A 72089-nucleotide genomic window follows, 5' to 3' on the forward strand; every position below is an offset into this window, starting at 1 on the left:
AAAACATCACTGTAAATATAATACAAAGAGTAGCAACACTCTTCTTTTAGCCAGTGTGCAAGGTGAGCTACACAATAAATCAAAATACAAGTGCTGTAATAAATACAAAAGGAAAGTTTAGCGAGTTTCTGCGAAGGAAATATTTTATATAGTGCTGTCTGTAGAAAGCAAAAGCATCCTAGAACTCTAACTAAAAGCTTTTAGCAAAGTTCTTAAAAGCATTAGGAAATGAAAATGGCTTTAGGTGCCGAAACACATGCCTGACGGAACTCCACAGTGTTGGGTTTGAAATTACTTCAGCTCATCGGAGGGTGTTTGGCTTTGGTCCTGTCACTCTAACGAAGAATTTCTAAGTCTTCATTAAGAGTACTGGGGACATGGGGTGCAGCTGCACGGCACATTGCCTTTGTGAAGGCCAGCCCAGGAGGCTCCTTCCCCAGTGCCTGTTGCCCGCAGACCTCCACAGTTGGCTGCTGCCCCGGCAGCCAGTGCTGCAGGGGCACCGAGCCAGCCCTGCAGGTGGGAGCTTCCTCGTCTAACCATGCAACCCAAAAAACCACTGCGTGGAATTACTGCCTCCACCTGGGAACTGTGTGAAAAAAAGGAAAAAAAGGAAAGGAAAAAAAAATGAGTCCAGGGTGAGCTACTCCAGCTAATTAGTTTGGAAATAGTATCAGTAGCAGTATAAAATCCCACCATGTTCCAAGGCTGAAGCGTTTGTGTTGACCTGAGGGCAGGGAAACCCCTGACTCATCTGGGGTGTCTTGGGTGGTGGCTCTGGAGATGTGTGTAGGCAAGGTCTGAGGCAAGCACACGGTCAGTGTTACCTTGGATGCCAAAGAAAGCTCTTCAGTCAAGCAGATACTGAAAATGTAGGAGGTTCTGGTGGTGTCAGTCTGAATCAGTCTCTGTTCAGGATGGAAAGTGTTCGTAGGTGCTTGCCTGTGTTAGCCTGGCTCTGGTAAAGCACTGTTGGTGGGCTGCTCCGTCCTTCAAACGTACAGCCTGGGCACCTGTAACATCGTTCACTGCTTTGATTAGGAAATAGTTGTTAAGGTCAGCTCTTTGGTCTAGAAATTAATTTTTTCACTGTGTTTTGCTATGACTCATATCATTCTGTTGTTGTTTCTGTAAGGGAGAGGGTGTCCTGGACTTTCTAGGGGCACAGTCCCTTTTACATGCATCCTAGTGTGCCTTCCACCTTGACTTTTAGCCAAGACTCAGTTGTGAGGGTAAATATCAGTCAAGATATTTCAGTTACTTCTGGAGAAGGAAAGAGTGATATAAAATATAGGGTTGGGATCTCACACAGAAGGGTGGTGGTGGTGTTTTTTTCAGAAGAGACCTGTATTATAACACAGGTGATATACAAAATGCACAAACCCAAAGAAAACTCTCCAAAACACTTGTCAAGCACATCCATTTTTATTATTATTAATTAAAAATTGAATTAGTATGAGAATATTCTTATTAAAGCAGAGAAGCCTATACACAAAACCTGGTCTGCACCCCGGGGGTTTTCCCTGCCCTGTGCAAAGCTGAACCCTCCATCTACTGCGTTTTTGTTTTCCTGTCCCTTTGTATGGAATTAATTAGAGACCCGTCACCCTTGGTTTCAAAATCTTTTTCTTTCCACTTCACTTTATTCTTATTGAATTCAATGATTTGATGTACCTTTTACTTCCGTAAAGAAATATGTCATTACTGAGAAGCTGGTGTTTCTTCAAGTGACTTCCTCATTCTCCTCCTTAATATCTCTATCAATAGCTGCTCTGAATGCTTTTCTGTTTTTCAGAGAGAACGCTTTGTAGCTTAAACCTCAGTGATTTCTCAAAAAATCACATCCATTGAACCCCATATATTCCCCGAGAATTTAGATTATGGTTCCTGATAGAAAAGGGACTGCAAAAATAACACCTATTTAATAAATCCCCTTTCATGAACATGTATGGCTTGGATTTGTCTTATTTTTCTTTAACGACAAAAGTAGTGTGAGTCTTATTAAAATAGAAAACATGGTGATTGCTATTAAGGTTAAACTTTTCATTGTAAATATTTTTGTGTGAAAGCATCCAAAATTTGGTCAAAATTATTTACATTTTTTAAAAAAATTAAATTGGTCATATTGTTACTGACATGCTCTGATTTTTCCTTTTTACTCACACTTTGTACTCAGAATTAATTTTTAAAGACATAGCGTCTTGTCCCACCCCAAAATTTTTGCATGGCTTTGTGGAAGCAAGCAAGCTAAAAATTCTTTGAACTGATCCAAGACAGATTTTCAGTGCCTTTGCTGTGTGTGTGTGTGTGTCTCTGGGGACAGTGTGGCAACTGTGTAATAAACATGATGTTCATGAATATTTGTTTTACTCATCTGCACTATAATCCCTAATTCATCTGTGATGGGATTTCTTCACAAATGCACCACTGAAGTGCTATAAAAACATTTTCTGTCTTCTGAATGAAATTAGCTGGCAAGAAAATAGAGCTCATTCAGCCATGTGCGATATTGGTTTATCTCTGGAGGTCAAAAGTGAGCTTCTAGCAAAATTTTAAATAAATCAGGTGCTTGCTTGTTAGAATGTGCTGTGCTTCTTTGAATCATGAGTTAATGAGCTGTATTTTTTTCTATCATATTATGTCAAGATACCTTGTGTTGTTTAGGTAAAGTAATTAGATAAGTACTTCAGGTTCCAGAATGATGAAGTTACTACTCATGACGACAAATAGATTCATGCTGTGCTTTAAATATACACTACGTTCTCCTTGAGTCATTTGAATGTGGGTTCTTGTTAGGATTTATTGAAGTCAGCCTACCGTAGGTCTTGTAGGTCAAATTCTTACCTCTGCATACGATGGGATGACCACAAGCAGAACAGCATACAAAAGAAGTGTTTTGTTGGTGGCTGTGGAGAGGTTAAATTTGCCTGATAAAATAAGGTCAATAAATTTCCACCATGTGCCATATGTTTTCTGCCTGCCTTTATCAGTACTGCAATTAAAAGTACAAGTGACCAAACTTGTACGTACTACGTACTTCCACTGTGAACAATAATTAACTTTATTCTCTTCCTTCTGACTGATCTGAACACAAAACAGGTGAGTTTACCTGTTGGGTTTTTTTCTTTTAATTTACTGCTACACTGCTGACACATAATCTCCTTTAATTAAGATTGTTGGGTTTTTGTCCATTAACTTTTGTGGAGCTTTTACTAAACTTTCAAAGGTGTTTCGTTTTTTTTGGTTTTAATTCTTTTAAATACTTTTTTTCCTTCGACAGGTTCTCTGGTGTGTTTGTTGTTGGGTTTTTTTTCTCCTGGTTTTGGAGTTGGTTTTTGGTTTTGGTTTTGGTTGGTGGTTTGTTTTTTTTTTAGTTTTTACAGCTCTTCATGTAACACTCTAAGTAATTGCCCTACTCTATTTAATTGGAATGGCAAACAGTAGAAAGTTAATTAACAAAAAAAAAAAAGTTCACTGCAGGGCAAGTTAGTAGAATGGTAAAGAAGTCATGATTTACAGTATTTGCACAACTTTCTTTATAAAGTAATTGCTCTTCATTATAATAATGCCAGGAGAGCAAATAGAAAAAAAAAATGTGTTGCATTAGCAAACAATTAATGAGCATTTGTAGCTGAATGGAACCCACTTTTATGTATTATTTCATTAAAAGTTTACAGGATCCATGAGACCAGAGAATAAATAAGGGTAATGATTTCAAGGTAATGGTCTCCTAGGGGGCATGAATATTGAACAAATGTGTTAGTCTTGCCTACTTACCTAAGCCTTAAAACCAAGGGCTTTTTATACCTTAATTTTTCTACTCACTCTTTCATTAAAAGATCAAAGTGTGCTATTAGATAAAAGAGAAACTGGCACAGGTATTTCAAAATTATCATTAGAGCTGCGTTCCCTATTGTAGCTTAACAAGAGCTCCCCTTTTATGTTAAATCCCCCACAATTTAAATCCTTTTTCCCATTGTGAAGGATAGCTCTTTGTGTCCTTGCAGAAAATAGCGAGTCTTTTGTAGAGGTTGGTAACTTTTGAAAGAGCGATCAGCATTTCCTTGGCCGTATACCAACTTATGCTTTTTATTTGGCAGCCTTACATCAAAGCTGCACCGCCAGCCTCGGTGCCTGCGCACACACTTGGGCAGCGGGGAGGCTTTTTGCCATCTTCATCATCGCTCGGCACGCTTGGTGTTTGTAGGCAAACCCAGTTAGAACCTTCTTCATCTCAGCTGCCAGACGGGTCGGGTAACAGTTTCAGTGCAATCCGGCTCTCTTGGTTCCTTATGGCATAAAAATGTCACATAACCGATGGGCGCGCAGGCTGGCTGCAAGGACAATGGAGTTTATGTAAAGAAACATGTGTGTGAAGATCTTGGTCAATTCAGGGTGTTCCCCGGATCAAACAGTTTAGGTGTGTACGACTTCTGGAGCAGTAGTGGTTGCTTTTTGCAGTGTGTGTAATTGTGGCAGATGGAAATATCAGTCAACAATTTAGGATTTTGTCATTCAAGTATCGAAATTCTCAGTTCTCATTCATATTTATCCATGTAAATTCCCTTGGAATTTAATTAGAAAATGACTGAGAAATGTCAAGGAATCTTTTTTTTCTTTCTTTTTTTTTTTTTTAGGAACAGTCTGGTTCCTGCAAGGCATCTCTGGCTAATTAATATGGGTGTGGGATTGGGAGCACTGAGACCCTAGTCACACACAACACTCATTCACTTAAATAATCCTTGATGTGTAACAATCAAAAACCTGCTGCACATTTATGAAGGTTTTGAATATACTAATTTTATAGTTAGGTGTTGTTATTCTTCATTACTCAAATAAACAGAAATTATAGGCAATTAATTATAATGAAGAGATTAATATGTCCAGTATTAGAAAGAATTACGTTTTGTCATTGAGATAAGCGGCAGTATTATCTCTTCTTAGCTTTATGTATTTCTGGTTTCTGCAAAGTGTTTGAGACCATCCCAACTGCAAACCCAAATACAGATAAATTTATTCATACAGTGTGGCCTGGCAGCTGATATTTCTTTTATGAGTTTGTATTGGGTTTGGCTGAGGTGGAGGTAATTTTCCCCACCGCAGCCCTCCCAGCGCTGGGCTGTGTACCGGTGGCCAGGGAGGTGCTGGTACCACACTGGCACAGCACCGCAGCTGCCCCTCTGACCTTCCCCATCACCAGCAGGCGGGGGCTGGGCAAGCTATTGGGAGGGGACACAGACAGCACAGCTGGCCTAAAGTGACCAAAGGGATATCCCCTACCATGTGACGTCTGCTCAGATATAAAAGCTAAGAGAAAGGAAGAGGTGGGGGGGAGTGATAAAGCGGCTTTTGTGGGCAGCTGGTGTCCAGCCGAGGTCAGCTCACCACAAAGAAGAATAACCCTGGGTCTCCCCCTTTGGTCCCTCACTGACCAGCAGGATGTGGCCAAAACAGGCAAGTGGAGTGAGATGTTATCCTCCCTGGTTTGTAGGTTTGTGTTAAATTTAATTACCAAAAGGATGTATTTGTCTTTCTTCAAAGACAAATACAATTAATGTTTAATGAGCAGCCTCTACTATGTTCCTAAGCTGCCAGTATTTCGTGTTGGTATTTGGTATGGATATGTATCACAGTCCTCGTTTTGAAAAGGGCTGTGTAGCGAAACAGTTTTTCCTGGTAGTCAGTTAATTCTGAGACTCCCCAGTAACACTCACTTTCACTTTATTTCCCTCTGTCTCATGGTACTGATTTAAGAGTTGGCACTTAAATCATGGGATTCATGAAGGGTGAATTTTAAAGACTGGGGAAGTTTGAACAATGGATGTGAAAGATCTGGACAATCCTTTGAATACTCAGGAAGGAAATGCTGGTGAAGATTGAAGGTTAATTCAAATCTAAGCCAAACTTCTCCTGGATGCACTAAATTGAGCTGGAGTCTTTATGCAAGTCTGGATTGCTACATTTTAATCAAGCCAGATCCCTTAGGAGAAGCTTTAATAAATTGTAAGCATAAAAAGAAACTAATAGGGAGCTGATGAACTTCTCTGAACCACTTAACATAGGACACCTTTAATATTATTTTGAATTGGGGGATCAATTTATACAGACTGGTTTATTTTGTATAAGCTAGTTTGTACATTATTTTTTTTTTAGTTTAATAGTTTGATGAACTCAAAAGGACAGCTTTTTCCCCAGTCTCCAGTACCTTTAGATTTGCATCTGAAGAAAATGGATGCAAATTATTGATGGGGTTTTTTTGAGAAAAAGAATTCTAGCGAGAAACTGGAGACAAATGTCATTCATCTGAAACGCTGGATTTCGGACTTAATCCCAAAGAGTTTAGGAGATTTTTTTACTTGTGTTCAGACAGAGAAACAGCTTCTTGTGGGAAGGGAGGCAGTATTTCTTTGCAGCCTTGTTCACCTGATTATTTTTCCTAAATATTGTGGTTTGACTAGCTTATTACCTGAAAGAAAGAGCAATGGGATTGGAAAGGCATGGACGTGGTTAAGTATCTTTGTAAAATTAAGTCCCCTGACATTTCTTGATGAAGCATGTCATAGTATAAAGTAAATTAAAACTGAGGCCAACTTAGACAAATGTCTGACAGGCAACGTTTGGTGATTCTTTTTAATGAGGAGCGACACTTCCTTCTTTTCTTTCTTTCATGTGATTCATCAGGGCAAACGAGCCCACAGATCTTTGCAATAACACACAGAAAGATTTCTAACCCCAAAGACTTTGTCAATTCAAACAGCACTTGTACGAGCAAAGTGAAAATCTATTGCACTTCTTTAGAGAGTTCATTTTTGGTGTCAGTTATAGCATCATAATGTGCATTGTATTATTGTTCTACTTAGTGAATTGCTGATGTGTATAATGATGCACCTGTTAGTCAAGAAATCCCTCAGAAGCCAAACGGTGCTATAAAATTGACATACTGGTGCACTGCCAGAACTGTCAGGATGTTTCCTCTGCATTATGCAATATTTTCTGCTTTATGGCCATTAAAGGCAATAATAAAACAGCTGTCGCTGAGTGGTATGTTGTCAAGTATCAGTGAAAAGCATCAAGATGATGACAGCAATGTGATGCACAGCACAATAGCTAAGGATGGGTCAGTGTTTTTATTATCAGCCCTGATTTTTTTATTTTCTGTGTGTATATGTGTTTGCCCTAGGCAGGAACTTACCAGACAGCAGATAAGCCCTGGAGCAATGACCAACTTCTGCGCTTGCAAAAATTTCAATAAATCTAACCTTATAACTTCATTTAGTTTCTAGAAATAAAGTTTTGTGACAGACTGCCAAGGAATTTTGCAACTTTGTGGGTCTACCACTGGTGCTGACAAGTCTTCTGACTTCTTTGTCTCTCTGCTTGTTCACCTGGACTGCCTTTATTAGTGCGGAGAGAGGTGAGAAGAGAGGGTAACAAGATAGTCAGTATATCTTTAATTGCAATATCACAAAGAATTTATTTCATAAGTATTTGTTGCATTTTAATCACACCTTTTGGGGGATCCCAGGAATGGTCTGAATTAGTACATGAGCCTTTGATCACATTCCTGTAGCATCTCTCCTGGCCACCTGAGTTTGGGATGAGGTTGCCCATAGTTCTAAGGAAGACCTCAGGACCCCTGCCAGCTTTCTGGCTCTGTCTGGAAGCTTCTTCCCTGAAAGGGCAGAGGGGATAGATGATCATCTGAGACCCATCCACTGCACAAGTCCCTGTATCATGGAGGGTGTGCTGCAGGCATGGGAGGTGTGAAAGACTGGTCTCCACAGACGGCCCAGGAACACTCCTATGGAGAAGTGGGAATTATCATGACCTTCAATGCCATTATACAGTGCCATGTAGTGTTTATCACCGACATGATCTGAGGATCACAAATATTATTTTATAACTCAAAGAGATAGGAAAGTATTATTTCTTTACATGACTGCTGGTGGTAACATTTTTTGATGTGCGAACACATACTAAAGCTACTGCCTTACAGAAATCTCTTAGTACTTTATCCTGCTGGTACAGATATGTCATATGGATACACAGGTTCTCACAATAGATTGATGAGAGTCAATAATTGCACCCAGTTATGCTAAGTTCCACTCCAGTGCTGCGGAACAGGACCATGCCTCAATCTTTAGATCACGAGTCAGCATCCTGGTTAGTTTAATAGTCTCTTCTTAAAATAAGGAGCAGGTTATAGTGGGACTAAGACCAAAGAGCAGAGATCAACAAGTGATTAAATACTTTTTGATATAAATTTCACTTCCACTTGTTTGAGAAGAATAAACCAGAAAGGGAAGAACGGAACTAAGTCTCAGACATGAAAGCCCATTGCATAGATTGTTTTCTAGCTAAACAAAACCAAGGGCCTTTACCGTAACTGTTTCAGCTGGTTTTGGATTAGAAAAATAAGGTCTCTGAAATACACAAGAACCTGTCTATGAGAGTCACCAGCATAGTATGATCTTTGAATGACATTTAGCAACAAAAATTGTCAGTTAAGTTGTTGAAAAAGGCTAACCCAAACCCTCATTCAGAAATTAAATTTATTTCTTCCAACCCCAAACTTTTCCCTATTTCTCAGGAAATAAATCGCCTCTGTTTTCCATCAGCTATGCATGCAGCACTCCCCCAACCCTGATGATTTAGCATTTGTGTTCTTGGAAGGCAGGCGGGTGACAACCTGGGGGCTAGCAAAGCCAGAGACTTTTTGTTTTCCAAAGTGGCTTGAAGTTGTAGACCAACAGAGTAAAAAGTCGCAAAGCATTAGCTCAGGTGAGACTTCTCAGAAATAGATGGCTTACAATACCTCAAAATCCCAAAGCTCTCAAAACTGTAAGTTAGACTAAGATTATTTCTTCTATTTCTAACATCCCACAGCCCCACCCCCCTATTTTCCTATTTTCCTTCTCTCCACCTCTGCATGGGAATTTGTTAGACTCAATAGTGTTTGTAAGAAAATTTCCTTAGCTAATTTTGTATCAAAGCTGCAATGTACTCTGTAAATTGGTTTTACAGTCTTTATAACAACACTGGCTACTCAGCAGGAGGATATTTTCATTTCTGATAAAATAAAATAATACATCTAGGAAGATATTTGCGGGTAGGAACAGCATGGTTCCTGTGTGTGGTGGGTAATAGAAACCCTGAATCTCATTTTGGCTTCCTTGGTGCATCTGAAGTGGATATATCCTAAATTCTCTATTCAGTTATTCAGTTATTATTATGTGCATTTTAAATATATGCATCGCTATGAGTACTAAATAAATAGATGACAGAGAACAATTTCCTATTCCACAAGAGGAGGAAATGTTTTTCCTTTCTTTGCTTCCAAATAACTTAATTTGATTTAAACTACTATTTAAGAGGACTCTCAGCTAAAACTTAAGTCCCAGTCCATGTCCCAGGACAATTACGATTATTTTTGTTTAATCCAATTTAATTAATTAATTTAAATGTATTCATATTATTTGAGATGCAGGCAGTATCATGGGATCAGCAACCATGATGCCCATCTTGAAATCAAATAGTCTAACTATTCTTTATACCTACTTAAACTCAAACTGCAGCCAAACCTTTTTTTTTTTTTTTTTTTTTTTTTTTTTACATGCTGCTTTTTGAAAGGATTGGATCACCATTCATCCTGGTCTTGCTGTCTAGTGACCCCAGCTCTCCCCCTGTGGTTATGAGCTCAGACTGCTGCGGTGTGGGCACAGTTGCTCTCCTTTTGAAGGAAACAGAGAACCTAACCCAGTTAACGGGCATCTGAGCCCTGGAAGGGAGCTGGTACCCATTGTCTGGGGGTGGTCAGAAGGATACGCCTCACTTTCCTCAGCTCACCATGTGGCCTGCGCTGGACCCTATTTGAGTTATCAGTGTTTCCTTATTCATAGTGCAAAGTTTGTAGGTATGGCCTCCTGTAAGAAAAATAATGATGAGGTAGTGTGGGAGGATCTCGATGTACAGTTGGACTCAATGATCTTAAACATCTTTTCCAACCTAAACGTTTCTATGTAAGCCAGCAGTATAGTTATGAGTTCGGTACAGAGCTAGGGGACGGTCATCAAAAGCAATAAACGGGGAGCCATTTGTTGAGGACTAAATTTTCCAAAGGACCCTAGACTTTACAGCATGGCCTGCAATAGGAAAATAGGCTTTAGATTTGGGATTAAATCTATTTGGGATTAAATAAAAAAGCTACTTTTTTCCACCCTAATATTTCAAGACCATTCATTTCCTAGTAAATTTTTTTTTCCTTTTTTCTTTTTTCTATAGGTTGTTGATGCAGATGATTGTTATGCTGGAACTTGTTAGAAAATTGTTTCTTTTTTTTGTATTTTAGAAGAAAAGTCCAAACCTCTTTTATGGCATCTGAGCCCATAGTTTCATGAATACATGGAGCAGGAAACTGTTTTGGCTAACACCTTGAGTAAAAGAGAGCAGATTTGACCAGTGATTCTTTTTTTAGGGGTAGGGTGCTATAAAACGTATTAGGAACTCCTTTTGTTAGAAAGGGATGGAGTGATTAGTTTCCTTTATATTTCAGGATTATCTCTTAGTTTTAAGGATTCAAATGGTGTTCTTAGAGCCCTGTATGTCTGAAGGCTTCTGCTTTTTGGCCTTCATGACATCTTGCGGCAATGAGTTTCATAAACTAATTAGATGCTGTGTGTGAAAGCATTTTAACATTTTTTTTATGGTTTCTGTTTCTATTTCAGTTTCATTAGATGACTTCTGTTGGTATGAAGGCTAAATGATATATTTTCTCTGCATTATTTTCCCTTTATTTCTGATGTTTCCATTTTATGATTTAAGGGTTCTTTCTCATGGCTTTTTTCCACTGAACTGGTAACAATGTTTTAAAACACTATTTAAAAGGTCAAGGCCTTGAAATAACATAACTTCTGGTGAACCTGTTATAGCTGCTTGTACGCTTACAAAGGCATGAATTTTAAATGGATGGTTCATGTTCCTCAGGAGATGAGTTTGTTACCTTAAAACTTTACCATGGAAATAGCCGTCTTGCCTTTTATTTTCTCCAGAGTAATGAAAATTATACTGAACCCCAAGAACACTGTTTCGATTACTTTTTTAACATCTCATGACCTTCACTGATTTTTTCAGTGAATGTGTTTTTCAGACACTATCACAAAGGTGGCTAATTCACCTGACTGTCAGAAACTGGCAGAAGCTAATCCATGACAGTGAGTTGACTAAAAATCCCAAATGATATGTTGATGTTTACCAAGGAAAAGAGGGGAAGAGCACAACAGGAGTTCTAGTATACTTCAGAAAGCGTGGTGACGGTGGGACACATGCTGTGCTGTGGTTTGTGAAGTTGGTTAGAATGGTTAGTGAAGCTGAGAAGCCAAACGTGGCAAGCTCCTCTCCTGAACTGCACGCCACGGTTCAGCTGGATACAGGACAGCTGGAAATTAGATTTGGTGTTCCGGGGCAAATGTTAGGTAAATAGTGTTTCATTGCTTGCTTTGTAAAATAACACTGTAAAATAAAGGAAAGGGTGCTTAAATTCCAACGAAAAGAAATTCAGTGTAAACTATTTCAGTTCGACTATACTTTCCATAATGAAGTGGCCAGTTGTATATAACAGTGAATCCACTCCTTCCTTCCATCTCCAAACCAGGCTAAGCACTCACTGGAAACAGGACTTGAGGTTTGTTTAAATACTTAGTGTTGGTGCCTAAATCAGTTGCCAGCAGTGACTTAGCTGATTAAATGTTGAGAAAGGTTGGGGGGTTTTAGGAATTTTATGTTAGAACATGTATATTGGACTGTTGCTCCTGATTGCCTCAGTTTTGCAGCTTTGGATTTCAGAGAACTTCATGTGTTAATTAACATTTTCTAGGTCTAATCTTTGCTTGAGAAAGAATGGGTAAAATTTATTAATAAGGGGAAATTGCTAGCAAAAAACCACCAACCCTAAAGTCTTCCTATAAAACTTCACCTGAGAATTTATTGACATAAGATGATGTTATTTGGGGAAGAAGTCTTGCACTTCTCAAACTCCAGAAAATCCTAAAGGCAGAATAAGACTCAAGGAGATACTGTTTGAAGCAGTCAGTGATTCAGGAGATGATGACCTGAGCAGTGACAGCTGGGCATTTGAAGAAATCAAGTGTTATCATGACAGGTACAAAATTTGTTTGGTCATCTCTGACCCAGGTTCTATGTCTCTCTGGTAAATTATAACTTACCCTTCATAAGCATGTTTTGTGGTATTTGGTGCAGAGGGTGATATCCCTCAACAACAGAGCAAACCTCTGCTATTTTTGCTTTTGCTCCAATCACTTGTAAAGGATATATGCGCCCTCCTTGCTGTCAACCTTTAATTAGGTGTGAAACCATCATCTCACAGAGTGAGCTTCCCTTGCCTTTAGAGGCTTGCTTCCTTTCACTTTGATGTACCTCTGGCAAGACATGTCCCCTTCAGTAGCTTCTGTTCTCAACTGACTCTCTCAAAATGCCTGGCAACATCCTTTTTTAGCCTCCCTACTTCATATTGCCTTTATATTCCTTTTCGTCCTACAGTGAAGTATTTGTTATTGAAGAAACTCTTTTCTGAACTGGTGGATACTGTTCAATTCCACATGCCGTGTTCACTGAGAACCAAACTGTCACGTGGAATTGTAATTAATATCCTATAATTTCTAGGATTAAAAAGGGGAAAAATCAATAAAATAGTGATTTAACTTTTATATGACTTGTTAAGCTACACTCACCACATACCGTAACAGGACAACAGCAAGAACTGAGCTGATGCCAGCAGTGTGGGCAGAAAGCAAACCCTGCAATGTAGATCTAACTTCAGAGGCTGGGACAATATCAAGTCCATCTCCCAGCTTCCCTGTGTTCACCACCTAGAAACTATAAGGACTGCAAGATCAGGAGACTATATATATATAAAAAAAATATATCTACTTACAGAAGCTGTATTACACTCTCCGTTTAGGGTATGGTTCAAGCACAGTGAAATAGAGAGGCACAGGAAAGGCAGAAACCAGCCACTGTGTCTGGTAAATGGTACCGCAGCCCCTCGAAATAGTATAAATGGACTCTTCTTTATGGCAACAAAGATGGTTTCAGCCTCAGAAAGTGCTGCCCACTACACACATTTGGTATTTGCAGTTGTAACGGAGTTAGACACACTTTGGCAGGGTCCCGCCTGTGAGCTGCTGCTACATAGAAGCTTTAGAAGGTGAAACTGTCCCCGTGGTTACTGAGGAATCGGGATGTTCCTTCTCAGTTGAGGCAAGACGGATTGAATCTTGACATCTGTGTAATAAAAAGTGGTGGAGTCTAAAAGGATAGCAGAAAAATGGACCCCAGAAAGTGCTTTGCTGCTCCACCTGTAGTCATTTAACACCCTCTGAAATAAATTTTCTGAGCATGTAAAATATACAGATTCTAACTAAATCAAGGAGGCGAAATGTTGAAATCAAGAGAATATCAGCTCTTTATTGGAGGAACAACATGTCATTGCAGAGAATATGCAAACCACGGAAGTACTGAGGCTGTTAATCCATGCCAAAACAAGCTGGTTTGTTGTTGTTTGATTGTTGGGGTTTTTTTTAATTAAACAGAATCATGGAACATGCTTTAAATGCCTATTACCAGTTAGCACAGTACCAGGATTTTCACAATTTCTGGTCTTGCACAAGTCTTATACTTGTCCTTGAGTTAGAAACTGTGGGTGGTTACACCTCCAGAGGGGCAGAGCAGCGACAGGGTTGTGATTCTTGGCTGTGGGGTTTGATTTGCACTGGTAATTTGAATGTTCAGTTTTATGATATCCAATTTAGGAACCTAGGGGTTAATAAGAGAAGGGTTATGATGAACTCTTCATAGTAATATAGTGATGGTGTGAGAATTATAATGTGAATATATATATATATATATATATAAAGTCTTACCTCAGATTACACAGTGAGTCAGATGGTTAGGGTGGGGAATCTCCAAAGATATCCTCAGATATGACATTATTGCATGCAGGAGCTGAGTGAATCATGTGGTATTTAATTTAAAATCTAAACTGTCATCTTAATTTTATTCTATGAGAAATTTACTATGTTTTCACTAGGTTTGTAGGAAGATTTTGCAACCATAATAAGCATATACTATTAATTTTACAGTAGCTTGATAAAAGCGTAAAGTAAGGGCTAGGTGAAACTTTGTTTTGAATCTTTGTATCTGAAAATAGTTTTCTAGAGGATTACCAGTTTAGCAGTGTACTTGTTGCTAGATGCACTAGATCATGGCTCTTGATGTAGTCATATTCTTGTTGATTCCCAATCCTTTCTACGTAGAAGTGAGTGGTTCAACTAACTGATATTATTTGATATTACTGTTATAACTACCCAGCAACATCAGCAGAAAATAGCCCTGGTGCTCTGGTATCGAGGCAGGAATAATGCCCAAGAAGAGAAGGCTTAAAGCCAACTACCAGGTCAAACGTGTGCTGTTTGCTCTCAGGAAAAGGCTGAGAAGTGATTCAGCTGTTACATGCCAGGGGAAGATAACCTCTGCACACTGACTGCCTCGCCTCTCTGGCGAGGCCATGTGCTTGTACCAGGCAGGTGAGAGAGCTTGGGGTCCCGCCTGGAAGAGCTGTGATGTTACATGCTGCTAGAGCAGCCTGAGCCAGGCTTATGGTTGCTCTGAGGGCTGACGATCCCTGGCCATTGCCAGCTGAGTAGCATTTCCCTCTAGATCTCCCAACTTGAATAAACAAGAAAACCAAAGGCTGGGGCATAAACTTTATTTAAGAGAGTTGAAATGACAAATGTGGTCAAAATCAGAATGAGGAACTAATTCATTAATTGCTCCATCCTCTTTTCGTGCTGATTATATGCCTGGTCTGCCTTTGTCAATTTTGAACTTCCAAAGTAGTTTCTTTCTTTGTGTTTTAAATTTGCTCCTACCTTTACCTTTTCTAGTTGCAGATCAAAACCCTTGAAATGGTGATTGGAAGATTACAGACTCACACAAGTTCCCATCAACCACCAGAAGCTTAGTCTTGATAATGCTTGTTTAAGCAAAATTTATGTGCAAGTGTAATTTTTTTACATAGAAACCTCCTTCTTTGTCACTTAAGAATGATGTTAGGCAGGAAAAGTCTTATAAAACCAGCTTGTTGACCTTCTGTAAGTAATGGTGTTAGGGAATACTTCATAGACTGTTGTGAACAGGTCTTCTACTGGTACTTAAGGATGTGTAGCCTTTTGAAAGCTAGTGTTGGCAAGACCTGATAGATTCGTTTCCCAAGTTTTCAGAATTAAATGACTCCCTCTTATTGCTGATAGCAAAATACAGATGCCAAAGAGGAATCTTTCCTTTTGAAGAAATCATTCAGTGCAGAGTGTCTACAGTTCTTATACAATAAAAAATGTTTACCCTGTAGGCAGCTCCAGAGTTAGTCTGTTAAAACTGAGACCTGCATTTGCTTTATACAATGATCCCAGCAAGAAATGGATTTTTTTTAAAAAAAAAAAAGTTTTTTAAAAGCAGAGATTAAATATCCAGATTTTTAAAGCCAGTGTTAGTTTCTGATTATTAAAACTAGTGATAAGCCAAAAGTTGCAGAGCTTGAATTCCATTTAGATAGTACTTAAAAATGCACCCAATAAATACAGTAAAGATGAGTGTAGCATTTTCAGGAGAAAACTGTGACAAAATATTGAGCAGAGCACACAGGGCTAAACCTCACAAGTTAAGGTACTGACAAAACACATGTATAACTGCTTGGATAATGATTTGTTTACCATGCCATACAGTGACTAGTTGAGGTCAGAGCCTTTATTTTCCTGGCCACAAGGTTTGCTGCCAAAATCGTTTAGCCTCTTAGGATAAGGCATTGCCAGGCTGTTTGCCAAATGCAAAGTCAAAACCTTAATCTCCACGTGCGTAATTTATAACCTTTCCTGCTTCACAGTGAGAAGTGTGCTTTTCAAGAGGAGGGAGATTTGCTCAGACCAAATCATAAGTTGAGAAATACCCTGGCTTTGACCTTTTCAGCATCTAGAATTGTCCACTCTCAGCAGGTAAATTCATGGACCTCCTTATTATGTGAAGGGCTGATCCATATATATGGTATCTAAAATACACCATAACGATTTATATTTGCAGAATGGGCTTATGTATTAGTTTGGAGAACGTGATTTTTTTTGTGAAATTCTGCACCACCATTTCCAAATTCCTGTTTTCCCACACAAGCTACCTCAAGATTGATTAGAAAAGCATCTTATTTTTGTGGCTTAGAAGTATGGGCATAAATTCCATAAGTTAAAAAACCCAAGCAAGGAGTCTGGCTCTCGCTTTCATATTACAAAAATCCCAAAACTGGCACTACAATTTTTTTTTTTTTTTTTTTTTTTTTTTTTTCAGTGAGAACCCTTTACAAAATTCTGTACCACCAATTGGAAAGATTTATTTTTTGGCCAGAAGATTTAGCAGTGGTATGCCAAAGCTTGTTCTTGTGGTGTTGCTCTGAAGAGCTTTCTGATGCCTTCAATACCAGAACAGACTCTTTTTTGAAGCTTAGGAGTCTAAGGCTGCTCCTTGCTGAGCGGAGTCACATCTTGGGGAACGCTCACCCCTACTCTGGTACATGTCATGGGCATGTCCCAGTCAAATGTCGTGTAACAGATGCAAGTCCACAAGTAAGGATAATAAATTTCCCCAACATTCTATAGCCTGGAAACCATGCTCTGGCAGGTTGACTCTGTCCCACAGGAGAAGGAGTTGCAAAAGAGCCTGTTGCATGGAAAACATGACTTCCAGCACCACTACAGGGACATGGAAAGGCTGAGGCAGAAGAGGGGGAAAAAATAAATGGGAGGGAAGTCTCCTTTCCCTTCCTGCATAGCCTAGTAAATCCATGTGGGACATAACTGCAAGCCTAGTATATCTATGCAGGATTTACCAGCATATATATATATAGTTGTATACATATAACTATATATATAGGGTTTTATATATATGTATATGTATTCAATACAAAATTATGAACAGCTGTCTTTAAAATGACGGTGTATATACTGAGTACTTACCACATTTTATTCCTTTCCTGAAACCTTTTTCTGCTTGCTGACTGCTAGCTTCAGGACGCCAATTTCTTTCTAGCAGTTGCACACCACTTTTGCTGTACTGACAAAAGCAAAGTTTTCGTAATTTCCTCTTAGCGGGCACAGGTTCTGGTGTGCCTGTATGCAAGGTTACACCTATACCTATATCAAGTGGGAAATTTTACCTTTCCTTGTGCTAATAACTGATGCATTAGTCTGTTACAAATGGAAAACTGTTCCTTATTGTTAACCTAAATATTAATAAACCCAATACTTTAGTAAAACTGTTAGACTGGTTTAAATGCAAATGCTAGCCCTGGTAGTTTGTTGTTGTTGTTGGGGTTTTTTATGGAAAGAAGGTCAAGAGCTCTTTTTAAGCTCTTAAAATACATATGAACTACATTTTTGAAGTTTTACATGTTACTGAAAGCTTTAAGCTAAATTTTATTTCTTAAAAGTGGTGTCTTGGATTTAGCTAAGGCAGCACTATAGGGAGTGTTGGAAATTTTCTGCATTTTGCAGTGAAATATGAATGACAGTTCATGTCCCTACTCTTGTGCTCTTTCCTACCTAGTTCTTTCTGATGTTACAGGATGGCGTGAGAAATAGGTAGCTGACAGATCTTTGTGTCAACAAAATTTTGTTTGGAATGGGTGAGGGTTAAAACACTTGATCAAATCAATCTGGGCAGTGCAATAGTAGAGAGGGTACCTACACAGAGGCCCAGCTTGCTCTATGTATCTGTAGGTGTCTGGAGTTTGGAGAAATGGAAAATTGTCAAGGGCTTAGTGAAGACAAGAAGTGCTGGGAGGAAAAAAGGCAGGAATGGGGAAGAGAAGGACAAGTTATTGGAGTGCTAAGGTATATAGAGACTCAGGTGAACTGGGGACCGTGAAGAGAAACAGTGATTTCTCTGTACAGAGATGTTTTTTTTCTGACAACTTGGTAAGAAAATATGGAATGGAACGTAGAGTGTTAAATTTGGGATATTTTTTTTTAATAATTTGTTTTCTGTTAATCTTAAATTTAAAAGTGTATTTGGAAACATTGGAAAGCCTGCTTCTAGCCTGTCAATTGTGAGAACAGTAAAACAGAAGATCATACACGTAAGCAGATGTTTGGAGGGGGGGTGTGTGTAGCCTGAGACCTGGCTTCCACTCCTGCTGTAGGTCCTACAGTGCAGATAGTCCAGCAACTGGCTTACCTGAAAGCAGCCTATTTAGTGGCTCTGCCTTGTTCTGCTCCAGTAATACGTCTCATGATTAAAGATAAAACCATAAAGGTTGACAACGCTTTAGTTTTATCTTTCTACAGCTTTGTGCAATTTGATAAAGAAACTTGGCAGATAGCTTCTCATTCTTCTTAGCTTGGCTTACTGGCTCTTATCTGTGTCAGGCAACCACAGTTAGTATTTAGTTTCTGAAACTGGAAAAGGATGCAATACAGATTATTCTAATAGTTGTTTGCTTGTTTTGTTTACAAACCTTTTATTCCCACTAGCATCTACAATACCTATAGAAAAGATTAATTCCCACTTGGCAGTTCCCAGGTAGTATCTGATCACATTTGCACAAACTATGGGTGACAGCTTTAAAAACTTTAAAAATGTACGTCAACAGAGCTTGTCAGCAGTAGTTTTACCTCTTTTTGGCTTTGTTGCTAGCAACACGTTAGATCAGAGTCACTAGTGCCAAGGAGCCAGCTAGTGGGTGAATTTTTCATTTCAACATAATCTTATTCATGGTTTGTCTGCTCAACCAAACGTGGCACTTTTTTTTTTTTTTTTTTTTTTTTTTTTCCCTCGCAGGCAACTGAAAACATTCATATAAGGTCAAATCTAGTATAAACAGAAACCTGCATCCTAAAGCATTGAGAAAACACACGATGTTTTTTCAATGTGTTTTGGCTGCTGCTTTTCCCTTACAGCTGTACACGCTCCATGTAGGAAAGCCTCATACTACTCTTGCTGCTCCACTGGCAAGCACGGCTGTTTCAAGCTTCTTTCCCTCCCAGGACTTGCTGTTTAGTAGAAAAACTGGTGCAATGGAGTTCAGTAGCGCCCATTCCCTCACACAACTGGGCTTCTGTGCTGACGAGTGCGCTGGGAACTCCTTGACCTCCTCTTTTTTTTTTTTTTGCACAAATAACAGAGTTGTGGCTTCCACGCGTAATAGTGGTTGGATTCAGCACTTGCTGAGGCTTCCGCTATCCCTCTCGAGCAAAACCAAGCAGCACTGTGACTTGGAATCATGGAAATTACAAACCTGATCTTCAGCTGTAAAAGCTGGAACAACTTCCCTGAGGCTGATGCCAATCTGCAGCAGCTGAGGTTCTCAGCTTATAGGGGAGGAAAGGAATTTTGAGCTTTACAATCCATCTTAAATATAAAGCTATAGTTAAGGATAAAAATGACCATTTTATAATCTAGTTTGTCTTGGAGTAGGAGCCTGACAGTAGAATTTAAATTCTGCATGAATGGGGATTCAATAAAATGTTCTGTGTTTTCCCTTCTTTCTTCACTTGAGCGGTAGCACAGCTGTAGTGGTGGTGGTGGTGGGCAGACAGAAAGACTTGAAACAGATCTAGCTTGAGTTCAAGCCATATGTCGGGGAAGGATTGTTGCATCTTCATCTCAAATGCAATTATATTTCCAGAAGGAAAATATAATATTGTAGCTCTTGTAGTGTTGTAGCATTCCAGCTACTCCTGAGCTGGAAAAAGTTGAGGCTGTGTAATCCAGTATGGTTTTGCATTCAAGTGAAAATGAGTTCTCTATTTCATTTCCCAAAATCCTACAGAAGAGGAACTTGCTATTTCAATAGCAAGCAGCCTGATGAGATGGGCATGGGTCTTAAATGTAAGAAACTACTCTCCTACTTCTTAAGTGTGAATCCTAATGACCTCCTCTTAATAGTGCAAAGAATCTAAATAGCTTTGAAGCCAGAAGGCAGGAGCCTTGTTCTGTAGGTTGCCTCAGTTTCTACCATAGGGGCCCAGCAGTATCTAATCAAATTTCTAATTCTGCACCTTTACAGTGGAATTACAACTCCATAGTGAATATATGGGTTCCAGTCTGATTCTCTTTACCACAAAACTGACATCTTCTTGTATCCGTGCTGTATTTCACGCTCTGCTGCAAAACGTGTCTTCCCAGGAATGCATATGTAAGTGTGTATGTGTCTTGGTATCAGAATTATTGTAATAGTTGTCTCGTTTCCTCGTTAAGTTGGGGCATCAGAAAATAATGCAGCTGTAACGAGATTAATAGATCAGCTATCCCTAAGCTGCTTCCTGCATGAGATGGAAGCCACTTGGTGTATACTTAGGATGGTGAATTGAACCTGAAAAAAATGCTGTGCTACAGCTGGCTTTTGTGTGATGGATGATACCATAGGTAGAAATGAAACTCTGGATTACCATGGAGTCAATTTGCTGTCTCTGGCAGCATCACAGGCGCCTGGAGTTATGAATTTAATGACTGTGCTCTTCTAATGTAAATGTAACAGGGAAAGGAAGTGAACGTTTGAAACATATTGCAACCATAGCTGTTATTAAGAAACTCTTCCCTGCTGCATTCAGAAGCTACCATTGCCCAAAAGCATCACTAGACAATGAGGCTTCACAGTGTTGGGTGGCTTCCTGCTGAAAGCAAGGCTGAAATGAACGGAGGGAAAGGGAGAGCAGATAAGAGACTGGCAGGGACAATGGCTAGAGTTTTTTGTTCACCTTCTTGCCTGCTATGATGGCTGCCTCTCAGGCTTAGCAAGACCCTAATTTCTAGCCTACTTATTCTAGCGGCTGGCTACACCTTCAAAGTTAAGCCACAATCAGTTGCTGGGAAGTATAGAAGGGAGAAAAAAAAATTACCTATAGAAAAACTCTTAGCCTAGATAAGAGTGCTGTGCAGAGTTAATAGTGACCATTCTGACCACAGAGAGTGGAATTTATTCTAATAGAAAGAAGAAATAAAGGCGTTCATGTCATTTTGAAAGACTGTGGCCTAGAATAACAATAAAAATGAAGAGGCTGAACACAGTAATGGCTAAAAAGGAGAGGGGAAACCTCTGATAGGCTGAGTTCCTTTTGATAGTTCTAATGTTCTGCTTCAGTTCCAAATAATCACTAGGATCGTTGGTATATGACTCCTGCAAGCCTTAGGACAAGATGTCTGTTAAGGATTTACTACCTTTTCCACGGTTTTTATATAGTCACGTAAACTGCTGCACAAGACAGACAGTCGCCCACAATGTGAAGGGAGCTAAAGAAAAATGCAAGACAACCCTGCAGATGAAAAGGGTGGAAACGGGAGAGAGAGCCTAAGATGAAGGTTCAGATTGCATCCCACTGGGAAGTTCAGCTGGGTTATTTCCACAGGCCCCCTCTCCAGAGCCCCAGGCTGTGGTCATTTGCTTACAGCCTGCCACCGCCTTTGCTGCCCCTCGCCTGCTGCAGCCCCAGGGTCTGCAAGTGCTGCCTCTGCTCTCCAGCGAGGCAAGCCAGCACAGGGGGCCAGAGCAGCTTTGTTAAAAGGCAAGTTGTGATACTTAGTTCATCGTTGTCATCAATTCATTTGTGCCGGTGGCACGCAGCCGTTCCAACCCAGCATATATGAACTGCGGTGCTGCTAGATGCTGTATGAACAGTAATTCTGAAGAGGCGTGTGCTACCCAATTGTGCAATTGTTAGGACTAATATTTTAGGATTTTTAAATTTTTAATATTTAGAGGGAAAAATAAATTTTAATATTTAAGAAAAATATTTTAAGACTGATTTAAGAGGGTGTTAGACATTTGGATGTTTTGAAAACTACTGGAATTTCCAGTCTGTATTTTCATTAAGGCCCAGAAATAATTCAAAGGTCTTCAAAGTTGTTCACCGATTTTCAGTGTCAAAATGAGTGGGCATTAGGAGGCTGACGTCTCTGCCACTTGATGGGTGAGATCAGTTCTTCTGCTGCTTCAAATTACTTTTATCTCTCTGATTATGAGCACCTGTCTCACAACTGTCAATCATTTCTAGGGGCATCACCCATATTTGCATGCAGGTTTCTTATGTCTTTCTTGTGTCTGAGATTTGGGCTCTTTTTATCTCAAGAATAAAATAACCATATAACTTAGAGAATAAAGAGCAGCGCTTCCAGATGATGATTGGCATTCCTCCATATTTAAGACCTTCAGCAGTAGGTGAAATAGAGTTCCTACTGGACTGTATTTGGTTTTTTCTCAGTTTCTCATTGTTTCAAGTGTGTGATTCCACGTTGTTTGTTTGGTTTTTAATAGAAAGTATTATCATGCACATTTCCATGATTTCCAGCATAAGTAACTCTGCTTCTGAGGCTTGAGCCACCAAACCTTATCAAAGCCAATCTTTTGACATTGTGACTTCTTGGGTTATTTATTTATTTGAGTAGAAGTTCTCAATCTTTGCTTTCAGTTTTATGTGTAGATAAAGACCTTTACAAACCGAAAATGGTCTTAGGCTTGCAGTAAAAAGAAGCAGGTAAACTTATAAAATATGGTCCTGTGGTTTGTAAGAAGGGCCTTTTTCTATCCAAGTATACTTCTATTTAAAACTAACTATTTAGAGATGAATTATTTTACTCTGAGTTTTGGATGTTTAATCACAGGAACCCTGGGATTTGGACAACTGTTGTCTGCCCAGAATCATGGTATTGCTCTGCATTACTGACTTTTATATTAAACTCTATTACATCAGTATTTCATTTTTTTTTGGCAAGTCAGCAGGTGGAATATTTGAACATCTGCCCATCAGCTGTGGAATCACACCCCATTTATTGAGGGGGCTTTACCCCATTAGCTTTCAATCTGTTTTGACAGGAGCACTTAGACTTTTGTATACTGCACTAGGACTTGATTTGTCTTCTATACATTAAAACTTGAACCACTGAAGGCTTTTAGAGTGCAGCTTTCACTAAGCTGGTTTTATAAAGGTCACTGTGCTAGTATATTCATTCATTGTCTTGACTTGAAAAATTAGTTTTGAACACCAGGTGCATATAACGTGTACCAAACTGAGCCCTGTTATGCAATTTTATCGATTAACTGCTTTTGTTGATGAGAACCTACAGGTAGAAAAGTCGTGCTGAGCTATGATGCTAATGACTTCATCCGTTTTATGAAACAAGCAAACATGAACTATAAAAACTATAATGCATAGATATAGTTGAAGAACTGTTTTTTTCAAGAAGAAGCAACTATGGGTACTGTCCTCAATAGCTCTGACCGTTCCCCTCCGGGAATGGGGTTGACTCCTGACTCCAAATCTGCTCTAGAACCAGATTTCTTGATCAAATATGTCTCTTCTGATGGGTCATCTTTGCATCTTTGAGGAAGGGTGTTTGCTGAAGGTTGAGGTACTACGGTGTGTTGAAGAGAGGGTTCTGTGAGGAGAACAAGGGTACAAGGTGAGCACAACAAACTACCAGGACTCCTGCGACATCGTGTTTGTGTCGAGATGCTCAGATAACCTAGTGAAATAGTTCTACTTGTCACCATAAGTAGTTTGGGGTTTTCATGTTTTGTTCAAAATTTTTAGGGAACCTGAAACTTTTTGTATAAAAATTACTTTAGCCTAGGCCATTCTACAGCTCTGGGAAAAGTCAGATACATGGGAACAGGGGTAATTTAGGGTAAAATATGGAGGCCGCAGTACTGTGATATACCAACTGTTGCAACTGAGAGCTAAGCAGCCACAGCAGTTCCACTCTACAATTCATCTGACATTAATGAAAAGGTGTATAGGTGTGCGTTGCTTATGGACACCTTGACTTGGGTATTTGCAAGGATCTTTAGTATACCCAGAGACATAATTGCCAGGTTCTGGAGTGTTGGAGGTAGTAAAAGCAGGCTGTGGAGGTGCTCACAGAGCAGGTATCCCATCCCAGCTCCAGCCAGCGGAGCGAGCTGGACCCCTGAGCCCCAGTGCAGCTGCCTTTGCCAGCTGGTGTCTGCAAGTTAGTGAGCTCGGGTTATCCAGGTCTTGGCAGATTTCTTAGCTGGGGCACAGCTCCCAGTAAGCATGAAGGCTGAGGTACTCAATGACTTTTTTGCCCCAGTCTTCATGGGCAAGTGGTGCAGCCACACCGCCCACGTCAGAAGGCAAAGGCAGGGACTGGGAGAAGAACTGCCCACTGTAGATCAGGTTCAAGACCATCTAAGGAGCCTGAAAGTGCATGAGTCCATTGAACCTGATGAGATGCATCCCTGTGGGTGGATGGTGGATGGTGGATGGATACCTCTTTTATGAACAAGTAAAAGTAATTTGGTAGTGATCTTTTCTTCCTCTTCCCATCCCCTCAAAGGTGGAGAGGGGCTTCTTACAAGGGCATGGAGTGATAGGACAAGGGGGAATGGCTTTAAATGGGAAGAGGGCAGGTTTAGATTAGCTATTAGGAAGAAATTCTTCCCTGTGAGGGCGGTGAGGCACTGGCACAGTTGCCCAGAGCAGCTGTGGGTGCCCCATCCCTGGCAGTGTCCCAGGCCAGGCTGGACGGGGCTGGGGGCAACCTGGGCTGGTGGGAGGTGTCCCTGCCCGTGGTGGGGGGTGGAAGTAGATGATCTTTAAAGTACCTTCCAGCCCAACCCATTCTGTGATTCTGTGATTGCCCCCAGGACTGTGGTGGTTGTGTCCCTCTGTCCCAGCTATCTCTGCTCTTGCTTTCCCACACCTCTCGGTCTGGGGTTAAAGCCAGCAGAGCCAGACTGGGTGTGACACGTGCTTGGCACCAGTTAAAACACCTTGCCCTTTGCCTCCCCTGCTTTCTTCACGGTGTGGTGTCTCAGAACTGGTGCCTAAAGGGTCTGCTGCATTACTGTCCTTATTTAATCCCCAGTGCAGAATCTGTGGATAAAAGAGGCCAGGGAAGAAACTTACACAACATTTACTACTTTTGCCGTATGGCAAAGAAAAACCTCTTCCAGGTCCTGGCCAAGACCCTGGTTTCGCAGCAAATTAATCTCCCTGCAGCAGAGGCGGGTAAATGATGGTGTGTTTGCCAGGCTTTCCGAATTGTGGGGTTCTAGAAAAAGGTGTTACTTCTGACCACCTGGACAAAGTTTGGAGAAATATTATAATATTTTCAAAAGTTGCTTGCTTATAAAAGCTGAACTTGTTTTTATACATTTCTGTGTTCTTCTAGTGCATTAAAATGTAGTGGTGAGTATATTTATGATATATCTCTAAATTATTCACTTTTGAAAGATGCTGCATATTTCCTCAGATGAGGTTGTGCTGTATGCTGAGTGTTTTCCTTTGCTCAGTGACATCTCTAAAATAGGGAAAGCTAAAACGTTCAGTACAGAGAGCACCAATGCTGTGTACTTGTAGGCATAAAACAAGGTTACATTACGGGCTTTAAAAAGAGGATGTTAATCACAACGTGGGAACTCATGTAAATATTTTAAATTCTAGTTAAAGTCTGGAAAGCAAGCAGGGCATTCCTATGTAGATACAAATAAACCCAGAAAAGAATTAATGGGTAATGCTAAATTTGGCACATTGTGTACAGATCTATAGTGTTTAGAATTCCTTTTAGTAATAATGTAATGCTCTGAGGTGAAGTGAATCCTTTAAAAAATAAGTATAGGAAAAATTGTAAAGAAATCAACTGTTGCATCCGTTACTTTTCAAATCTTGCTCAAGGTTAGGAAAACATGTATTAGTAGGTCTCCCCCCCAAAATTGAAATTTTGGGGTATCCTGCTTGCCCCCTTCCTCCTTTTAAAAGCAATGAATTGTTTTTCTCAGTTTCCTTTGGACCTCTGCATCTCTAGACCAGATTACCAGGCAATTCACGTGTTGACCCTCAGCTTATGCAGCAGAGTGCAGGGGAGTAGAGAGGCATCTTCTACATATAGATTGTGAAGGTCACTCAAATGCAGAAAAGGGAAACGTGCACCTTGTCTGTGCTGAGCCCGGTTAAGATCTTACTTTTTCTAGCCTCAGCTAGTGCCCTTGGGTATCATTCAGGGATTGTTCCTGGTGAAAACAGATGGATAGAAACAATTGCAATCAATGCAAAACAGAAGTTGGATTCTGGACTTGATGATGTCTTGTCCCTCTGAGCAGTGAAGCGCCGTCTCTAACCCTGCTATTTCAGAGACACTAATAGCACAATTGATGCAAAGACATACAAAGTCGGTGCCAATGATAGTCCCATGCTGGTTTTGTAGTCGGTGTAAGTAGGGAGGTGCAGGTGCAGAGAGGAGTGTAGGCTGCCTTCTCTGAAGTGAGAGAGTGGATGTGATTTCTGGCTCCCCTTTGTGTGCCTGTTTGAAAAGATGCAGCAGCTGGAAGCCCAGCGCTTAACCAAGAGGCTCAAGCCATAAGCAGGGATCATTGTTCCTCCTCTTTTGTGCACACTGCATGAATTTGCATGATTGCAAGTACCCTCACTGCAGGGATGACTTGCTATGAGATTTTAATGCTTCACTAGAAATAGAACATTAACTCTGATATTGTTTTGATGCTTTTAAATTATTCTCTTCCGAACCAATAACATGGAACTGTCTCAAGCTATAATTTGAGACTATTTTGAAGCAAATAGTTTCAAATTTGCTTTAAATTTTTGGAGCAAAATTTGGCTTTCAGAACTTTTCTGTTTTCCTATACTTTAGTGCCAAAATTCCTCATTAAATTACAGAGAGTTTCTGTTCTCTCTGCTGTGGAGTATTGAAATGATCCCAGTTACCTTTACACGGAGTTCAGCGGCTCGTGTTTGACTGAAGTATCGCTTCCAAAAGAGTATCCGATCTTGATTACCAGAAAAAAGATGGAGAATCCATACCTGCCCTTAGCAGTCTGTTACAAGCATCATTCATCTTTGCTGTTAAAAATACAAGCCAGTTTAAAATGAGAACTTGGGTGGCTTCAGCTTCTACCTCTTGGATTTTATCCTGTATTTCTCCAGTAAATTGATAAGCTCACTTTATATGTTTGTGAAGGAAATAAATGTACTTCCGTATAAAAGTTCTCTTTTAAACCAAGGCACTTTGCAACCCGTTGCATGTAATGGGACAGAGTTGTAACCCCTGCGTCTTAACTAAACCTCTGCATTGCTGGTGGAACAGCAGAAAAAACGAAACAGCAGTTCACCAGGTTCAATATCAGTTATTCAGATATCTTTGTCATCTTTTAGAAGACCATTAGCTGAAGTTACTTGGGCCTGCTGGATATATAGAGGTGCTTAACGTTCTCTTTGGTTGTTTTTATGCTGAACCTTTTTCACCCAAATCTGTAAGGACAGGGCAACCTCAAACATCCTTCCAAATACGGAGCAGCTGTGAAAATCTCTGCTATCCTATTAGCAGTTACACTCTCCATCTCCTAATGAGGCTGGCTTTCATTTTTTGTTTTTCATATTCTTTTTAAAAATATAAGGCCAGCCATGAGTCCTCTAATCCCTTCCACCTTCCCTGCTAACCGCAGGTACATTGAAACGGCTGCCTCTTCTCCCCCATGTGCAGTTGGTATTGCACGTCGTCCCTTCCCTCCCCACACCCTTTTTTGTTGCTATTCACATTACCACAAAGCTGGGATGGGATTTTTCTCATGAGAGAAAATGAGCCATGAACTGTTCTCTTTCGAGCTTGGAATGGCTTTTTGGCTTTCTAATGAATTCTTCTGATTGAACTTCCCATATGGAAGTCACATTTTCCTGCCTCATTTTTTATGAACAAGTAAAAGTAATTTGGTAGTGATCTTTTCTTCCTCTTCCCATCCCCTCAAAATACTTCTGATATGCAAAATCTTTAAAAGTGCTTTTCATAGACACTTCCATCAGTTCCCACTCATACAGATTAGCAAGCGAACTGGTTGTGTTTTCTGGGATTTGATCTCATTTTTCTCTTTGATTTAACTTGGATGGACCTTGATTCAAAGACACAATTTTCTACTAAATGGCAAACAATAACATGCATTTTAAAGCGTGTATATATATATACACATATATTTATGTGTATATGTATTTGTATATAAGTCAATAATATATGTACCTACTACGGCACTAAATTTGCGAATGGAAATAATTCTCTGATTTGACACATGAGATGCTCTGCAGCTGCAGAATTGTTTAGCAGCTGCAAGAGCCATCAACACGGAGATGCACTAGCATTATGGAATCTGAAACAAAAGCACTAAAAATAGATGAACTTCCAAGTTTTATTCAAAGAAGCCAAGGAGAACGTTGTAATACATTACACAACCCATGTTCTCTGGGGTTCAAAGCTTCTACGGACTGTGAAACTGGGGCAGTCTGGTTGCAGTATAGCACCTAAGCCAGCTCTTTCTCTGCTCAGGGTTGCCCCCCGCTGTCTATTTACAAAGATTTTCTCTAGTAGGTTTTGAATTGAATCTCTGCTGGGACTTCTGCAGCTCTTCCTGGTAATCTAACAGCTGCCATCATTAACACATTTCCTTCCTTTGCTTAAGTCCCTCTCCCTTCCCCATTTCTCATGCTTCCACCTTTCTTACCTGATTTATTCCCCTCCATGTTATGTATTCATGTCTTAAATTTCTTGCATGCAGTGTCTTCTTCGTGCAGATTCATTGATAGCAATTTTCCCAGAAAAACTGGGATGTTTTTGGCTCTGTAGGCAGATGTTGGCCAACACTGATACAATTTACACTCATCCTTTCTTATTTTGTACTCCATTTTGAAGAACTGAATCCATATTTATTCTTTTGCTTGTTTTCCTCGTATTTATGTCAAGTTATAATCTCCAACAAGCAGCACTGGACTCTCTCATTATTTATTGTTTTGATGCAGAGAGCAATTAAATATAATTAACTGGATGATTATAATTTGCTGGTAGAATTTGCTAAGAATGCATATGCTCCTGCAGGGAGTTGCTTGCTATTTCCTGCACCACTGATCTGATGCTGTTTGGAGAGAGCCTTTTTTTCCCTCTCTATTTGCTGCTTCACTGATCTGGGGAAGGAAGAAAGTAAGTGTATGAAAATAAGTATGCCCCAGCTTGTGAATAACTATCTCACAGAGAGCTAAGGGATGGAGTTTCACGTGGGCTTTGTTGCAGTTCTGAGATGCAGAAACACTAAAATATTCATAATTGGACCGTGAAAGAAAGGTAGCGATGCAAGATTTTTTACTGCCCATGTGATACCGAGGTACTCATTCAAGCCAAAAGGTTTTGGTTTATATTTGATTTATTTTCCAAGATGTATTTGCAGGTGGGAGACTCGACATCAGTAAGATGCTCTTTGAGTGTGTAGAACTGATAAATTTCTTACGCCAGGAATGAAAGTCATTCTTTTTTGTAAACCCAGTCTGGTCTGTATGCCACTAAATCCGTACTTAAGCTGTAAGACATTCTACACACGGATTTAAGTGATGCTTGGCTGAGGAATAGGTATTCTGCACCGTGGTATTGTAATTGCCACTATTAAGCTGATTCCTCAAAACTGATGTTAATATACTGCTGTTTGCCATCACACAAGGTGGTAATTTGAGTTTCTGAGATATTCAGCAGCTCATCTCATCGGAAGGTAAAATTCCTTTCATTAACTTGCCACTTGGTCTTCCCTGTTGGAATTCAGACCTGAATCCCATTTAACATTTCACATCTTGCCTTACTATTAAAGTGTGGTAACGCATTTTCTGTGCAGCTAAGCTGTGGCCTGATACAAGTCGGAGTAATTTTTAGCCAAACTTTTTTTTAATAAGTAATTATTTAAAGGGTCCATTTTACTGGCATCCAGAAATGCATTCATTTAAATTTTGTTTACCATTAGAACTTTTGAGAACTGCTACACTACCAAGATTTTTCCTGTTAGATTGGTATTGCCAGTAAGCAATAATCCTTTTTCCCCCACCTGCGTTACAAATCCATCTCCCTCCCCTCTTAGTGCAGCGCTTCAGCGATTGATTCTCACGGTTGTGTAATGCAACTTTAGCAGTAAAGTAGTTATCCCATCTTCGCTTTTGAGAACGTTTGACCCCTTTCTTGCAGACTTTCAGGACTTTGTAAATTTCTATATGTTTCTGCTTCTCTATATCCTACAATGTTCACTAAAAATCTCTTTGGACATGCTGGCAAGCACCACACTTAGTGCTTCGACAGAAAGAGCCTTCAGATGACTGTGCAAATGTTAGCTAATTATGTCTCCTGTCATTCTGTGAGATAGGCTAGTTTTATCATCCACATTTGCACAGATGGGAAATTCAAACAGAGAGATTTTAAAGTTATTTGCCGTCGGCCAAGCCACATGAAACAGTCTCAGAGCTGAAAATGGAGCCTGGGAATTGTTGCCTCCCACAACCCAGAACAATTCACCTATGTTTTGGACACTAACTTGACTGCATAAATGTATCTGGTGAAAGCGCAATGAGTTTTGTACAAAATATTCTCTATTTCTGGCAACAGCAATAGCTATCCTGGAAAGCACTTAAGCTGCATACAACTTAATGCCATAAGGGACAGCTATGATAATCCACATTACTGCATAAGGCAGTGTATGCATTTCACCCAATATTTCTTGCATCTGGCCCTCAAACGCAAAAGCTGAGCCACAGCTTAAACTGAACAGAGTTTGGCACAGAGGTTTTATGGGGATATTTACAGTCCTTTCTCTCTCTTGGTGCATATCAATATATAAATACGTACACACTTAGTTTTTTAAGGAAAAGCTACTGAAAGGAATACTCTTGCTGCTTTTCAGTGGTGTTTTAGTAAATGTAAGTACACAACATTGTACACAATATTATATATATTAAACGTATATATGTAAAGATTCCTAATAGTCATTAAGTCACATCGTGGTTCTGAAAGGGCAGGGAAGCAGCATGTGAACATGAGAAGAGAAGGTTCAGGCAGGACCTCATCACAGTATTCCAGTACTTAAAGCATGGCTACAAAGAGGATGGAGGCTCTCACTTCACAAGGAGCCACACAGAGAAGACAAGGGGATGGGTACCAGTTGCACTGGGAGAGATTTTGTCTCAATATAAGGAAGGAGTAGTGTCCCCATCACTGGAAGTTTTCAAGCTGCAATTGGACAGGGTGCTAGATAATCTCCTCTGGGCTCCCACAGGTGAACCAGATGATCTTCTGAGGTCACTTCAGCCCTGGGCTCTTCTATGATTCTAGGAGAAAGCTGAATAGTCAAGACTTCATGGGGAAATGTACCAGTTCATAAAGGCTGAGTTTTACTGGTTTGTTGTGCCGGCACAATATTTAAATAGCTCAGATGTGCTAGTCGGCTCTTGTCAAGTTCCTTCAGAGTTATTTTCAGCAGCATTTCACAGGAAGTTGCTGAAGGTCTTTTGTTCATCAAAAAGATACACTTCGAACCAACTTTTAAAATGTGTTAAAACCTTCATTGCAACAGACTAGTTAGTGTTTTCCTATAACTTCTAATGGGTCCACTGTATTTCCTAAGGGTGACTCAGATCAGACCGTAGTGTTTCAAAATCAAGACTAAGATTTCTGAATTTTTGAGTTAACATACAGAGAGCAGAACTGCACTACACAAACAGCAAGAGCAGACACGATACACGCAGAGTCTACCAGCTGGAAGGTGATCCATTTTTCAGCTGTGTTGGTTTTATTTTGCAGGGTTTTCTAGACCTGAATTCCCAGGTCACTCTGACAGGTTGTGAGAAGCCAAAACTGATGTGAGTGCTCTCAGTACAGACCAACATGGTTTATTTGTGCACCAATTTCACAATGCTGTTCAATTATTGTCTTCATGGCCAACCTACACAAAGTATCTGCCAATGTAGCTGCTGATTTAGACATGTAGCCAGCTGAAATGAAGGCTTTTCTGTATTTATTTTTCAAGCTGGCATCTCTACGGTATTCCTTTAGAACCTTTTGCTACTTCCATGCCTTTTCCTTCTTTCTGACCACATCTTATTCTCAGTAATTCCTCCCCATTAATTGTGCTTTAAAAGAGGTAGGCAAAAGTAGGAGATTTATTATCTGGAAGATGATAAGCCAACTGGCTGCTTGCTGAACTCAAAATTCTTTCATTTGCCATTTCTATCCTGATGTCATCCTTGATATTTACCTTGGGAGCTGTATTCATACTTTGTAATGAAAAATGCACTTTCAGTCCAAGCAATTGAGAGAAGCAGTTTGTTCCCATTACTTGAGGGTATTAATTAAATTCAAGTTTGAGATGTGTCCATCGATGCCTTCATGAGGGATCTCCTATTGTAAGAGGAAATATTCCGTGAGGGTTATAGGCATTTAATTTGGAGTCCTCCGGTTTCTTAGAACTACACTTTTAAAATACACACAATGGCTATGTTCCATATGTCAGAAAACCTCTAATCTGTTTAGGAATGTGATGTTGGACGTTGCTAGATGGGCTAGCTCCATAAGTAACAGTTTTATATTTTCACCCATTTGAATCTTATTTTGGCTGTGAGAATTATTCCTCCATTGTCTCTTTATTTTGCTCTATCTTTTCTGACCCTTATCTACCCTGAAAGATAAGTTGTGAAATCTCAAAGGCAATCTCTGAAAGGAACCAACTGGAAGCCTGGCTCCTATAGGAGGTACTCAGAGCAGGCATATAAAGTAACCTGAGAGAAATTGTTCTTTAAAGGTTTCCTGTTGAGATAGGAACGGTGCACATTCTCAGCCCATCAAAATGTATTTTTTTCAAAAACATCCCTATGCTGTACTAGGATGAAATGTTGACATTCGTTAATTAAAAGGAAATCGCTCTGGTACAGAATAATCATCCTGTTCAGAGAAGTTTACAGGTTTTATTGAAAATTAAAATTAGAGCTTTCTTATTTGAAAGTGTCAGATAAAGCCTTGACAAGCACTTTGAGATTGTAGTCCAAAAGATAATTGATTAAATTTGAACTTCAAAGAACTGGGAAAATGTTAAACCGTGTTTTCCAATGAAAAATACATTTTTCATGAAACTTTTCCTGGCCAGTTATATCCCGTACAGTACTGATCTGAGTTTCCATATGCAGCATAGAGGGCTGTGATCCTCTGGTTTTATAATAATGTCTGTTAGAAGAATAGTAAGAATAGTAAGAAAGAAAATTTGGAGGGAAAAAGTGAAAAGGAAAGTGAGAGGGTAGTATTATAGCCCTATTAATCATGCTTATCCTGGGAGGAGCTCCCAGGTAGCACTTCAGTTAGTATTACCATGAAAAAATATTTTACTTCTACATTATTAGGCATTCATTTGTAAGGCCTCCATTATGTAAAGTAGCTGTCAGCTCTGGTGAAATCTATTAAAATTATCTTTATAGCTTACATTTCACTTAAATGTGCACAGCCTTTGATCTAGAAGGGCTACATTATTGCAAGGGAATATTATAACTATATATTTTAATTTTTCACATTTATAAACCAATTTAGATAAAAATACAGCATATGCAATTCACCTATAGATGTGACTCCACATCTTTCCAGAAAATATTTGACTTGGAAAAGTTATGGCGTGTCAGATCTTGGATAAATTTCGTTAGTAGCATTTGAGAGTTTCAAACTCTACTCAGTGTTTTTCACGTCATTCAGACTGCTCAAGACCTGTAATGATCTATCTATCATCTATCTATCTATCTATCTATCTATCTATCTATCTATCTATCTATCTATCTATCTCTTGTTCCACCCGCTGCTCTGTCCTTTCTGGTAACGGGCTTTGAACATGCAGGACATGATCGATCAGAGAATTATTTCAAACCGCTGCATTAGCTTCTTTGGTGAAAGGTGTCAGGTGTGGATCTGAACTCCATCCACTGGTTAAAAGTGGGATATTTTGAATTTGCCTCCTTTGTTGGCCACAGCTGCCGTGTTGGCTGAGAATTTTCAGTATCACCCTACAGTTAAAACTGAACGCCCCAAACCTGCAGGAGGCGAATGCCTTAGGTAGGACAGCTGTTGGTATATGTTGATGTTTTGCTAGCAACCACTGCATACCTGTTACATTTTCCTTTGCACTCTCGGATGTTATAAAATTTGATAGTGTTTTTCAGTCCTGTGTAGATTGTGAGATTGTTAAGGCAAAATTAAATTCCCCAGCTGACAGTGACGCTGCAGCCATTTCCCATTCTATGCAAGGCGTTGCATGGTTATTGAATGTATCTTTACTTCTCTGTTACTAAGAAATGTATGTTCCCTGTCAAAATCAAATCAAATCCCTTTTCAATATGTTGGTAATATCAGCACATGCTTATTTCCTAGGTAAAGGTGATCTCTTTCTCAAAAAGTAAAATCTTTCTTCTCTCCTGTCTGTAACATTTGCCAAAGCACACAGTGAATTATTTACTGCTGTTCTGAAGACAACCCCTCATTTGACTCTTTCTGTCCCTCTGTTCACTGTGTGCTTTTTCAAGGTATTTTTGGCAGCTAGAATCAGAAATGTCAGAATAATCACAGTTAAACACTGAAAACAAAGAAATCTTTCCTGATTTCTGGTCAGATCTGCCATTCCAGGAGTAATATTACTGGGTTCTCTTCACTGCTTATCAAATCTCTTAAGCATGCATTACGTGAACAATAAAAAAGTCTAGAAATGTCGCTGTCCAAAAGCAGGGAAGAGCATAATTACAAATGTGCTTTACAAAAGTAGTGGGAGGCATTGCTATTCCAATATTATTCATGACCCCTACACTGGAAAGCACTGGAAGTGGAGGAGGCTGACCTTTCAGCAAAGGGTGTGCTTCTTGTCTTTAGCATGGCTAATGGTAAACCTGGTTGAGAGAGCTTTCAAGGTCAAAAGAAGTAGAAGGTAATCACTGAGTGGAGGGTCAGCTGTCTGTAGTGAATGTGATAAAGCTTCTGATCGTACATGATAAATTAGTTCTGCAAAGAGCCACATAGTTCAGGAGATTGGCTGGCAGGGGAGGGAAGAAAATAGGAAAATAAAAGGTCCCTATCGAACAGCATCAAGGAGCAACGTATATTAGCATGTGGCTTCCCTGGTTGTTACATGGAAGACGGACAGTCAGAACTTGTCTCGCAGTAGCTTTGATGACTTATAGCAGACACAGAGTTAACGTGCTGTGTCCTGCAGTGGTTGAGAGTGAAGTTACACCTTAGGCGATGCAGCAGTGTATGATACTGGTTTAAATCCCAGCTAGTGGCTGGTACTTTTAGTGGCCTAAAAACATTCCCTCGGGTGGCGAGTGGCAGCAGGGCCAGGTTTTTGCAAGCAGCCATCCACCGGTCCAGCCAGGGTCCCGCCTGCCCACAGCACTGGTGGCAGGTGCCTCTGAGGCTGGTGCGGGGCAGTGTGCGGGCTCTGCTGTTGAAGGGACAGTGTTGGGGCCACTCTCATGACTACTGGGGCAAGCAGTAACCCCTCCTTGCATACAGGTGGTTTCTTACCCAAGAAGCAAAAAGCTGTGGAGGAAATAAACCGTTCCCGTGTGGTGCCTCATCAGTGTGCGTTCTCTTGCCTTCTTGCACAGCGATATCCCACTGATGCTTGGAGCCCCTTTAAGACTGTAACATTCAGAGCAGGAGTCACATCTCTCTAAATATAACCAACTCCCAACTGGGAAAATACATGCCCACTCCTCAAACCATCTGTACTCATATGTGAATGGAGAGAGATTCCAGAGATTTGTAACACATTCATGCGTAAAAATGGAGAAAGCTAGTTCTGGTGGGCTAGAGGGAACTGCTGCAGGATTATGACGTTCCTAAAAAAAATTATCACATTTGTGCAGCCTGTATTCAATATTTACAAAGAGAACAGAGATGGAACATTTGATCATCTGGCAGTGGACCAAGAATGCTCCCCCAGAACCCTGAGCAGTGATATTTTGAGGCCAACAAAAGCAGCTTGTAGGAGGGATTACAGTTTATGAAATGATATAGTCATATAAAGAGGGTTCTGCCTACAAAAATGTGTAAGTAAGGAAGGCCATAGGAGAATATAACAATCAAGGAAAACCAACTGGCATTTTGTCAGGCAATACAGTTGAAAAGAAATTGTAAGACTTCTGGGTAAATGAGCAAAATTCAGATGCAAAAAAAAATTACGGATGTTTTACTAAATAGGCAAGGTTTGCAAGTAGCCCTCAACCTGTTTGGAGAAGATTAAGAAAATAAAAAAGATCACAGTATTAAAATCAAGAACATACAAAAAGTGTCACGTAACAGTGCAAAAAATGTGTAGAATGAGAGACATGCAGAAGGCAGTACATTTATACGTAATAAAAAACCTGAATGAAATAAAGACCTTGATACTGAGATTCAATTGATTCAGCCTGATTAATAGAAGAAGATGTATTTGTGACAGTAAGAATAAAATCATGTGTATTGTTGTTCATAAAGAAACGTTTGTACAGTGTTTGTTAGGAGAGACACTTGACAATTAATTTTGCATAATATTTTCCATTTTAATTATTGTTTTTCCTTATATTCTGACAGTAATAAATGACTTGTAGGCTAATGAAAACTGCCAGAAAGAACAGAAATGAAGCCTACAAAGGAGCTTGCTGCATATCTTTATCTCCAGCAGCTCTGACAACAATATTTGCATATAATTGGACTTCTGGGAAATTCAAAGATTCTTTGGTGGCAGTCTGAGGATCTGCCTGAGAGCTGGTTAATGGCTGATTGTTTTACAATGATGGGATTAATAGAAAAGGATTTCAGTGATAGTAAAGTCTACGTTTCTGCCCCCTTCCTTCAGCACATCAGCTGCCTTTCCCTTTCCCACTTTATGATGGTATTTAGGGTTTTTGATTGCCCGGCTTGGAGTGAACACAGGGGAGTGGAGAAGGCACTGTGGAAGGTGAGTTCTGAGGCAAACAAATCAAGAAAATAGCCATGCATTCAGAGCAACGTGTCTACTGCTGGCACCGAGGACTGAAACACTCACAGCCATTTCAGCTGTTCAGGGTTAAATTTGCCAGGTATATTCTCTCTTCTGAGTCAGACTTCCCTTTATTTGTGCTGTTAGAGTCTATGAAAAAAAGGGATTCAGCAATTGTTTTGTTCTGCTGCAGTTAAGGTAGGATTTTTAAAATTGATAAAGTGTATTATTAGGCACAGTAATGTCCTCTTTGAGAAACAGTATATGCTGATGCAATTAAAGGCATTAAAAGCATTAAAGACATTTTCAAAATTGGTCTATGGCATACACATGGTTGCTTCAATTGCACTCAAGGTCAACTGGTCCTGTGATGGCAGCACTCAGAGGTTCACTTGCTTCTGTGCCCTGCAGCACTTGCTCTGTGTTTAAGCTACTTTCCAGGAATTAACTCACACAGTGGAGTAAAAGGGCATCTTCTCCCGTGCCTCTCCACCTCCATGCTCACTGTGCATGATTTGTCCTTTAATGCTGTCTTAATGGCATCTGTAGGTTTGCCTTTGCAGGAATGGGGTTGTGGGTCTAAACAGATCAACTCTGTTAATAATAAATTTGATGTATCTCACAAGAATTAATCACTGGAGATTGATGTCAATGGCGTATTTTTTCTAATAAGAATATTGATTTCACCATGCTGTAATGATAAGACTACCAAAATTTTAAAGGCCAAGAAAACTGCAACCTATAAATCTGAGTGTTATAAACATGTGTATCGTATGCAAGTGCTTTGTGCTTCAGATTCCAAGATTCAAATTAGAAGTACCATCCTTCATGGCATTTATCTTGTTGTAAACCACAGATTTATCGGATCTTTACAGTGCTTTATACAGGATAAGGAAACAGCAGCATTTAATATATGGCATGAAGAATTATGATTGAATATTAAAGTGCATAAATAATTCCAATCCAGAAGTGAAAACTGCTAGCATAGTACATGGTATCCAGACAAAAATACAGAAATGTGCAAGTAAAGTTGCAGATTAAACAGTGATGATGGACTAACTTTACCTTGTGAATGACAGTTTGGGCTGAAAGCCACATGTTAGCCAAAGCAGGAATTTAATAAACGAAATAAAGAGGTAAGGGCAGTGTTTGACACATGTGTGTCAATAAACGAAATAAAGAGGTAAGGGCAGTGTTTGACACATGTGTGTCAATGCACGATCCAGCTGAGCAAAGCATGACATTGTAGAACATTTAGAATTTCACCAAAAACCCTCCTACCTAGCTCTGTAGGAGGAGGAAAATTTTGTTTTCTGGGATAGTTCATTAAAGAGGCAATTTTCTATAATGTCTGTAACAGGAGATGTTACACATTTGGTCTAGGATCAAAATACATATATCTTTAGTCTCTTTGCTTTGGGTTCTGGCTGTCTACTCTGGTCATACATGAGGAGGCTGAGCTGATGTCCTACCACCTGTGAAACAAAGTCCCAGCCTGCTGCATGTGTGTCGGGTTCCAGGACACACAGACAGCGTGTTTCCTTAGTGGTTGGAAAGATACGGTTGAATTACTTTCTTTGATTTGAGACATACTTGTGGTATCTTCTGGGTGAAAAATATCTTTTCAGATTTTACCATGTCCTTTCTCCACTGAATTTCCATTCTCCTGTGAATTTCCTTTTCTAGGCTATCATTGATGGCCCCCTCAAAGGGCCTTTTAATATTGAAGCCATGGTTATTCTGACAGTTACAGTAAAAGGGAAAATTTAAACCCATGTTTCTAATATTACTTCATCTCACTTACTACTTTTCTTCTTATGCAGCCAGATTTCCAGATATGTCGAGCCTTGATCCATTGTAATCATATCAGCTGAAATTAAATGGCAGTCAATATTTTTAAGGAGATCAACTTCATGATTTATTGTCACTGGAAAGTATTATGGCAATCCTATAATAATCCCACAAAGCAACAACTATCTTCTGTTTCCGTAAATCGCAAAGGTGTGTTCTGTTGGCCAGTTAACATAAAGTTGGCTCTTCACCAAGAGAACACACTTCTCACGAACAAGGCACACGAATTAAATACAGAAGTTTATTCATGCCTCAGGTTAGATCCAAAGAAAAAAGAAAATACGTAAGACCCAATTAATTAACGCAGGCAAATAGCTCATTTCTGAGACCATGACCTGGTTGAGAAAAGCTGGGAGCACAAAACGTGAGGGAAGTCAGATAAACCTGGAAGGCTGATGATAAGCTCCTTGTTACCTCTGGGACCTAGTCTATGTTGGGGTACATCAAATCTGTACCTTCCCAAATCTCATAGGCTTGCCCTTAATTCACAAAAATGAGACCTCCACTGTTACAAAATGTGTAAATTGCTTAAAAAGCATACTGGAGTTGCTAAAGGTATTTTCCATTAAAAGCAGATTGACAAATTTGGCCAGATGCATCAGTATTTTTCCTTCAGTTTCCACTGGTAATAGGTAGAGTCATAAATAATATATAATTATTAAAATATGCTGTTGAGAGCTTTCAGGAGCGTAGATCACCACAGATTTATATATGCGCATCTGCCGGTTTACTTCAATTCAGGGTGCATAAATAAAGGTGTATAAATGTGCAAAGGGATATAACGTGAGGAAATGGAAAGAAGCATCCTCACAGATAAAGCTTCCACCTCCGATTCTGCAGTGCTCAGCGCCTCTCCTCTGGGCTGTATGTACCACTCATATATTGGTATCTCCTGTGGAATCGTACCAAATGAGGCCTTGAGGGGGGAAGGTTTTCCCCAAAGCAACTTGTTATTCCACAATAACTTATTTTTGGCCATCTTCGTTGATGAATGGAGCACACTTTGTTAGAGGTATTAAAATATCAGCATCTATCAAACCCGACACCTAAATAAACCCGGAACCTTCTCTTTGTACTTATCTCTCAATTTTCATGTAAAGGAATACTTAGACGTTCATCATGCTGGTAATTAAAACTCACTGGGGAGCCAGCAGTGGCTGAATGTTGGGTGAACAAATGTCAAAAGTATTGTGAGCAGCAGCCAGAGTTACTCGTGTGATTTGTAAGTGATGCTGTAAGGTGACCTCTCTGTATGCAAAGGCAACTCTCCACCGCAAGGCACTGCTTATCTACTACAAATTAGAGAAAAACATTTTCAGTTGTGTACATTTAAGGATGGATGTGTCACTCGTGATGAAATACAGTTCATACCATCCTAATTTTATTGCAAGTACAATGAGTAATGAGTAAAGCTCAAATGCAATGATTTGGTTTGGTTTGCTTTGTTTTAACAACCAAAAATGTGAATTTTGATATTTAGCTTCTTCAGTGTTCTGATTTTCCACTAAAAAGGGAGAAGAATCATTATTCAGCTCAAATGTGGAAGCCGTTGTTCTGAAATTGTGCATTTCCAGCCTCCATCTTCGGCCATAGCTTCTCCTTCCATAGCTGCCAGGGGTTAGGACAAGCCTGCGTTGGTACTCGTAGTTGAGTTGAGATGATTCGAGGGCAGTTTAACTCCAGAGGACAAGGGAGATGCACAGCAACTGAACGAACGGGTTCTGTTAAATATTTCAGGGGTATGGCTCTTAGTGGTCAGGGTTGCAAAGCAAAATAAAAGCTGACCCAATTAAATTAGTAAATGGGCTTGGTGAAAAGCAATGTCTACTTCTATGAGTTATATCTATGCTGTTGACTGGAGCTTTGCAAGGAAAGTTATTTCTGCGCTGGCTGCTACAGTGTATTGGGAGAAGCCTGACCTTGCTTGGGTCTAGTTAGACTGTTGTCAGAAGCCTGCTAGCCACAGCAGCTCACAGCTCAGCAAAAATGCATTCAGATTGCGTAAAGTCAGCTGGATAAATATTTCCCACACCTTGACCAGAATACATCTTTATATTGTAAGAAAAGAAAATGAAAGTGCTGCAGATATTGCAAGGGTAGGTGGAGACCGTCTTCATCGTAAATGTAGGCTGATCTGTGCTACCCAGTGTCAGGGTTGGAGGGCACCATGGCAACCGGTGTAAAATGCTTCAAATAAAGCAGATCTCTCAGGCGGTCAAAAATGTATAGCGTGCTTTTGTCACTGCTCGGCATGGAAGAGTTAGGGAGGGTTGGGGAACAGAGGCCTCATCTGTAAGGGCAATGGCGACTACCAACATTGAAAGATTTTTAACTGTTTATTGGAGATACAGAAAATAGAAGGCAAAGGAGTTGAGGTAATAAAGAAAATCTTAAAAGATCTTTATTTTAACAATTTCATTCATGCATCCTCTGTAGCTGTGAACATTTTACAGGGTATGCTCTCATTGCCATTTTACCGTTTCAAAGTTGTTTAATGCTGGCAAGAGCCGTCTTTTCTGGAGGAAAATAAAAAAGATCCATTGCAGAGCACTAGAAGAACCTCTTGTTTTTACATTTGACCAGATTTAACAGGACTCTGTTTTCCTGAAGAAAGGAGGCAAATGTAAAAAGAGGCTTAAGAAGAAGGCTAAAGAGAGAAAAAGTAGTTTCTGTCTTTCGCAAGGTTTTTTTTGTTAATCTTGCTGCTAAGGTGTCACAGCTATAAAGCATAGCTTTTTCATTCAGTCTGAAATGTGACAAACCAATGCTCAGCAAGGTTATTTGAGCCCTTGTCTTCATTTAACATGTTTTCAGACAGGCTTAGAGGAAAGCTGTGGAAGATACAGTCCTGGCCAGTTCAATCAAACCATTATTAAAGCACAGGGGAGATTGAAGGCAGAGGGAAGGAGGCCAGGCAAGACAGGCAGAAAGCCCGTGGCCGGGAGAAAAGGCTCCAGCTTTGCTTGCTTAGTGGTCCTGAGGACTTGGTCACCATCTGAACTGGTGTTAGGGTCGTTTAACCCTGACTCCTTTGTCTCCTCTGCTCAGGCCAGCACTGGGAGGCTGATAAAAGCCCACTGATAGTACAGTGGATAGTGGGGGTCTCAGAATAAATTTGACAACAGCTGTCACAGAAAAACTAGTCCCTTCCAGCTCATTCCTGGCAGCGCGGCTCCAGCTGGCTGGCCAGTTCAGCTAGGAGCCCCCAGAGTCAGCGTGGTGCATTCACGCACCTTCTCTGTCATTTCTGGGGTGGTGGAATAAAGTGATGACCCTCGGCACACTTGTTTCTCATGTGTTTAACTAGAAAATATCTTGCCAAATGTCTTCTCTTTATTGGTCGTGAGACTTTGGAGCATATTTACCAGTTTTCCCAACGTGGGAGGAATATAAAGACAATCCGATAAGCTATAGAAATGTAATTGCAGCATGGCACATACCTGGATGCCCTGAAGCATTGGATTAGTATTCTTTGAAGTTAGAGCAGGATATTTTATAATTCCTATTCCAAATAAAAATTAACAAAACTCAAGTGAACAGAAAATGACATATTAAAGAGCTTACAAGCAGAGGGCTAGATCAGAACCTTAAAGAAAAAAAAAACCTTAGTAAGGTGAATGAAGAGGACTATCAATATCAAATCAATATAAAAAGAAATTGGTTTTATAATGCCTTTTATGGTATACTTTTTAATATGTGATAACCATATTGGAAATTCATTAGTATGCAGAAAACCATGGGAACCGTATGGAAATGTATCTTACAAAGGACTAGCACACAATAAATTTTACAAAAGGCATAAAATATCTTTAGGATGAATGATCACTCTGAAAGTAATGTGCACTAAAATTGTAGGAGTGGTATTCACTCATTAGTTGTATGAAGCCATTAACTGCACAAAATCATTCTTTTTTGCATAACCATTTGTCATATAAAATCATTAGCTCCCTCATAAAATTGTTAGAAATGTGAAACGATTTTTCAAAAAAATCATTAGTTACAGGGTATTACATTATAAAAATCAGTGGCATATTACTTCATCATTTTCTGCATAAAAATGTGTCGGTTATGCAAAATCATTTATGTTGATAAATAACTTTTTAAGTAGCTTTATTGTCCAATAGTCAGGCTGTTAGCTGTTCAGTTTCAATAGTAATTTTTATGGTCAAGACATTTATTAGTTATGAAAAACTCTGAAATGAACTAGAACAAACATTACTTTCCACCCTGCTAAAATTGACAGTTTTAAAATGCGATCTTGTTCCCTGTAAATGTGCTCTTAAGAGTTTTGAATAGTGGCAGCTGTTCCCATTTATTTACCATCGTTTTGTCACTGTTTGAATTCTATTCACTACAGCTCTCAGGTTCTCATTCTCACATTCTAAGCTAAATGCAGGTAAAAGCTTTCATAGCAGTGGTGTTGGTCATATCATGGATGGTTTTATACAGACCCCAGTTGTGCTAGGAAGAGTGATTTACACATCAGAATGGAATGCTTTGTCTCTCTCTCTCTCACACACACACAGTAGTCAGAAAATTTTGAATCATATTGGGGTAGATTAATTTCTGGAGGTGAGAAATTTGAAATTTGCAAGTTGTGCTTTAGCAGGAGCTGGTATCTGTGAGAGGCACGTGAAGATATCCAGTGCCGTAGAGGAAAACCCACAGATTTCTAGCTCGTTAGACCTCTGCTGGGGAAGGCAGCCTTCTTGAGCGTAGTTCACTCAAGGCCAATTACTTGACCTATTGAATTGTCCGGTTGTAACTTCAAACAGAAGCAACAGCAAGGTTTTCTTGACATATTCTGCCCTAAGCCCTCCAGCCCTGAATTGCTGGTTCTGTGGCACAATCCACCCATGTATTGTGAAGGGGCTGATTGACTTGTCACAGCGTGGCTCTGCTCTTTCCAGCTGTGCAAATTCTTGGTAACAGAAAAAGTCAGATCCTGGAAAGCAATCCTGCGGCAATGCTTTCCTCTTAGGATAGCCACTAATTGGAATGTAAATTTTCTTATTTTTATGATTATTGCTGGTGCAAGAAGGATTTCGGTCACACACATGTGCAACCCTACTTATACAACTGCTTCAGCTAGTAAAGGGGGAAAAAATGTGGGAGAAAGCGAGAGTGAGAGAGAAGACAGACAGCATGAGAGAGGAGGCATGCAATTCCTCACAGGCTCCCAGCAATTCCTCCTGAACAGGTAAATGAAGCCAATGTGCAGAGTAGCTCAGCTACTGTGCTTAAAGTAGAAAGCACAAAAATCAATACGCCTTCCCTAAGCTAATAAAAAGGACTGCAGTTGTCCACGTTGTTATGTAGCAAACAGGTCCTGCATTTTTCAATAAGAAACATGTATTACAGAGCAAACAGGTTCCCTTATTGCAGCGCTTGGACAAATCTCTTGCAATTTCTAACTTGTGTGGTGGGTGTCTAGCCACACACTTGGCTGTTAGAACGAACAGATATGCCGCAACGCTCTCCAGCTGGGCTTGCCTCTTTCGCCTTGAGGTTTTGGTCTTGGCTGATACATTTTACAATACTTATTCTCTCTTTCATCTTCATTCCAGGGGGCCACATTTTTAAAGAGTCTTTCAAGTGACTCTTATAATTGCAGTTTTTCTCCTCTAACTGCCATCTATGCCGCTTACAAACTCTTTCCAATTGTTTTCCTCACTTAAAACATTATAAATGTGATTTGACTTCCATTAGGTCTTCAGTCTTCCTGAATTTTTTACAGTCTGTAACTTGACCAGGCTATACCTTATTTCATTTCTGAGATGTCCTAATGATGTCCAAGAGGACAGAAAACATTTTGAAAGAATACGTGAAATATAGTCCTCAGTACTGCCAAATTGTAAATGGCGCAGAACAGTCTTTTGTGATTTCATAAAGAAAATAAGGTTGGAAAAGATCTTGGAAGGCAGTGCAATTCATTCACCACTGTTACTGATAGATATTTGTCTGACTCATGCCATTCACACAATACATGCAACTTAACTGGACGAGACTGCGAGAGGCTGCTGTAAGCTGGCCCTGCTTTGAAGGAGGAGGGATTGAAGTGCTTGCCCTTCAGGGGCCCTATCCTGCCAAAATTATTGTGGGGTTTTTATAGGAACAGCACATCCCTGACATGTATGGCATGCACAAGCCGAATTCAAAGTTCCTACTACAAAACACAAGGGTACTGAAGTCTTTCAGTGTCAATTCCTTGAGTATTTGTGCCTTTGTGCCTTGGATAAACTACTCTGTTTTGTTTGGTGGGGGTTTTTTTCCCCTTGAAAGACTATTACAAAACTGATCAATGTACCGTGTTTAAAACTACAAACCAGAAAACAAAAAAGCAAAAAAACCCTTATTAATTTCAGTCTTAGGCAGGTACTTTGCATGAAAAATTCAGCCCAAATACTCACAGGATGGAAAAAAATTACAAGCAGCTAAAAGCTGGTGCTTATAAAGAGAAAGTGATGGACAACTTAGCTAATGAATAGTATGAAGCCCCACCACTATTATGAACACAGTATTTTAATGAACATTAAGTTTTCCAAACTCAAAATAAAAGCTGATAGCTGCCCTCCCCTCCCAGCCACTAAAAATGGTCAGAACACACAACATCTTATTTTAAATGCAATCTACCATGTCTATGTGGAGGTTATCGGCCAAGTCCTGCACTATTCCCAGTAGCTTAGGTTAAAATAAGTGGTTGTCTAATATTGTTATGGTTGAATGCCCCAGCGTCATATCTATGCATGCAGTGAAAACAGTGATAAACAAGATATATTTTTATTGCACTGAGTGTTCTACGTGTCAATAAGGTATTTGTTAAGCTAGAAGAGGGTTCTGCAATGAGCCTATATGCCCTGAAGTGCAAAACCTAGCTTGGCCAGGTTTTCCATCCAGCCCAAAGCAGAGACCCATCAATCACATGGGTTGGAATTAAGTGCAGATAGCTTGTGGCTTGTAGGGTGTTATACTGTTAATATCCTAAGAGTTAGATTTAAAATAAATGCCAAGAACATTTCAGTCACTTTTATTTTGCGAATTGGACCATGATTATAATCAGCCTAGGAAGAAACACAAACTTCGTTTGAGATGCTTTTTCATCCTGCAATAGTGTGCTGATTGATGGTTGGTTTAGGTGGAATGCAAATCCTCTCCCAAAGTCCAGATTTTGGTAAATTAACTGTGCTTTCATGGGAAAACTAGATGTTACCCATGCGGGCCAAGGTCAGCACACCGTTCTGTGATACTCTCAGATGTTCTCTAACTGATAGGCTGCTGATACGGTCACAGGAATTCCATGGGTTTTAAGGATCTGTAGAACATGACTATATGTTCTACAACTTTTTTCTGCAGCCTTTCTGTGGTTAAACTTCAGGTTTTCCTTCTATGGGTCCTGGATCTATGAGTCACAAAACCAGGAAATTGAAACTATTCTTTTATATATCCTGGGGCCACGGAACTACAAAGTACCCAGCCATGAATGCCACCTTTATAATGAAGAGATTTTACCTTTATGGGGTTTAAAGGGCTTTGATCCCTTGCTGTGGTAAACTAACATTTGTTTCTTGCTGTTAGTTAAGCTACCTTAATACCATTTAGCTAGGGATTTGATTACTAGTACGCATGTGTGGAGCAAAAGTTTTATGCCATACCTTAGGCATCGACATCAAAGAATTAGTTCAGTGACTGACTGTTCTTGTAATCAGTAATTCTTGTAACTCTTTCTTGCTGAAGATGACCATGGTGAGACCATGATGAAAATGACATGAGAAGCTCCCTGCCTATAAGACCAAGCTCCCAGGGACAATAGTGTAAGGTCCCGAACTGCAGCTCTCACATGACTTTCTTGTATTTCTGTAACCATTCAGTGTTGATGCCAAAACGGTTCAGAGTAACTGCTCAGAGACCAATTTTGTCTTTAAGCAGCAAAGGTATTTATTTTGTGCAACGCTGGGGAGCTAGCCATTTTGCACCAGACAAACTAGCTCCCAAGTTTTCAGTGAAGTTAGCTGATTTATAGAGTTTTCCCGAGAGGTTACAACATCTTCACATGCATATTCATTTGATTTTGACACCCCATCATTCCATTCATAATAGGTGGGATCTAGGTGTAATAGACTTTTCAACTTTCTCTGTTCAACGATTTCCTGACTCATGGTCTCCTTATCTCCTTCAGGTGCCCACCTTATCTTTTCTAATTATCCAGAGTACATGCCTTTACTTTAACATTGTCAGCGGTACATTCCTTTCCTTTAACATCATCAGTGGAACCTTTTCTTATTCAGAGTACTTTTCAGAGTACATTCCTTTAACATTGTAAGCGGAACCTTTTCTAATTATTTAGAGTACATTCCTTTCTCAAAACATCATTTTTTCAGCAGAGTATCACCCAGTGCCTTGTACCAAACTCATCCTCACCAATCTTTTTAAGACCTTGCTCTGTTTCAGTGTACATTAAGATTCTAAGGGTCAGTGTCCCAACTTCTTGAGATATCAAGTGCTTTTATGGGCATCAGGTGCAAAGCATTAAAATAGATTTCAATTCAGTTAAAGTTCATTCTCATTCCAAGTTAACTTGACACCTTTTGGAGTAATGGTTTGAAGGTAATGAAGGTCAATCCTGTTAGACAGCAGAAGTGGCATGTTTGAGAAAGATAAGCAGTGCTATTCATGAGAGGCTGGATTAAAATACTAAGAAAGGGAAGGTCAGTGAAGGTTTTGATGAGACTAGAAGTTTTGTTTCTTGCTCAACATGTGAGAGGTGCACATATTCACAGCTTTAGGCCCAGTAGCACAGGAATGGTGATTTGGATGCCTTTTTCAGAATGTGTATTCTCCCTTCAGTAAACAACTTGAACATCTTTGTGCTTACAAGGTTGGCATTGAGAGGCTTAGAGTTCTTAGAAAATTATGGCACGTTTAAAGAGATAATATTTTAGAACTCATGTTATATGAGTTCAATATAAATTCTATGTAAGTCCATATATATATATATTTATATATATATATAAATTTTTATATATGTACACCTGTAGTCTAATGGGAGGCTGACTCATATCAGACGTGATATGGGTCACCCGTCAATGGAATCCCAGGATCTGCTTGGTTGCTTTAAGTCCAGGTAGGTTCGGGACGGTCAGTAAAAGGCAAAGGCCATGAACACCTCTTCTACGTGTTTCAACGTGCTGGTCTCTGCTTGACTTCTAAATCAGACCTGTAGTTCCCTGATATCTGATTAAGCTTCTGGTTAAACTGCCGGCTATGGCATTGTCCTGCAAGAGCTGGATATTTGCCTTTCCAGTGCTGCCAAATGCAGATGCTGATATTTGGCTTGGAGATGTGGCCACGTTTAGCAACTAGTAATGTCAACATGCAGTCATGCGATAAAGCTCATCTGTCATGCAAATCAAGGGCTGCCAAATGCCCCTCTCTTGTTTTTGTGAGCTGACTGCCAGGAAGATGTGACAATTACCTTAGCACAGGTTCTTTAGCCTTAATCAGGAGACATTTCAGATACTCATTAGAAATGCCTGGAGGTCCCTGCTCAGCTATCAGTGTTTTTTGCTAGTGTAAAGCAGGAAGCCCATGGCTCATCTCTTTAAATTTAATTTTTGAAAAAAATAAAGCTGCTGGCAGAGATGAAGCAGTAGGAGTACCTTAACTTCTTTCAACCCAGCTCAGCGTTTGGAAAAGAAATAGTCTTGCTCCAGGGAGGTAAGGATTAACAGTAGGAACAATACATTTTACATTTGGAAGCACATATTTGCTACATACATGTACCTTTAACATGCAGTAGATATATGTAAGGTCCCTGTACATAATTGCTGAAAGAACCTGCCAAACTTGTCAGTATTAGCCGTAAGAATTTGAAGCTAGAATATTGCTTGCTGTGTTTTGTTTACAAATGCACAGAGTCAGCAATTAGTGCTTTATGCTCCTGATGTTTAGCTTTCCTCTGTCATGCGATTCTTTACTCATAAAGTAAAAACCTGCCACTTCAAGATCTATGAGTTCCATTTGGGACCAGAATGCTGGATAATAATATTTGTTCCTGGTGTTTGTCACTGGATTTGAACCTGCTTGAGCAATTTCTCTGGGACCACAAGTTATATTGTTTGTGCAATTTGCCAGAGCATCCTGTATATGGTAATGAGATGCAAAACCAGTTAGTACAAGCACAAATAAAAGATTTACATGGCCGATGTTATATGGTTCTTGTTTGCAAAGCACATTCTTTCTACCAGTGCACTGGCAGTCCTGGGTGTACCAATCACAAAATGCATTTTCTAGCATTCCCTATGTAATGTAAACCACATGATTTTATTCACCAAAGAAATCTTTGGATAAAACAGTGTTTTCTTTCCGAGAAACTGTACAGTAATTGCGTACAAATACATGATTACATAGAAGGCAATATATAAACACATTATCAAAATGGCTGGTGGGAGAAGAATATTTTGCTTAGCAAACAGAAGAACCAGTACCTAAAACCAAAGCACTTAAAGAAAGATGTAAATGTTGCTGGTTTGTGACCTTCAATAGCACTAAATTTTGGTAATGGGATATTCATTGTAATAGCAGGTATATGCGGTGACAAGCCAAGGGCACTACTGGTAGGTGGGGATTCCAGCTTGTTCCAGCTCTTTCTTACCTTCCCATACTATGCCACCCTCCTCATAAGGTTAGCATAGGAATATTTTTTGTGAATTGAATACTTGCTGCTGAATAAATTGTCTTAAGATTACAAAAAGATAGCAAACTTCCTAAGGCATAGGTCTAGACAACAGTCAATGCCATGACAAGGTACTGAAACTACAGTAAGTTATTATTTTCTTTCATCAAAAAATTCATCGAATCCTGTTACCCTTGCTCAGAAGAACATGTGCTGACTGTTTAGCTCAGCCTCTCTTTTCAAGTTACATCAAGGGTATTTTATGTAGTTGTTTTAGACAATTGGGAGAGGTTAACATTAAATTTATGTAATATCATCTCTGCAGTTAATAATGGTAATCAAAACTCTTTCATCCCCAACTTTGACTATGAGGTTCATTTGCAGACAGATATGTATATTTTTCTGGTTTATTTAGATGTCATAGCTATTAACAAGCTGGTGAGTATGGTGTGTGCCCTCACTCATTAACAGCTTTCTCCTGGCACTGTGTACCGTGCCCATTTTTATTCCACCCGGCAAAGGAAATTGCAGGAATCGAGGGACTGGTAAGATGATTAGTGACTGGAAATATTTCTGCATAAGGAAATTGAAAAGTTTGGTGCTGCTTCTTACAAAGAAAGCGAATGAGAGAGTATAGAAAGCAATAAATGAAAAGGTGGGTTGCTATTTCTCATGGAGAACTGCCTTTCTCTCACCTGATTAGCCCAACTCGTTTAGTCAAACTCTATGGAGATGATTACAACCAACATTTCTGTGAATAAGAGTATTGAATTCTATAGATTTCCAGGATAATTTCCATAGAAACTGCTTGTTTTGATCCCTGCTCACTTCCATAGTGTTTCGCTGTAAGGCATGTGTATCGCTAACAAGCATAATAAAAATGGTTTGCATGTACAGCTCTGTGCTTGTGTGCCTCCTGTACTGAATCACAACTGCCAACAGCTGGACCATCCATAAAAATCTGAAGCTCTGAAATAATCAGGCACATGTAATTTTTGCTGATAAATTTTGCAGCCTTCACTTGATTAACTTGTACAAAGGAAAAAATTATGGAAGTAGTGTAAGAGTCTGCCAGTTACATGGAAAAAAACCACAGTGTTTTCTTTTCTTCCTGAACCTTGCTTTCCATGTTGCTCCCTACTAATCTTTCCTTCCAATAATCAAACCAGACACCTCTTGGAGTGCACTGGCCATTCTCCCCAGCCTGGCTATTCTTTTGTCCCAATGGAGGCCTTGACCACTGGTGGCTGATGGAAGGGAGGGACAGGCATGGCTGTATGTGGAAGCTGTGTGACGTTCCTGCAGGTTAAGTGGCTCTGGGTTGCAAAGCTCCACCCAAGAATAAATTTCATTTTATATTTTGCAATGCATGAAATGAGGGGTGGGGTGTGTGTGTGGGGGGAAAGGATGCTCATAACAGGTATAATATCAGATAGAGTATGTTTGAGTGTAACAGTTATGTTCAATTAATAGAACAGAGAATTTTCCAAGTCTTTTTCTGTCTTTAATTTTCTGCTGAAATTTACAGTGGGAATTAATTTAAGTGTTTTATTAAATATGTTAAATTCTGACTAAATAGAATGTGATCTCATCTTCCTGTAACGTATTTCTGATGTCCTCATAAACCCAACTTACCTGTCCCCAGAGAGCTGAACGTTCCTGCTAGGTTACTGTCTTCTCTACTTATGATCTGGCAATTAAGTTAAACCTAAAATTTGCCTGGTGCCTGAATGGGCCAACACTATGGTGCCTGTGTAGCTTCTAGAAGTGCCCAGCCAAGGGGAGTGCCAGGGAAGCACAAGAGGCTGGGCATAGGCTTTCAGGAGCTCAAGGAGCCCTGCCCAGCATTCAGCTGTCCCGCTTGGCTCTCTCCAGAATCAACCAGTATGTGAGCAAGTGCCTGGGCAGTGTGGATGACTGGAATTCATCCGCCAAATTAACAAGGTGACAAAGACATATACCCTTCAGTACTCATTTTCCATTGTTTTCAGCCTGTGAGACATTTTTATTTTTTTTCATAGTGGAGAAAATAAATAAATAAATAAAAAGGAGGCTACCATGTCTATTTTAAGATTAAAAACATCTAATAACTAGTTTGGAAAAAAACATACAACTTGGTGTAAAGTTGCAGTTCTGTTTCTCTTTTTTGACAAGATGCTAATGAGAATTTCATCCTCTTGTTGCTTCCTCTCTTGGAATCTCTTGCCTTTGCCTCATTTCCCTCTTCTGTTCTTCATTTCCTACCACCTCCGTCTCTCTTCTTGCTATGAAACATGTTCTTTTGCCTGATTAGTGTCAGTCTTGTCTGTCTCTGAGACATTGCTTTTATAGCTTTATTACAGGCATGAGGTCTACAGCTCTTGCTCTTCTTGAGTCCTTCCTTTCTCTTTCTAACGTGACGTTTGCCTGTTACACTAGGCACATGCTCATCTTCAGTCTCCGACTTGAGACATGCCTAGGGAAAGTAAAAACTTCTGAAAGAAGCAAACTTTTAAATGACAAATCCAAACAAATTTGCATCAGTAGCAAACAACCTGTGTCCCAGAATAAGAAAACAACAAACTAAGAAAGGAAATACTAAAACCACACAAGTAAGCAAACAGAACAAGGGAAAAATACTTGGAAATAATGATCAGTTCCTGAACAGCTTTGATCCCTCTGTCTCCATCTGCAGCTTGCAACATAAACAGTCTTCATGTTTAAAAACATGTTGTATCAAAGGCAAACCTCTCACCTAGATGTATTGACTTGCTTTGTCAATGGTCCAAAATGCAAAGATGTTCTCTCCTCCACATATGTCACAACATCTGTGGCCCTCGTATGGCTTTTTAAAATTTCTTTTAAATTTTGTGATGTCTAGGTGGTTTCTTTAGAAAAGTTATACCTTTGGAGCCAGGCGGCTGCTGGAGACTTTTTTATGTTTGTTTTGGAATTTAATGGACTGTATTTAAAAAACTAAGTAGAAAGCTTATAAACCTGGTTTTAATCACAGATACTCCAAGAAAATCCATCAACTGTTTTGAAACCTTTTACATTATTGAATACTGTATTATTAACAGCAAGCTCATGATTTGCAGCTGAAATATATATGAGAAAAAATGCCCATCAAATCATTTTATGAAAATAAACTGAAATAAAAGAGCCTGACATTAGGAATTCCAATTCTAGTGTAATAACTGAACTGATATTTATAAATTCATAGCATATATTTAAACATAAATATTATGTAAGTAGCCATTTTTTTTAGGCACTTATCAGTCTGGGGCATTAATAAGAATGAATAAATCTGCATATTAAATTTTAAAGCTATCTGGCTTATATTGCCTCATTAGCCTAAAAATTATCTTTGGCTGCCTTGCTGAGCAGGGGAACATCTCTGAACACCCCTGGTGGAAGCACAGGCTAAATGAAGAGTGTTGTAAGGTTTGGGTTGAGCCTGAAAGGTTTTGGATCTGGAGCTTATGTCCTGCTTGTCACGGAGGCTGTAGGTAAACCAGCCCTGATCGGCTGAGCTCTCCCCAGACCCTACAGAGCAGCAGGATAGCCGCTCCTAGGCTTCTTTTGGAAGAATATTTTTAAGTTTGTTTGGGTTTTAAGAGGAATTAAATTTATTAATTACATGGTGCTTTTTTTACTCATTTACTCATTTACTCCTTTACTCATACAATCAGTGTAAAAGCAGTAAGTCTAGTTGAAAACAAAGACCAGCTCCCTGTGGTTGTAGGCGTTTAGTTTAAGCCATAATGAATGCAGTCAGGAGTTTGCAGTCGAAATATGGGGAACAGAACAAGGGAGGCTGAAAGGACTCAAGTATCCTGAGTTTTATTGATGGGAAGCGTACAGAGATTGAAGTTTTTGCCTCAGGATATATTAGGAGAGGATGATTATTAGTTTAATGAATGCTTTCACTGCAAGATACGATCCTGTGTACCTCATCCTCTTAATACTTCAGTCTGCTTTGATCAGTGGATGTCAATGTCACTTTTTAAGACATTTCAAAATAACTCATAGAGGAGGTTGTCTGAGAACATCAGGCAGGTCTGATGGAGGAGTACAAAAGTCCTAGCCTGGAGTGTGTCACGGTTCAAAGGTCCCAGTGCTAAGAATTACTTCTTCAGTTTTGTCCTTTAACCTTGAAGTATGGCAGTCATTAACGTGATGCCTAGGAAGGAGCCTGGAGTCGGCATTTATGTACTTTGTCTCCTAGCCCGTGGACATCAATGGACTCCTTTGTGCACCATTTTGTGTTCAGGAAAGAAGTGAGAAACAGTCCTCGTGTATATGTTTCATATTGTTTGATAGACATAAGAGTGCATGGCAGGGGAAAGAAGCCAGACCTGCAGCAGCCAGTGGCGAGGCAGAGGTGGTGTCATTGGGGGTTGGCTGCTGTTGCTTGATGTGACACGGACACACCTTAAGGGGATGCATTGGGCTGTCCCAGCAGGGAGCTCATGCTCTTACCTTCTCTCTGGGAATCTATACCTGCCTCTGACTGTCCTCCCAGCTGTCCCATGCTGCCCCTGAGGTGCAATGCCTCTTTCTTTTAGGGATTCTACTAAAGCTGCTCTTCCCATCACCTCTTCTCTATTGCCCCAACACCTGAAGAGCAGCTGTGGTGCATAGTGCTGTAATAACCCTTAAAAGAGATGATTTGTGAAGGGAAGAAATGAATGGGCCTAATCTTCAAATAACCAGTTGCTCACACATGGCAAGTGTTCAGGCATTGAGATGCTGAGCGTGTGCAGCTGCGATCTGCTGCAGAGTGAGAACAGAAATTTCATTTGCAAATGTATGGCATCTTACAAAACAATCTGTTGACTGTCAGCTGTAGATGACGTCTCTTCCCTTTAACAACGTTCCATCCAAAATTTTTTAATCTCATGATTGGATAGGACTGTAATGGCCAGATATTTCATGCGCTCAGAGATAATGAGGAATGATTTGAGGAATGTTAGACTTGGGGAAGTGGCAGGTGCAGCCAGTCATACCAGGTCCAGGAGCCTAGCTGACTCATGAGCCTCCTCCACCATCTGCAGTGCGTAGTACACACCTTCACAAAACAGAGACCTTTTCCTTGAAATACGGTATTTCCTAACGGAAAAGGAGACATAGCAAACCAGAGTGGTCATCAGTGACCACAAGAGTTTTGTTGTAGCTGATGCAGGATGTGCTGCCATATACTCCTGACCAGGTAAAGAAGGAGAATTCAGAATTCCTAAAATGTTCCTTTTCCCCTTCTGTGAGTAGAAAAGAGTAGTGGTTGAATAAAGTTGTTAAAAGATCCTCATCTTGCTTGCACATTTCACAAGGAGATATATCTGCTGGAAGAAATCAATGCAGGTATTTGCTTTGTCTTAGTTTGTGTGAGGTGAGATTGCAGCGAAGGGACTTTTTGTTTCCACTGGATCCCAAGACACCAAGAAATCAACAAATTTTGTATTGAAACAAAATTTATTTGGTTTCATCTAGGCTGTTTTGGGGCTAGAATCAGCTGTTTCCACATGGATAGTAGTTCTACAAACCTAAAATTATTTTTCCAGCCCACTGTAGAGGATATCTGAAGAGGTTCCATCTGTCACCTGGAAATATTCAGCTGTTAGTAGATCATGTGAACATCCTCTCATTTTGCCCTAGAAATTGCTGCTTCTGGAAATACCTCACTAATGCGGCTTGTGAACAGTATAGCTGTATTGATACTGATTTCTGGTTGGAAACACAGGGACAAAGGATTTTCAAGGAGTATTCCAAACCTAACCGTAAAATTTTAGTTCCATGTTAGGAGGAGCAAAAGCATAACAGAGAGCACTGGAAGCAGAAACATCTCGGGAAGGCTTACCAAACCTGTAACAGCCCCAGGCAGTTCAACTCCATCAGCTCGTGCACTTGTCTTATTAGTAAGTGGCAAATGATGGCATTTCTGCTTTAGGTCTACTGCCAAACTGTCAGCAGGCTGACATCTTAACTTCATGACAATAATAAATATAAAGGTAAAAAAATACCATTCCCACTTGTCCTTGTAGGTTTTACAGACTTAAAGGTTACAGAACTGGTTGAAGATAAAATGAAGTAAATGACTAAAAAAACCCCAAGGTTCAATCAAACTGATATAAACCTGTAAGAAAACAAGCGGGAAACATTATTTTAAATGAGAGGTTTCTGCAATACTATCAGTGACTTTATCTGTGTAAGGAAACATCTACAGTAAATATGACAGATGTGAGTAATTTTATGCAATTCAGTTATGCAAAAGTGGTTTTTTTGACTAAGAATGTTGTTGAAAAAGCAGAGATGAGACTGAGCTACATTTGGAGATCGTTAACAGACATAAATACCAGAAATGGAGCGCAATTGCCTAGACTGGCAAAACTGATACAGCTAAGCACAATAAATTTAATTTGATAGGTAAAGATGAAAACCAGGTTAAAAAGTCTAGCAATCAATGAGGTGAGGCTGTGAAAGGGAATGACTTTTTGAAGGAACTAGAGGTATAACTTAGGACACTGGAGATCCATTTCTGACTCATAGCTCCTCGGAGAAGGACTGCATTTCCTATGGATACGGTCTCCTCTCTCTCTTGAGGTTTTGTACTAATCTCTTCACCACAAAGACATTCTGTTGCAATGCAGGTACCTAAAGAGCCCATAAACCTCCTTTTCTTTACCCTGCTGTTTTTATTTATCTTGAAGCTCAAGTAATAATAATAAGCATCGTGTCATACTTTGTTTTTGAGGGAAGTCCTGGGAAGCATCATTGTTTGGTCTCTGAAAATTAGCTTTAAAGAGGCAAGGCAGAGTAAGAAATAATTACCTCCTGTTGTTGTTTATGTCTTTTCCTGTAGGCTTAGACTTAACGAATTTCAGACTTTCTCCTCTGAATTGTAGCACGTGGATCAGTTTGTTGTCTGTCATACCGAATGACCTATTACTTAAATAATTTTACTGTTTTGAACAGAGCCGACTGAAATACAGCAAATAATTGGGGGGGGGGGGGGGGGGGGGGAGGGGGGCGGTTATCTAAGTATTCTTTGTATTTACCCAAAATACCTTAAAAACTGAGTGCAATCCTTTCAGTTATAAAATGAATTAATTTCCCCTATTACCACTTTTTTAAAAAATCTCCTACCAACCTATTTTGAAAATCAAGCTTTCCTATAAATAAAGGAGCCATCACTTGGTTAGAGAACTATGCAAAATCAAAATAATTGAACAAGATGTTTGCTGAAAGTATTTCAACATTCTTTGGAGGAAAAGCAGAAGCTGAAACTAGGAATTTTAGTCAAAACTAACAGATGGATGATCTGTTGCAGAAATTTCAGGGACTGTTTCTAATACTTTGCCCATTCCCTCCAGTTGCTCTTTGGCATCTCACCAGTTTTCCTTTGGGGCAGAACCTGATGCATATTAGATCTATAAAATATTTCCATGCTCAGGAACTTCTCATCTCACTAGAATGCTAGATTTTTTCCAAAAGTTTTGTGTTCTATATTGAGCTGAAGTTGAGACCTCCTAAACAGCAAACTCATAGACAGGGTGTTCATTTGGCTGGGGAAAAAGTTGATGTTTTGGCAATTTCAGAGTAGGAAGTCTGATCTCTTTTCCCCACACTGATGTCCTCAGTGTCCCCAGACTGGCAGAGTACTGGGGGAGAGGGGCCTTTTCTCTCTGTTGCTGGACAGCAATTCCATCCTGGATTTGTGTCACCTTCATGATGAAAGACTTGTCAAGGCTGATACAAAAAATTTTTGGTTTCTACTAGTTCTTTTCCTGATAAAAAGACTGTTTTGTCAGAAAACCCCCAGCCTTCCCTAAATAGAGATTTCTACAGTGTGCTGACAGTTGTGCCTAACCTATTTAAGATAGAGGATAAAATGATTTGGCTACTAGTTAGTATTACATATGATTACCTTTTTTCTATTACGTTCCTCTAATCAGCAAAATCAAGGTTTACTATTTGAATTTCAAGAGCACCTGGGATCAACATGAACATATTGTCTTATTATCTGTAAAACCAAGACAGAAATATGAAGCATTTTAGGGGTTATTTGGGTGGGTTTTTTCCTATTTCTTCTTTCTGCACAACCAATGTCTTTACATCTGTTTCTTGGATTTAGTTATTCAATGAATGGGACTTGCAATAAGAACTGATACAAACTCATACACATACATAGGTGAATCCTGACACTGTGGGGCACTTGGCATTCCTACACTTTCAAGAGAGGAAAGGCATTCTTGCTGCTTATTTCACTTGATTCTCCTATGCTTCCACCCATCAGAGTATCTTAGCATGTAGTAACAGGCCAGGCCAGCATTTTTCTTTTTCAGAAGAGACTTTTTGGACAGAGTCTGGTCCTACTCTTCCTACACACCTCAAATTACCTGATATGGATGCAGAGCTTTAAGAATCAGAATAAATTCAAACCCCTCCACTGAGCTGGCATTCATACACCAGTGCCAACAAACCACTTCCTAGAAATCTATTCCTTCGGAAGAGAAGGTTGCCTTTCTCTTTGGCTGTCTGCCAGCCAGACACAACCACCAAGGATGCCAGCATGGATATGCCACCCATACAGGCAAGCGCTATCAGCTTGTAGATAGATCCTGTGACTTCACAGTCACTGCGGTCACCAAGCGTTCTCCACCTTCAGGATGGCACTCAGTGAAAAAAGAATCTTTTCCTAGTGTGTATTTTAAAACTACAGAGAAAACACTTGTGTGATTGGGGCCAAAATTATCATAGCTTTCTCTTTTGTGGAATAATTGTTGAATCTACTCACTTAAGCAGCTGTTTATTTAGTTAAAGGAGATTTCACAGTGGTTTTTAAAATACCTCTTAAAGTGATCAAGGTGTGGTACCATTTACTTGTTTATCAAACTTTAACACTGACTGAAGTACATCTGTAGTCATTCTAAATCAACTGAAACAGAACAACTTTTTTATTTTCTTCAAACTGAGACAACAGCTTAAAGGTGCATTATGATCTAATAAATATACAAATGTATTACAAAGGTACACAATAGAGATTGGTTGAAAGTCTGTCAAGCCTAAATCTTTAGTCAATTAAAATATCCCGTTCTGGGATGTAAAGGGAAAAAATGGCTGATACCAGTGGTATTGATTCCAACCTCACTTGAAGTTGAGAAATCTACTTAAAATATGCTGAATTTACCAGATTTATGCTAACGAAAAACTAGCTAGAGAACTAGCTCCAGCTGGTGCTCAATACCTCTTAGCATTAGGATTTTGATTCATAAGTGCACTTGTGATTTCCATATTACCCTTTCGTCGCATTAGGGAGATTCTAAAGCATCTGCTTGTGTTTCTTTATGAATAAATTACTCCCCTTCTCCACCTGACAGAAACCCAGGGTGGGAAAAACAAAACCAAAACCCACCATACTTAACAGAATCACAGAATGGACCATGTCCAGACAGTTTTTTAATGTCTCTAAGGACGGAGACTCTTCAATCTCTCCAAAGACAGACTCCGCAATCCAGGCAACCTCTGCCAGTGCTCCTTATGGTCAGACAGAGCTTAGAGCTTCGCATCTTTTAGATTGTGCCTGTTACCTCTTGTCCTGTCACTGGGCACCACCAAAAAGAGCCTCCCCCCCTTTTCTTTGCATCCTCCCTTCAGGTATTTGTACACATTGATGCAATTCCCACTGAGCCTTCTCTTCTCCAGGCTGAACAGCCCTAGCTCTCTCAGCTTCTCCTGATATGAAAAATGCTCTGTTTTCTTAGTCATCTTATTGGCCCTTAATATCTTCAGGTCTTTTATGAGCTTACAAAATATTGATACTTTAATATTTTAAGCATTGAGTTCAACTGTGTTCTAAGAAAGAACGATGTTTTGTTTTGATACATAAATTTGGAAGGAAAAATAGTCATTATTTAAGATGTATTTTCAGTGATGAGACACTCTGAGAAAATAACATTGCTTTTTAAATTTTGCATCCCAGGCAAAGAAAAAAAAAAAAAGAACCTCTGAGGTTTTTTTATTCTTTATTAGTATTATCCTATTACTGCCATTACTTTTCACTGTCATTGTATTGTAAGTCTCTCAACTTACAGATTTTGGGGATGATTCAGTGTTAAAACATACAGAGACATATGTGAGTGTCTACATCCAAATAGTTCTGCAGGATAGAGGGAGGAATGTGTAAAAGCAGGTTCCTCATTAGTGGGAAGTATTCAGAAGTTCTCTTATACATGTGTTTTAAGTTCCCAGGTTTCTAAAAGAGATCCTTCTCTGAAGCTGCTACTCTTCCCATAGTGCTGACTAGCTTTTTATCCCCATCCCCTCAACAGTGAGACGAGGAAAGTCTACTCAGTTTCCATCAGCAGACTCTACTGTAAGTAGCAGACTCTGCTGTGAGCACATTGCTCCTCAGGACTGCATTGACACCAGATAGTATAAAGGCACATGGAGGGGAGGAGGAGGCAACAACAGAAATTTCTCTTGTACCCTTTTTTGTAGTAGACATGTTGCAGTTACCATCTTCTTCCATTCCGACATCTTCTATCAGTGCTAAAGTTACCTGTTCTAGAAATCTCATGGCGGGAGTCTAAGCATAGCATAATATTAGGCAGTGGTGCTGTTACTATGGGTTCTTGCAACTAGAACAACTGAGAATGAAACCAAGCCTTTATATATCCTAAATATTTCTTCCTAAATGTGTCACATCATTGTGAAACAGTGATGGCTTTTAGAAACAAACTAATCACCTTAAATACAAATATTATGTGAAGTTGTGACATTAACTGTCTCTTTATATAAGCCTCAAAATAGACTTCCATTAGCAGGCTCTGAAACTTGATCGCAGAAGTAGCGAACAATCAGTCTCTTTAATTTATAAATAAAAGAGAGCAATTCATTCTTAAATTTAATAGGCATCATTATGGAAGATATGGAAGAAAAGGCTTTAAAATTAGTAAAATGTAAACCACCAGTTTTGTATAAATATGTAAATGACACATTAGTATTGTTAAAGGAAGACAGGAATAAATCTAACAAATTCACAAGGGAGATGTGAAAGGATGGCATGTTACGATTTCTTGGTGTAACGATCATTAAGAAAGATGATTGTCTTTCACAGTTCAGAGAAAGGATACCAATTCAGATGCCAATTTGAATTATAAATCAAACCATCCCACAGTTCCAATGTAAAGTAGTCAAAATACCCACTGATTAAGTACTTAAGAGTTGTGAAGCAGAATTCCAGAAGAAGGGGAACTTAATCATGTTAGAACTACATCGCTAAACAAATTTTCATTTACAACCCATTAACAAAAAAAAACAAAATAGAAAGAAATGTTCAATCTGAAGCCACAAAGAAGTGCTCTCCACATGAAAAAAAAAGCAATGCCTGGTACACAGTACACAACAGGAGGTGTTCAGGAAGGTTCAGTCTCACCTAAGCCTGCCACCCGTGAAGTGTGTGCGTTCTCCCCAGTCCAGAAGACATTCTGGTTCATTTTCTGGAGGCTTGGTTTCTTTAGGAAGTTGCAAGATAGTTGCATTTAAAAGTGAAGAACATGTTGTAAGCCAAGCAAAGTACTGAGTGGTGTGTGTGGGATGACTGAACCAAAAAGGCAGTTGCCACACATTAGGATCCTACCAGAAAGGCAAGTTCTATGCAAGTCCAAAATACCCTTTTTTTTTTTTTACTTTCTGTAGTTACTCTCAACAACTTGCACGCTCCTTTGCCTCCTTCTTGTAGGCTTTCTGTGGGACCACACTAAGAGTGAAAGAGAAGAGAGGCAACTCTTTAGATCTAGTGTCCTAGTGAGGGTCTAATGCCCCATAAAAGGTGGCAAGAAGCACACCAACTGCAGTCAGTGTCTTTTGGAAGCCTTAGAGCAAGGGAAAATCCCTTTCATTTAAATAGGACTTTTTTCTGTGTTTTTATTGGAGGATTTAAACTTTGCCTTTCATGTACACAAAAACTCCACTTGAGATGATGCATTCCTAGGACTCTTGAGGCAATATTTCAGGCAAATGTACGGCATCAGTGTCAGAGATATAAATAAGATTTTGGACATTGTTTTTTCCTTGTCTTTTGCCTGTTGTATAACGGTTAGAGGTCCAGGGCCAAAACAAGGCTTCTCTGAACTTCCTGAAGTCTTCCCCACTAGCATGGTCCATTAGCACAAATGGCAGATGAGAACATGTTCCTATTTTCTCATTCAGGACTTTCTGATTTGTCCTGGTGACCTGACCAACCTAGAACAACCTCTGAGTACTGAGAAGACAGCTAGGTGTTCATTAACAGAGCTAGAGGAGTCTTAGCTGACAACAGCAACTGATTGAACATCCTTGAGCAAGACAGCATCCTTATTCATGTTATTTGGCAAAAACTAGTATTGGGTTACCTGTCTCTAGAGCAAAACACAATTGTAAGAGAAAGTACCTTGTTGGTTGAATACTGCTAGTCTGAAATCTTATCAAAGTTTCAGATTAGGCTAGAATTCTGGGCCAGTATTGCTTTCTTGTATAACATACTGGTATTTTTTTTCATAAATGAATTGCATGCTTTCTCGGGTGTCCTAAGCAACAGATGTCTCATTAGCACCTGAGCTATGCCAGCTTCTGTAGAAGGCTGCAAACTGATTAAACACATGCTCCATTTTTATCTCTTTATGAGTCATTACTTAAAGGTTTTATCACCAGATTGCCACACTTAATTACATGTAGCTGTAATTAAATATGAATATCTGCAGATCTGGTTTTTTATTTTTCCTATAACTTCAATAAAATATTTTCCTGTTTGTTAATGTAATGCTATAGAAAAGAGAGAAATAAAACAGGAATAAAGAATCAAAAAGGAATTATCAAATATATATGAAATATCTATCAAATATCCTTGTGAACTATTTAGAAAGGGCCCTTTTTTTATAATCACGGATGACATTGTGCGATAAAGAGATAAGGCAGAAAGTAATGTTTTGTTATGGAAAGATGTTGTCTGTTAGCCACCACACAGATGTAAGCACGCTGAAGTCACTCCAGCCCTTGGGAAAGTCACTGAGTCTGTTGGAACATGATTTTGGGCAAATAATGGAGAAGTCTTTGGGAACTGTCAGCATGTATTTACCGAGGCTGAACAATGCCTAACAAACATCTTCATGTTCTATGGTAAAATGATTAGGTTGGTGGATGGATAGAGAGCAAGAGGTGTCATTTACCCTGACTTCTGCAAGGCTTTTGACACTGTCTCCCTCAATATTCTTGTAACCAAGCTGGGATGCTATGGTTTGGCTGACTAGACAACCAGCTGAGTAAAAAAGGTTTTGAGTGGTTTGCCTTAGCGAGTTAATTGGCTATACTCTACCTGGATGCATGTAACAAGTGGAGTAACAGTAGCAGGGGTCCGTACTGGGACCTGTTCCATTCAACAGCTTTATCAGTGATGTGGGAGAAGTAATGGAGTGTTTGTTCCTAAAGTTTTCAAATGGCACTAAACTGGGGACAGTCAGTACATTCAGGGGTGGAGCTGCCCTGCAGAAGGACTTAGGTGGGTTGGATTAGTGGGGTCAACAGGAATCTCATGAAATTTCACAAAAACAGGCATGTGAGTCATGCACAACGTCACGCACATGAGAAGTAAGAAATCTTTGCAGCCATATAGGCTGCAAAACATCTTTCCTGAAAAGGCCCTTGGGGTCATGGTTCACAAGGAGCTGCATATGAGCCACCAGTGTGCCCTGGCAGCAGAGAAAGATCCTTGGCTGTATTAACAGAATCACAGCAGTAGATCAAGTAATCATTCCCCTCTGTTCAGCACTTGTCAGACTGTAGTACCCTCCCAAAACAAGACATACGTGATAAACTAGATGATGTTGACCAAAGGGCCACAAACATGGCCATTAGATGGAGCACTTGCCCTGTGAGGAGGAGGAACCAGAGCTCCCTCAGCCAGAAGAGACAGATTCAACAGGACCTAGCAGCAGACACACACACACACACACCCCCAGTACCTGGGAGGAGGTTACCGTGTAAAGGAAACCACGCTGTTCATCGTGGTGGGTGGATGAAGGACAAGAGAAAACAGGCATAGGGTGAAATGAAAGACCTTCAGACTGTGTATAAGGAAAACTTTTTTTACCATCAATACAGCCAAGCAGTAGCACAGGTTACCCAGGGAGTTTGTGTACTCTCCATCCATGGAGGTTTTGAAGACCAAATTGGATAAAGCCCTGAGTAACCTGGTTTGATCTTAGAGTTGACCCTGCTTGAAGCAAGAAGTTGGGCTAGAGACCTCCTGAAATTCCTTCCAACCTGAATTTTGCTATGACCATATACTTTGCCCATTTAGGAACCTGCCAGGCTCTGTACTGATGCAGGATTTTGCTCACAGAAAGCTGTGGGACTAGACTTCTGGTTGCCTTAAAAACGTTATTCACAGAGGACTGTGAATTTTAGAAAATATTCAGGTTAGAATCTGGGGTATGACAAGTTATGCAATTGAGATGACCTTACTTTGGTATATTATGGACACGTAATGACTTAAATATATATAAAAAAACCTGTTTAAGATTATGGAAAAGGAAAGGCACATATAGACACTCTCCAAGTTTCAGAAGTTCCCCTGGTAAATATTGTACCTAAAAATAATAGATATTTAATTGCTAAGGTAAAAGCACATTATTTTGTTGGGTTTATGTCACTGAAAGCATTGGTATGGCAAGAGCTATGCTAATGTTTTTTGAATGCTTGTAGGCTAGGAGGCTTAACCTGAGTTGAGTCTTGCACAGTTCATTAAATGTGCCCTGCTGTCTTTTCTAGCTGACCTGACTTCCGAGTAGTTTCCAAACATACTGATAACACTGTGGGTTTGTTTTTCTCAGGCTCTTTGTCTAGCCGATAATACCTCTTTTGGTAATATAATATGCCTATTGCACGTCATTTGTTGAGTGTGCTGTTATTCCTTACTCTATGTAGGTCGAGGCCTGAAAAACTTCTCTGAGTTTCAGACCAAATTCTGTTCTGTTAAGCTGAATTAAGTTTATAGATAAAACAGCTTCTGCTTTTTCAGATTCTACTCGTAGTCCATGAAAGCTGTCATTCTAAGCACAGCGCATTCCCTTTCCCATCTCCTCTTATGTGGGTCAAAATAAACCATCAGTCTCAGAATTGTGTATTAGCTTTGAATTGCCTCATTATAGCAACACCAAAATGGGATATTTAAAAAGAAAAAAAGAAAAAAAAAATAAAACAACCCAAACCTGAAAAACTTTCCATCGCTGTTCGGTAATGATTTAGACAGCCCTTTAATCTAAAGCTTCTAGACAGGCTCTAAACTACAGGAGAGTTCCACAATATGTGGAATAATATTGTAATGCATGATGGGATGCCGTACTGTAAAAAAGCTGGAGTTGGGGGAAACTAGAAAGAAAGTTAAGATTGTATTAAATCTGGCTCTGTTGAAAGTGACGGGGATTTTGTCCCCGAGATCTCATTCATCATGGGTTAATTTTTCTGAACTGTTGAGTGAGGGACTGATTTTGTGTTGATGTTTTGAGTGAAGAAGTATATCTAGGTCCCCATAGTCTGAAATACTTCGGGAGAAGTGAGGCTGCAGTTTGATGGTAGGTACAGTCCGGGGTGAAGAGTGTCGAGTAAACTGGACTATGTCAGAAGAGGGGGGCAGCCCAGCAGCCTGCCCCACCGAGCTCACGCCCACACTAAAGCAAGGAAACGTTTGCTGCTGGTGGTCTGTATTAACAACAAAGATTTGTGTGGTTCTGGATGTAGGAAACTGCCCTGGTACACACAAATTGGTGAAGCCACCACTAATAATCTCCATTAATTTGTATAAGGAAAAAGGCAAAATATCCTTTTCATTACTCACAAGAGATCTGAGACCTGAACTTGATTAATGCATGTCAGTTGCCTGGAGGACTGTATATATACTAAATACTGAAATTATTTGCCAAGGTAATTTTAGTATTATATAATTAAAAATATATTCTTGTGCGGTAAGTAGTTGAAAATATTGTTAAATGCAGATTGGTTTCATTTATTTCCATTGTTAAGTTCTAGCAAGAATAAAGAATGCAGTGGGGTTTTTTAGCATAAAAATTTTCATAATATACTTTTTCCACACAATGGCTTTGAACTCGCAAATACAGAAGGGCGTCTTTGAGTTGGTAGTGGTAATTAATGTGAGTGAATTCATATGTAAACTGGTGTTTGCTAGGGAACTCTTAAGTATATATCTTTGACATCTTTACAAGCTCTTTAAACTTTCCCTGGAAAACATCAATGTTTCAGATGACATTGATACAGGCTGTTAAAGACAGTCTGAGTATAATTAAAGACACCTGCCAGCATTTCCTCATTTAAGTGTTTGAAGTTGGGAAGGAAAGAGCTGATTTGCAACATCTGGGGAAATGGAAGGGAAAAAAGCAAAAAAAAAAAAAAAAAAAAAAAAAAAAAAAATGAAAAGAGAAAGTGAAAAAGCAAGCCACATCATACTGCCACTCTTTGTGGAGACTGGCTGCTTGAAGAGTAGCATGTCCTCCCGCGGTGCCTGGCAGTCACGGGCTTCCCGTACTCCCCGGGGGACTCCAGTTTCAGAAGGTGAGGGGAGCTGTGTTTCCTGGATCTTTGCCTTTCTGAGTATATGAAGCATTTTTCTCCTCTAAACCACAGAATCAGCAGTGGTGTCTTCAAAGGGAGGGCTAAGAGCTTTTTGCCTGTTTTTATTAAGCTGGGACTTCTTAGCACAGTGCATTGATTTTATTTAACACTTTTATAGGCACAGATAGTGGCTTTATGCTGAAGCTTTTAGAGTTTCATAGCTCTGCCTCAGTGCCTAACTAACTTCTGTTGGCACCAACACCACGGCAGTTATGCAAGTGAGATGAGGAGAGAATAAACTGTATAATCAAACTAATGAATAAATGGTTGATAATAATTTAAAACATCTATAAACTGCAATACTTGACAGCGTAGATGTCTAAGTGCTGGAAGATGTGTTCCAGATATAATTTCTGAGAGTACTTTCTCACCCCTGTGGGCTAGAAGAGATTCTGAATCCTGCGGTTCAAGCACTGGGGAGAAAAGTCCCACAACTTAGAAAATATGTGGTCAACTTCTTGGATTAAATGACAATATCGATTAGACATAAGGGAAATGTGTATCCAGGATTATACAGGACATAAAAAAAAAACCCCAACTTTAGGAGGCTGGAGACAATAAAGACTCTACTGACATTCCTATTACCCATCCAACACTTTCCAGAGGATATTTTTGAGGATGGGGTCATATGAGTAGACATTTCAGACAAATGCAACCACATCAGTGATGACTGCAGTCAAAAACTTCATATGATTGTGGAGAAGTACTCTGTCATCATGTGCATATAAGCTGGTATATGTAGACTCAACAGGACAAATTAACTTGGCAGAATCTCCAGTCTTCCCTTAGCTACTACTTCTAGTATGTGAGGCAGGTCGAGTACAGGTACAGCAACTTTGTATGATAGATTTCACTATTAAAATTGGGTAAAACTAGGCCACATTTCTAAGATAACGATTATGATGGTTACTTGATCGTGTGACCACTGAGTATGGGAATAGACCTCCTACAAATCCGTATATATTGTCAAAGGCAGTATCCATTTATGGGAAAGAATAAAGAAAAACACAACAAGCAACAAGGAAAACGTGGGTTAATGAAAGACAGAAAGTAGGAAAGTATATGTGTCCAAGAGATACTTCAAAGGTCTTTCCCCTTTAACGCTGTGCAACTAAGTCAGTAAATTGTCATTTTCCCATCAAACTAAAGCATTTGTGCGTTTTGAAATCCATTCGTGGGAACCTATTTTACAGATATTTTTCTAAATTGGTGCTTGTGTTGCAGACAAATCACCTTCTAAGGGCCCAGAAAACCTAATGATCTCCTATAGTAAAAACAATCCCTCTTCTGGTGATGTCATCAGTATTAGCAGTTTCAAAAATATGCCCAGCACTTAAAAAGCTGTTTTCTGGGATGGGATTGTTGATTCACAAATATGCAATAAATACAGATTACAATTACAGATTAAATGCAGCTTTAAAAATTCTTTTTTAAAAGGATGCATGCTTTTAATGCTGTGCCACCAATCTGAAGATGATTCTTCCTTTATTTCTGTATGCTTCATAAAATATTGGTGTTAAGGTGGTCTGGTTTTAGGGAAAAGGTTTTATTCTCTTCTTATAATTGCTCTTGTCCCACAGTTTGCCTTTTGGATCATTTTGAACCATGATTTTACAGAACAGTCAGGTATGCTGAAATGAAAGGAAAAACGATAGCCATGCTTGTCCATTCTTCCTGATATTAATATTAAAAGTGTTGAGCTTGCCCCACTGGAGAACACCTGTAATAGTGACATTTACAACACGGATAGTTCAAGTGTCAGCTAAGGTGAGATGTTATGGAGCTGTACAAAGAAGAAGTGGCAGAGCAAACTGTCAGTGTTAACCAGGAGCAGAGCCACACTGAGATTACATTCCCAGATTTAGGTCTCATGACTCATTTTCTGCTCCTTCCTCCAGTGTTTTGAGGTTAATTTTCCTTTTCATAAAAATTCAGTGTTGTAGAGAGGAAATAGAGATGCTATCACTCCCTAATCAGTCAGAGTGGCCTGGGGATTTTACTCCTGTGACTCGGTATCATTTAGAATAATCAAAATGAATGGATCAAGCTCTGCTCTGTGGTGGCACAGCATGCTATGCACTCGATCACACCCTCTCTTTCCCAGATGATGCTGGAATCAGTGTACTGGGGAAAAGTTCCTTTTGCTCAGCCAGTGTCAGTTCTGTCTTTAGGAGGCTGTTCCTTCAAAGGGGGGCATCACAATGCAGCTACCTTACATTGCTGATTTAGGCTACAAATTATGATGGATGAACAAATAGTTGACAAATGAACCCTCCACTGAAGACAGGAGGAACTGCTGAAATGTGATGGTTTGGGTTGTGAACAGAAATGAAATAATGAAGTGTTAGTTTATCAAGCAAATCTCGTTAAGGTATGTAGTAAGAACTGAATGAGTGATGATTTTAACCCCTAGATTAAAAGTCTGCAAATCCACAGCTGAAATGTGCAGATGAATGGTTCAGCCACAGAGTGAAAGAAAAAATGGTACAGAAGGGAAAACCCAGACTGATCTATTAACCTGTTGGTGTTAAATCAAGCTAAAAAAGCTCTTAGCAGAATCAATTCTGAGCTTGATTGTGGGTAACCTTTTCTCCATCGGTATGCATACCTCATGTAGTTCTCCCATTCTATACCTGAGTAAGCCCGAAACTCAAGGGAATAAATACGTCTGAACTGGTCACTTTGCTAGGATGGTAATAGGTGTAGCAATCCCAAGAGAAGCTGATGTAATAGGTGGAGCAATCCCAAGAGAAGCTGATGACCGAGTAAACACAATCAGGACACAGTGTGGTTTCAGTGCTTAAACTTATTTGTTGTGGTTTACTCATATATGGTTAAACCTCACACTCAGTTTATATGGGACAGTTACCATGGGCCCTAATATCAGAAATTAAGTATGGTTTCTTGATCTGGCCAACAACTTGGGCTCAACTCCCTATTTCCTCACCTTTGCAACCTAGTCACTGGACTCTTCAGCTGACTATATAGTTAATTGATTACCCTGACAAGATGTGAGAAGCAGCTTAATGAAAGATACAGAGGGATGGCAGTCATAATTAGCAAAATAAAGGAGCATGTTAAATGTCTCTGAGAATTTTTTAGAAGAAAAAGGTGTAAGGCAGAGGTTTAACAACCAATAACTACTAATTGCACAATCGAGGGCAAAAAATTACAGGAATATTCCCTGCTCTTCGTTTCTTCCAGTGGCTGGTTTTTTCAAGGGAAAGACAAATCTGCAGGTGCACAGGCAGTATTGCATTTCTGCACAAAATTATTGCAAGATTGTAGGAAAGCTTAAAGGACGCTGCTCTGGCATGTGTTGTTTGATTTGGTAGGAAAGATCCATAGAGTTTGCTGCAAAAGGAAGAAACCGAATCATCAGGGTATGACTGTGAGAAGGAACTCTAATTCTTTGAACAAATTGTCTCAATACCAAGCATCTTGGTTTCTAAAGCTGTTAAATAGATATAATAACACTGTCTCCCTTTGTGAATACTGTGAGATCTATTGATGAAACGAACACAGTAGGCTAATAGTAAGGATATCAGTAGTATGATTTCTGAACATATGGTGGTGGCAGTAATGGATTCAAACAGTTAAATATATGCATTTTCAGATACTACGGTAATGAGTGCTTCACATAACATTACAGGTTGGCAAACGCACTAGTAATTTTTTTAGAAGCGGTTTCATTTAATCAATTGTTCATAAACTATTCTGGGTGATTAACTGACCATTCACAATCAAAAACTTGCATTTAATCTGTACATTTAAAAATAATTCATGAAGATGTTTGTCATATTGATTCAAATAACGGGTACATTCAAGAATGTTTTGATGTGCCTCTGGCTATTTGGTGACAGAGTACAGGATTAAACAGATTGAATGAATTATTCAATGAGAATTTTTGTCCAGCTCTAGAGGAAGTTTATTGGAAAAGTTACAACTGTTTAAACTTGAAGCACAGATGATATTGAAATACATAGGAAAAATGCTGAGAATGCATTATTTGTTTATGAGGCAGAAAGGAACAATACACTTTCACTAGTCTGCAAAATAGGCCCAAGACTGAGACACACACTTACAAGCCCAATTGTAAGGCACAGGGGCAAAACCCGTGTGAGGGAAGACTTCCTACTCTATCACAACTAAAAGGGAAAAAATCTCTTACCAAGTCATAGCAATGTTGCCAGTTTACTGCTACTCTTTGGTCAATCAGGCTTTTTTGATTGGAAGCAGGGGAAAGGGAATGGTTTTGTAATATGGATTCCTGTTGTTCATTAACTTTTTTTTTTCTCTTGTCCTTATTAAACTTCAGTGAAGCACAAAGAAGAAGAAGAAAAAATAAGATAAAATTTATAAAATATTAGAACATCTAAAATTAATGTTTTGAAATAGAAGTGGTTTCAAACTGATATGATCAGGAGCAAGATGTAACTGGGCCTGGCATTTTATAAAAGTTGTCAATTATTATATCAGAAGTCTCATAAAAATTGATGTCTGTTCTTAAAATTGTGGTGATCTGTGCACTGTGATTGTGAGGATCCTACTTTTCTTGTTTTGTCGTTGTACTTACAAGATACAAATCTTAATACACAAACATATTGTACAGCAGATGACTAAGCATTACCAACAAAAATGAAACAAGTATCTCTAGATTTTTTAAGCAATACTGTATTCTTTTCTAAAAACTAATAATTTCTCTAAAAATCTGTGAACTAGCAATATTACTCTCAGTTCTTTCTGAAAATTAACTATTTCTATTGTATAAACATTAAAACTTTATGTGGCGAAAGGATACACAGAGTTTCTTGGTGAATTTTGCTAGCTGAATCCAAACACTGCAAGGTAAAATGCAATGGAATAAATGAAAATGTCTTTTTTAATTGAGTATGTTAAATGATGTCTTAAGTAGCCTCTTTATTCTCCTGCTATAAAATGTCATTTGTCCATGAAAAATTATACATCTTTATATAAAACCACCGGAGTTAATTTGACTTGGGAGTTCTTTGGTACAATGAAGAAGACTCCAAGGGAGCAGGTGTGGTAAAACAAAGTCCTGCTCGGAGGAGGCTTTTACAATCCCTGCATTTGCATGGCTACAGAAGGAGAGTTTCAAACCTTCTGAGGACTTTAATTTTGATACAGATGGTCCTATAGCGTGCAGCAGTTCACATCATTGCCTTGAATTTTACCTCTTTTTCTGTCCTGGAGTCTTTGTTTTGGGTGGGATGGAGTGAATTTTCTCTGCAGTAGCTGGTGCAGTGCTGTGTTTTGGATTCAGGATGAGGACGGTGTTGATAACACACTGATGGTTCAGTTATTACTGAGCAGGGCTTATGCTAAGTTAAGGGGCTTTCAGCTTCTCAGGCCCTGCCAACGAGCAGGCTGGGGGGCACCAGGAGCTGTGAGGGGGCACAGCCGGGACAGCCGCCCCCGCTGACCCCAGGGATATTCCCTGCCGTATAGCATCGTGCTGACCAGTAAAGCTGGGGGGAGTTGGCTGTGGGGGGTGGGGGTGGCCTGCTGCTGCGGGACGGGCTGGGCATCCATCAGAGGGAGGCGAGCAATGGGATCGTGCATCACTTCTTTTGTATATTCTCTCATCATCATCATTATCATTATTATTATTTTCCCTTCTATTTCTGTCCTGTTAAACTGTCTTCATCCCACTCCACCAGTGTTGCCTTTTTTCCAGATCTTTCCTCCATCCCACTGTGGGGGATTGAGCCAAAGCACTGCCTGCCGGGTTGAACCACAGCACCTGGGCATATCCAGAAATAGACTGTGATTATCTCAAATGTAGTCATTATCTCAAAGACTTGGGCTTTTTTATTGCAAGAAGACATTAAAGTTCATAAAGTGCAAGAAGACATAAAGTTCAACGGGGCTGGGTGCCGGGCCCCGTGCCGGGGTCACACCAGCCCCAGGCAGCTGTGGGCTGGGGGCAGGGGGCTGGGAAGGGCCCGGCGGGAAGGGGCTGGGGGCGCCGGGCCACAGCCATGGGCATGAGCCCCCTGCGTGCCCGGGTGGCCCAGGAGGCCAGCAGCACCCTGGCTGGTG

At 39.7% G+C, this 72089-nt stretch overlaps 1 long non-coding RNA gene across 1 annotated transcript; it reads left to right on the plus strand.

Annotated features, from left to right (window-relative positions):
* The first annotated feature begins 24411 nt into the window (after positions 1-24411).
* LOC308067362 lies at positions 24412-53018 on the plus strand. The gene is made up of 2 exons (XR_013929575.1): positions 24412-37998; positions 38046-53018. It is a non-coding gene; the product is annotated as an uncharacterized lncRNA (long non-coding RNA).
* The last annotated feature ends 19071 nt before the right edge of the window (positions 53019-72089 follow it).

The sequence above is a fragment of the Falco punctatus genome (genome assembly GCF_963210335.1).
Source record: "Falco punctatus genome assembly, chromosome: 7".
NCBI classification, from domain to species: domain Eukaryota; kingdom Metazoa; phylum Chordata; class Aves; order Falconiformes; family Falconidae; genus Falco; species Falco punctatus.